The 72,089-nt window shown below is 43.8% G+C and overlaps 2 protein-coding genes across 3 annotated transcripts in view; both read left to right on the forward strand.

The window, feature by feature from the left end:
- Nucleotides 1-785: 785 nt before the first annotated feature.
- On the forward strand, nt 786-56,688 carry ptpn11a (protein tyrosine phosphatase non-receptor type 11a). Of its 2 annotated transcripts, none has more exons than XM_078421911.1 (16): nt 786-922; nt 8,650-8,772; nt 10,618-10,812; nt 13,769-13,961; nt 24,139-24,255; nt 29,217-29,330; nt 32,102-32,198; nt 33,236-33,315; nt 35,980-36,138; nt 37,946-38,077; nt 38,199-38,353; nt 46,159-46,226; nt 46,922-47,073; nt 48,685-48,800; nt 51,902-52,007; nt 53,235-56,688. In XM_078421911.1, exons 1-15 carry the CDS (start codon nt 909-911, stop codon nt 51,969-51,971), a joined length of 1,785 nt encoding a protein of 594 aa, XP_078278037.1. In that variant the 5' UTR covers nt 786-908; the 3' UTR covers nt 51,972-52,007; nt 53,235-56,688. The 2 variants fall into 2 exon arrangements, with proteins under 2 accessions (XP_078278037.1, XP_078278039.1); XM_078421913.1 differs by having other exon boundaries at nt 38,202-38,353.
- A 7,006-nt stretch (nt 56,689-63,694) lies between these two features.
- The window catches only part of rph3ab (rabphilin 3A homolog (mouse), b), a 189,377-nt gene continuing 180,982 nt past the window's right edge, over nt 63,695-72,089 (forward strand). The window contains exon 1 of the mRNA XM_078421804.1: nt 63,695-63,799. The gene's annotated coding sequence lies outside the window, so the exon portion shown is untranslated. The remainder of the gene's footprint in view (nt 63,800-72,089) is intronic.

Raw genomic sequence — 72,089 nt, forward strand, 5'->3', positions numbered from 1 at the left:
TTTCCACGCTGTCTCACTCTGTGACTCTAAGGGTCTCGACCCGAAACGTCACCCATTCCTTCTCTGACTCCAGAGTGGGTGCTGAGTTACTCCAGCTTTTTATGTCTGTCATAGACATAGGTTGGTTTGTGTGATGGGAGAAGAGTGGGGAAGGGAAGGGGATGGGAGAAGAGGGGATGGGAGAAGAGGGGATGGGAGAAGAGGGGATGGGAGAAGAGGGGATGGGAGAAGAGGGGATGGGAGAAGAGGGGATGGGAGAAGAGGGGATGGGAGAGGAGGGGATGGGAGAAGAGGGGATGGGAGAAGAGGGGATGGGAGAAGAGGGGATGGGAGAAGAGGGATGGGAGAAGAGGGGATGGGAGAAGAGGGGATGGGAGAAGAGGGGATGGGAGAAGAGGGATGGGAGAAGAGGGATGGGAGAAGAGGGGATGGGAGAAGAGGGGATGGGAGAAGAGGGGATGGGAGAGGAGGGGAGAAGAGGGGATGGGAGAGGAGGTGGGAGAGGAGAGGAGGGGAGGGGAGGGGAACGGGACGAGAGGGGAGCTGAGTGTGTGATTTTCTGACTCGGCGGCGAGTTGAGGTGAACCATTTTACCTCAGGGACAGCGGCGTCCGCCGGGCGCGGTCGTGAAGCGCGCTGAAGGCCGATGACGACTGTATGATGACGTAGATTTGCTGCGCCATCTGGAGGGAGGGGCCTCGGTGACGTCCTCACTCCGCGCCGCAGCTCTGCGGTATTCGTTGGCCGAGCTGGGGCGGGGGGGGAAGTACCGGGCGGGCGGGCAGGCGAGAGGGGCACAGGGACGGTCGGCGATAGGGACACAGGCACACTGAGAGAGCGGCCTGCTTGGCAGTGTCGGGATTCATCCCAGCGTGCGTGTGTCAAAGCGACGGGCGCCGAGGATCGCCATGACATCGCGAAGGTGAGCTGGGGATGGCGGTGGCTGGTGAGGGGGGAGAGAGCCGGGAGACGGGGCCGCTCTTTCCTCTGACTGATGTGGATGGAATCGGCGCCAGGCCTCGAGGTCAAGGGGAGCCGAGGATAGGCAAACAGACGGGAGAACAACTATTACTCGTCAGGGCTGACCCTGCTGAATGTTGAACGGATGGTCAGCCCAAATGAGAGCAGTCCCACCAAGCAAACTGTAGTGGACACAAGTAACCGCAAGTGTTGGTTTACACAAAAAAATAGACCACAGAAAGTGTTGGAGTAACTCAGCGGGTCAGGCAACATCGCTGGAGGAGATGGATAGGTGACTTTTCGGGTCGGGGCCGTTTCATCAGAAGAAGGATTTGAAGAAGAAATGGAATGTTAACTATATTTCCCTCTCGATTGATATTTCATTATGACAAAGAAGGAAGTCTTTCTGGCCCATCAAATGTATGTTGGCTTATAACAATCACTGAAACCGGGTCCTGACCCGAAACATCGCCTATCCATCCTCTCCGCCGATTCTGCCTGACCCGCGGAGTTACTCCAGCACTTTGTGTTTTACTCAAGATTCCAGCATCTGAAGTTCCTATATAATAATATATTCCTTTATTCGTCCCATACTGGGGAAATTTACAGTGTTTCAGCAGCAAAGTGGATAGCAAGAGAGGAAGAGATCATTCATTATAAATAAAAGATACATAAGTTGTCATCAGTTTTCTGTGTGTTCTTAGCTGTTATTGTTGACTCGTCTGCTGGGAGCAGTGCTGGTTGTACAGTCTCACAGCAGCGGGAAGGAAGGATCTCCTATATCCATACCTCATGTGGAGGTGCAGTCTGCCTTCTGAAAGGACTGTTTCCCCCCCCCCCCCCCCCCTCCCCCCCCCTTCTTCAAGAAGTAAACTCTCACTCAGCTCAGGTTTCTATATCGCTGAATCTGCAAATGATGTCAGGCAGATCTGACCATATCTATCTATGTCCCTCGTGATCTTAATCACTTGCATTGAGTTTGATTGGGTTGGTGCAGGTTTGGTAAAATAAACAAAACTGAGATGAGACAACACATCACAAAATGCTGGAGGAATTCAGTGGGTCAGGCAGCATCTCTAGCAAACATGGATAGGTGACGATTTGGTCATGACCTGAAATGTCACTGATCCTTGTCTTCCAGAGATGCTGCCTGACCTGCTGAGTTATTCCAACATCTTGTGTTTTTCTATTGTAAACCAGATCTGCAGTTACTTGTTTATACTGAGATGAGAAAACGCCTTTTGTGCAATGGGTGGTTTGGGTCCGAATGCCTTACTAAGCATGGTAACAGTGGAGGCAGAATCAAGTATGGCTTCTGACTGAAGAAGTGTCCCAACTAGAAACATCTTCTGTCCATTCCCTCCACAGATTTGAGACACAAGGAATTGCAGGTACTCGAATCTGAGTAAAACACAAATTACTGGAGTAACTCTACAGGTCAGACAGCATCTGTGGAAGGAATAGGTAGGCAACATTTCGGGTCAGGGCCCTGAAGAAGGTTCTTGACTCGAAAAGTTGCATATTTTGCCCAAGATTCTTGATTAGTAAGGGTGTCAAGGGTTATAGGGAGAATGGGGTTGAGAGGAAAAGATAGATCAGCTATGAATGGTGGAATAGACTCGATAGGCTGAATGCCCTAATTCTGCTCCTATAACGTATGAGGATTCCAGCAACTGCAATTGCCTTTGTCTCTCAGACAGATGTGCTATATTGAAGACCTACCCTACACCATTGGTGAAAACCCTAGGAAAGTAACAGCACAGAATGAGGCCAATTTGCTCATGAATTGTTGTTATCCTGAGTAATCCAGCTATCCCTTCTCTTCCTTCTTGTAACTGCCAATTCTCTTAGGTACTTATCCAACTCCCTTTGGAAGCCACAATCAAATCTGCCTCCACTACAACTGCCTAGCAAGTCATTTGAACCCTAATCACCCATCGCATAAAAAGCATTTTCTAATCTCAGTTTTGCTTATTTTACCAGACCTGCACCAATCCAGTAAAACTCAAGGAGAGTGTATGAAAGCATGAGGGAGTAGATAAGGTCAATCTTTTTTTCCCAGGGCAGGGGAGGCTAAAGCTAGAGGGCATTGATTTAGGGTGAGGGGGGAGGATTTAAAAGTAATCTGGAGGGGGGCAACTTTTTCTCACAGGGCGATGGTATGTGTAACGAGCTGCTGGACACAGTGCATCTTGATACATGTGATGATAAACTAAAGCAAGAACACCGAGTTGTCGAAGTGGGTGCAATTACAATGTTAAAAAACATTGGACAGGTATATCTGTATAGAGATAGTTTAGAGAGATATGGGCCAAATATAGGCAAATGAGGCCAATTCAAGTAGGTGATTTGGTTGGTGTGGACAATTTGTGCCATTGGGCCCGTTTCCCTACTTTATAACTCGATGACTGAGATATGACTCAAACGGGAAAAGCAGCTGTATATTAACTGGTGCCTAAGTACATGTATTTCACCCAAGGGAAGGCCGGTCACCGTATCCACTCTTCTGAAGTGTACTTTGGGTTCTTTGTTCCAAAGCTTAAAATTCAGTTATATGAAGGTAACACTATTAATAATTTGAAATATTTTTGATTAGAAGGTGTATATCCTGCATTAGAGGGTATCAGCTATAAAGAGAGGTTGGACAGACTCGAATTGTTTTCTCTAGAGCATCAGAAGTTGAGGGGAGACCTGATAGAAGCATATAAAATCAAGAGAAACATAGAAAGTCAGAACCTTTTTTTCTGGAATGGAAATGTCAAAGACCAGAGGGTATAACATTGCGGTCAGAGGGAGAGAGTCTAATGGCGATGTATGGGGCAATTTTTTTTATGCAGAGAGGGTGGGTGCCTGGAACGTGCTACCGGAGTTGTGGTGGAAGAGATAGCGGTGTTTGTGGCTTTTAGATAGATATATGGATATGGAGGAATATGGATCACATGCTGCCTGAGGAGATTAGTTTAACCTGGCATCATGTTCAGCACAGACTTTGTAGGACAATGGGCCTGTTCCTGTGGTGAACTGTGCCATGTTTGACAATTTGTTGCAAAAATCATAATTTAGGAAACTATTACGCAAGTCTTCTGATCTGCAGGTCAAATTAGATTTCATTGGATTAATGTAAAATTGCAAGAAGAAAGTAATTGAAATATTAATGCAAGGACACAGTATGAAGGGGGCAAAGATTTTCAATTGACATTTTGAATTTGCTGAATATACCCAGTTATTGTGGCATTTTTAACATGCTTTTGTACATTCTGTAGTCATGTATGTCAAATAGAATATTGGTTTAATTTTCAACAAAGGCTGTAGATTAACACACTGGTTTGCAAAGAAGGACAAGAATGATTCCAGGATTTAAATTGTATGATGAGATGAGTGGTGAAAGGAAGATTGAAATAAAGTATGATCAGTCATTGTAAAACCTGCCACTGGTGGATAGGATGGGTTGTAAGAGGCTATGCCGGTTAATCTGGGACTAGAAGGCAAAAATAGAAAGTTAGCAAGACTTCAGCGAGGCTAGCAGTTTGAAGGATCTTCCTTTCCTCCTGTGCCCCTGAAGGTCAGTCTATGTTGTTGAGAGCTGTGCGTATCTTGCCAGCTGTGTCGCTTCAAACCTTGGATGAAGGTTTGCAGCATGAAGATGTATTGGAATAAGTAGAGACAAGGTTAATTGCACTCATCATAAACACAGACAGTATTTCCATGAAGTATAAATCTGACATATCAAAGATGCAACCAGCCACATGAGTGCTGTATTTGTTGGGTGGACCTGGAAATTATTTTTTCCTTTCATTTCTTGGATATTTTAACTCTCTTCCCGCATGCATCAGGATGAAATGTCGTTTTTTGCTTCCTGATAGTTTTGTCTGTGTCATAGTCATACAGCGTGGAAACTTGCACACACCGACCAACCTGTCCCATCAACATTACTCCCACCTGTCTGTGTTTGGCCCATATCCCTCTAAACCTTTCCAATCCATGTACCTCACCTGTCTAAATGTTTCTTAAATGTCGCAATAGTACCTACCTCAACTACCTTCTCCGGCAGCTCGTTTCACGCATCCACCATCTTTTATGTGGAAAAAGTTACCCCTCGGATTCCTATTAAATTTTACCTGCATCACCTTAAAATCCTTGTCTAGAAAAAGAAAAATGATCAGCCACATGAGTGCAGTATACGGAGGCTAGACCTGAAAATCATTTTTTCGTTCATTTCCACATGCATCAGGATGAAATGTCTGTTTTTGCTTCCTGAGAGTATTGTCTGTGGTATGATGAGTTGAGACTGAATCTAATAGACAATTTGGCAGAACTTGGATTACAGACATTATTTGCGACTGGAAGCATTGGGCTTGATTCAGCTTTCCACATTTGCTGTAAATTTGGAAGAACACTCGTCCACAGTCACTGAGATCTGATGCGGCATTTGGACGTTGCTGAAGAGAATGTCAGGACAGAACGGACTGAGCAGAGGCAGCATCCATGTGTTGTTGTGTAGAGACACCGTTCAGCAGAGCCTTGTGTGTGCAGAAGAGCTCTGACAGTTGCTGACTGACTTCGAAGAGCAGAGACAATGAACAAAAATAACAATCCTTTGATATAAAGAAGCGCAACACAACAAGATAGACACTACGTGCTGGAGTAACTCAGCGGGTCAGGTAGCATCCCTGGTGAAAAAGGATGGGTGACATTACGGGTCAGGACTCTTCTTCAGGCTGAAAGTAGACACCCTTCCTTGGTCATCTGTTGCTGACCCTGCTTTGTTCTGACCTTATCTTTCTTCCAGTTCCCTTCCCTCTATATTCAGTCTGAAGAAGGGTCCTGACCTGAAACATCACTCATCCTTTTTCTCCACAGATACTGCCTGACACTCTGAGTTATTCCAGCACTTTGTGTCTATCTTCGGTATAAACCAGCATCTGCAGTTAGTTTTATATGCAATACTGCAAGAATTATTTTACTACATTAGCAATCCAGAGACACAAGTTCAAATTCCATCATGAAAGATGGGTAATTTAAATTCAGTTAATGTAATAATTATAAAACTGAAAACTTCTTAGTCATGGTGGCCATAAAACCAGCAGATTGTGACAAACTCTTTCTATTTCTGCAACTATTTGCAGAAACTATTTCTGCAAACCCTTAGCTATGTGATTGATGTAACTTCGTAAATGGCAGGCTTGTTTAGTTTATTGTCATGCATACTGAGGTACAGTGAAACGCTTTTTCTTGCGTGCTAGCCAGTCAACGGAAAGACTACATGATTACAATCGAGCTATCCACAGTGTACAGATACAGGATAAAGGGAATGACTTTTAGCGCAAGTTAAAGTCCGATTATGTACAGTCCGAGGGTCTCCAATGAGGTCGATAGTATCTCAAGGCCGCTCCCTAGTTGTTGATAGGATGGTTCGGTTGCCTGGTAACAGTTGCTCATATTGGAAAAGGATTATATATTGTTGCCGCTTTAAAAATTCTTGGTGAGACCCGAGCTGTGTTCGTTTTGATCATTTTGTGTGAAGAAGGAATTCCTGCCATTGAGGGAATGCAACTAAAGTTTACTAAACTGTCCAGGTTAGATATAGGGTGTAGACCTGAAATATCCCCAATCCATTTACTCCATACATAGTGCCTGACACATTGTGTTCCTCCAGCAGCCTTTTTTCTTTTACTACAGATTCCAGCATTTACAGTCTTTTGTGCCTCCATTTTATTTGTATATTTTTGAATGACTGGACTGACATGGAACAGTGTTTGTGCCGAACACGATGTCAAGTTAAACTGATCTCGTCTACCTGTGCATGATCCATATCCCTCTAGTTCTTGGACTTCCACATGATTATCTTAAAGCCTCTTAAACGACACTATTTTATCTGCCTCCACCACCACCACCTGCATTCCAGCCCCCCACTGCCCTCTTTGTTTAAAACAAAACCTGCCCGACACATCTCCATAAACCTTTACCCTCTCATCTTAAAGCTATGCCCTCCAGTGTTGGGCATTTGCTCCCTTAGAAGAGGGTTTTGACTGTTTACCCTATACATGCCTCTCATGATTGTATTTTCTTCTGTCATGTCTCCCCTCAACCCCTGACGTTTGAGAGAAAATAATCCAAGTCTATTCAGCGTCACCCTGTAGCTGGAACACTCTAATTCAGACAGCATTCTGGTAAATCTACACCTACTTCTAAGCCTCCACATCTTTCCTGCATTCTCTCCAAAGCTTCCACATCCCACATGAAAACAAACTGGACTCATAAGACCTACGTTCACTGGCATTTAGAACAATGAGATGAGAAACCTACACAATTCTAACTAAACTAGATGTACCAGATGCAGGGAGGTTGTTTCTAATGATTAGGGAATTCAGAACCAGGAGTCACAGCCTCAGGTTAGAGGTAATGTTATCTAGATCAGGAGAAATGTCTTCACCCAATGGATGGGAAATCTGAGTTCCCTATCAGTGAAGGCTGTGTAATTAACTATATTAAAACAAAATGTATTTATGTGTGCCAAAGGAATCAACAGTTATGCAGTGAAGGCAAGAACAGAGTTACGGGATCCATAAGTTGAAAAGTTATAGAAGCCTAATTAGGTCATTCGGCCCATCAAGTCTACTCTGCCATTCCAACATGGCTGATCTATCTTTCCCTCTCAACCCCATTCTCCTGCCTTCTTCCCATAACCCCTGACTCCCGTAATAATCAATTGGATGATCCATCATAATTGGGTTGGGTTGAATGCTGATCTGATCTGAAGGGCTGTAAGCCCTTCTGTTTTCTTAATTTCTACTAAGACACCACTAAACAGAAATAATAGCAGCACATTAGAAGGAGAGCTTGAATAGAGGCTGCTTAAGGCAGACAAAATGAGTAAGTGAAACATTTTTATTGGATGCAAGATGGCACAGGAGCATGGCAACTCTTTGCGTGCTGGTCCCAAAAGAGGATCTGTTATCATCCATTACAATCGTTCCCTTCTTCTAAATCTCTATAACCTGTTATATCGGTGTGGTGGCTTGATTGTACTCGTGTATAGAATGATCAACTGGGTAACACGCAAACAAAGTTTTTCATTGTATGGTGGTGCACGTGATAATAATAAACCATGCCAGAGGGCATATATAATGCCCAAATGATCATTTTTCAGTGTGGTTTTTTTTGGGGGAGAGTGAAAATTCAATGGCAGGGAACATTATGACCAAGCATCATCAGTGGATGTTAACAAAAGCAATGGGTATCTGAAAGCTGGTGGATTTCAGTTAATTTATCCAAGGTACTGAAGCTAATTTTAGCTATCAGAATTCACAGCTGTGATTTTCCCATTGTTATAGTGAAAACAAATAAAATCTAGTTTCTACTTGTGTGGGCTCAGTTCACGATGGAACTAAACCGTTGAAGTTCCTTTTCAATGGGTTGGAGGATGCGTACTGCATGTTTAACTGATGCTTCATTCACTAATGAAAGTCAGTGATCATCAGACAGCACCCGAGATCAGGATCCATCCAACACTGTGTGCCCCTAAACTTTCATTGTTTTAACAGCAAGGAGAAACTTGCATTAGGACGAGAATTTGGTAAAGTATCTGAAATCATCTTTGTTAGACCCAGACATTGTAGTGAAGTATGTTTGAAAAAGATGGATGTAGTTTCCAGATGTTTAGAATGTTTTATTTTCCCTGCTCACTAGGTGGTTTCATCCTAACATCACTGGAGTGGAAGCAGAGAACCTGCTACTAACCAGAGGGGTTGATGGAAGTTTCTTGGCCCGACCAAGCAAGAGCAATCCAGGTGACTTCACGCTTTCAGTGAGGTAAGTGAGGGTCGTTTGTGTGCACACTAGATATTAGCTGTGGGTAAAGAAGGTAACCTTGGTGTTACACACGGTGCCAAGGGAATCTCGCCTACTCTTGCAACTGATTGGAATGCTATTTTTTTTCTGGCTGAAGAGGAAGGAGGTTTTCATCCCAGCTGTGGGTGTTTGAATCAAATCCTGTACCTCGCGTGCTTTGAAATGGTTATTATTTTTCATGTGGTGTACCACAAGCTAATTATGGGGAGAGTACGCAAGCAGTTGACCAGCTAATTAGCCAAGGCTATTGCCACTGAATGCTGGTCCAGACATGCAAGACCCGTATGAAGTGACGCGAGAAAGCAACAAGGGTGGCAGATGAACATTTGAAATAATTAAAAGCGAGGGAGTGTGACGTTTCTGAATCGGCAGCCTGGAGATTAAGCTTTGAAATCCTATCATGAAGCTGAATTTAAACAATTTGGTAATTGGTAGCTAGTGCTATTTTAAAAAAAAACTATAATGCTGGTCCATTAACACGCTTCAGTGAGGTTTGGAAGTGCAGGAAAATGTACAAGCCCACCTTGTCATCCTTGAATGCGGGTTTAACTGTTCAATAGCCCGTGGTGGTTGCACACTATACCTACAGGTTCTGTCAGCATTCTCCACAGTGACAAGAAGTTAAATGTCGCTTTCATAATATTTAGAAGATACAGTAAACCCTTGTTATAACGGGCCATAAGAGGGGGAGGGGGGGAGAGAGAATGGTGTCTGTTATTACCAATTGTCCACTATAATCGAGTGAGGTATTATTATTGTTTGTAGTTGAAACAAAGAACTGTAGATGGTTAATGCACAAAAGGGCACAAAGTGCTGGAATACCTTAGCGCGTGAGGTAGCATCTCTGGATAACGTGGATAGGTGACGTCAGGACCCATCCTCAGACTGATTCAGTCTGCTGAGTTGCCCCAGCACTTTGTGTTGTTTCACCCTAAGACTAGGTGCCGATGGTCCGCATCAACAGTTGCGCCAGCCTGTCTGTGCTGAGTGGAGAAGGGCTCGCTCATGCACCTTGTGAGCTAGGGGTGGTGCCAGAGGTCAGGGCTGTAAGTGGCTGGGGAGGCCGTGGGATCCAAGAGTGACATCGGCAAGTCCGTCAGCTATAACCGAAATCCGTTATAAAAGGGGTCCATTAAAACAAGGGTTTACTGCATTTGGAAAATGGTCTGGGAATTTTGTAACTCTGCAGTCAGGTTTACTTTTGGAGATACAGCGCAGAAGCAGACCCTTTGGCCCACCGAGTCCGCGCCGACCAGGGATCCCTTTACTTCAACCTGGATGTCTTTGAAGTGTGGGAGGAAACCGGAGCTCCCAGAGAAAAGCCACGCAGGTCACGGAGAGAACATACAAACTCCCTACAGGCAGCACCTGTCGTCAGGATCAAACCCAGGTCTCTGGTGCTGTAAGGCAGCAACTTTACAGTTGAGCCACCGTGTCACCCTTTCTGAGAGACTTGGTTATATTTCAGAATAAAGTACTCTCCCTTTTAAAATATGTTGACTGTTTCAACAGTCCCTTCTATGCTTCTGTGAATGTTACATTTAAAGAGAGCATGCAGCTAAGTTGAAATAGGCAGTGAATTACTTTGAAGTGCTACTCATGCTTTCAAAACGATGTACAGCAGCCAACCTGTGGGTGCAAAGGCAATTGTATTGTACAGCTGGAGGCAGTACAGAGATAGAGAGGTGAGGCCTTGCAGAGAATTGAAATCAAAAACTCTGGTGGAGAGGGAGAGAAGGTACTTTTAAGTAAATAAATGATCTGGGCTTGATGTAAAGTGTCTCGTTTTCTTTTAACCTCTGACAGGCGAAATGGGGCCGTTACGCACATCAAAATCCAGAACACAGGCGATTACTATGATTTGTACGGAGGGGAGAAGTTTGCCACGCTGGCTGAGCTGGTGCAGTACTACATGGAGCACCACGGGCAGCTCAAGGAGAAGAATGGTGATGTCATTGAACTGAAATACCCACTCAACTGTGCCGATCCTACCTCCGAGAGGTGAGCCAGGACCTGACATTGAACCCTGTGCGATAACATTTATGCTGCCCTTGAAAGTTGTTGCAGTAACTCGGGGAAGCTAAAATTGAACCTTGCTCTGGTGCCAAATGCTTTTCAGTCTGGAATGCTCACATAGATTATTTTTGCCAAACAGCATAAAGTCAGTTTAAGTAATCCTTTTTTGGGTATAAGGGAATGCATTATAGTTTGACACTCGGCTATTGTACCCCGAGGTAAAAAGTACACAGGTGGTCAGGGGAGATTGTTAATGTTTAATTCATCAACAAAAACGTGAAGTCATGCAGTATTTTCAACTTTTTACAGTAGTTTTAACAAAATTAAACTGACTCTGAACACTTAAGTCTCCTCCCCCGTCAGACATGAGGTACAGAAGTTTGAAAACGCACACCTCCAGATTCAGGGACAGTTTCCTCCCAGCTATTATCAGACAACTGAACTATCCCATCACCGGCTAGAGAGTGGTCCTGAGCTACTATCTACCTCATTGGAGACCCTCGGACTATCTTTGATCAGACGTTTCGGGACTTTATCTTGCACTAAACATTATTCCCTTTTTCCTGTATCTGTACTGGCTTGATTGCAATCATGTAGAGTCCTTCTGCTGACTGGATAGCATGAAACAAAAAAGCATTTCACTGTACCTCGGTACATGTGACAATAAACTACGTTAAGCTATATTAGAGCGGATGGCCAAATGTTTGAAGAGTGATAGCTTTTAAGGAGCATCTGAAAGGAAGTAAAAGCAGAGATTTGGGGAAGAAAACGTTGGGGAAGACTGTTTCTTCTCAGACAGGACATAGCTATCAAGCCCAACTAATCTGCAATTGCCTTGAAAGTGGTCATGACCTGACATCCTGAACTGCTTGAGTGGTGAATATTTTCAGAGAGAGAGAGAGAGAGGGGGAGAGGGGGAGGTGTTTAGAACAATGAAGAAATTTATTGCAACAATGAAGAAATCTTCCTATATGCCTGCTGCCCTTGTGCTTCTAGGTGGTAGGGGCTGTGGATTTGGGAGGTGTTGTTGAAGAAACCCTGATGAAATGCTGGGATGTTGTTATCAGTATATAGTGCAACTGCAGGTAGTGCTAAGGAGGGGGTGAATTTCGGAGATAAGTGAATGGGTATCAGTTAACTGAGATGCCTTTTCTGGATGATGTTGAGCTTCCCAAATGTTACTGGAATCATGGTTAAACTTTACTTTAGAGATTCAATGTGGAAACAGGCCCTTCGCCCCACTGAGTCCATGCCGACCAGCGATTACCCCGTAAACTAGCACTGTCGTAAACTAGGGACAATTTACAATTAACAGAAGGCAATCAACCTGCAAACTTGTACGTCTTTGGAGCGTAGGAGGAAACCGAAGCACCCGGAGAAAACACATGCAGTCACAAACTCCAATACAAACTCCATACAGATAGCACTTGTAGTCAAGACTGAACCTGGGTCTCTGGTCCTGTCAGGCAGCAATTCTACAGCTGCCCCATTGTTCCAGCCTATTAAGAGCTTTCATAGCACAAGCTTATCCTTGCAAAGAAAAATTTGGCATTACATTGCGCAATCTTTCTGTTTGTAAATTGCTCAGTTATAACTTCAACACAGACTAGTTAGGAGCATTAAATCTATATAATTCCCCACCTCAATCACGGTGCAAAGGATGAGAACATTGGGGAATGTTTTTCCATCTCGCACATCAATTTCAGCATCAAGCAGCAGTGCTAAAGCTAAATGCCAATCACATGTTCCTCTCATCTGCCGATCTTAGCAATCTGCTTGAAGAGTGGCCCCTACAGTGAGTGTGGTTGCCGCATTGCCACAGCAGCTAGCCTTGAGGGAGCTGTGGGATTTTAAATAATTTTTACATTTTCTTTTGTGTTTAAGGTTGGAAATGTCCCAAACTTGTATGTGAACCTCGTAGCTAACAAGGAGAAGAGCATTAATCATTTCAACCGTGGCTGGATCAAAAGCTAAAACTGATAGCAAAATATGAAACAGTTAGACAGGCACATGGATCGGACAGGTTTGGAGGAATCTGAACCAAATGCTGGCAGATGGGACGAGTGTAGCTGGGACATGTTGGCCGGTGAGGGCAAGTTGGGCCGAAGGGCCTGTTTCCACACTGTATCACTCGATGACTCTATGAAACGGTACAAACCTTGCACTGATATTGTAGTTTATATCTTTATGATTGAATGCTTCAGGAAAAATTAAGTTCTGAGGAAATCCCTTGGGATCTCGGATGGCTTGACTTCCTCTCTGGTTCTGAACCCAATTGTGGAACCACAGGCTCTCCCACAGGTTAGACAAGGGAGTTACCTCAAGAGAGGGACTGATGGGTGGGTTGGCAGTTATTGAGGTGACACCACTGGGCCTATGCACTCTGACATGGATCTAAGGTTCTCGCCACCATTTTAAAAGCCCCTTGGTGTGATCATGTGCCAGAGATTTGCAGGATTTGGTGCATGTTGCATTTCTTAAAGGAAGCTTGGAGATCATCTTCACGGTCTCTCTTTCTCCATCCAGCAAGCATGGTTTGTTTAAAAAATAAACCGTATGGTGTCAGACATGCTAACAACTTGGAAGGCCTTGCAGAGCTGACTGAATGCAACTAGGGTCTCCAAAGAATACTTTGGAGAAGACATTGACATTGGTTTGCCTGCCCTTCTGATGAGTTTGGCGTGGAGACAATGTTTTGCTGTTTCAGATGCGTATGGAAGGGTAGGGCTTGTCGCTGCCAATTTGGTCATGAGTTTCATGCTCAATTTACAACATTTGTGAGGATTTGGCTCTCGCGCTACTTGTTCCTGGGTTCTAATTGTTAGGTATAGAATTTATTAGAACTGAGGTTGTAATTGTTCCTAGAACTTGAGCTTGTCACAATCAGGTGCGTTCACTGATGGCTGTTCGGTTGCTCTATTAACAATGTATTTTTGGAAAGGTGGTTCCACGGACACCTCTCGGGGAAAGAGGCAGAGAAGCTGCTGACGGAGAAAGGAAAGCCAGGAAGCTTCCTTGTGCGAGAGAGTCAAAGCCATCCGGGAGACTTTGTTTTATCTGTGCGGACTGGGGACGACAAAGGGGAGAGCAGTGAGGGGAAATCCAAAGTCACTCACGTGATGATCCGATGCCAGGTAAGTGATGTTTAAGTGGTCCATTAACATTAAACAAACGTAAATTGGGCTCTTTTAACTCACTGTAACCAATACCGTGAGAAGTGTATCATAATAGAGTATTGATGTTTGGAGGTGTATTTGTGATTCTGATGTTAAATAGCACTGCTTAGAATTCTAATGTTTGAAAGCAAGAACAGAAACAGGAATACGTTGTACAGTTTCTTGAACCACTCTACTGTTCAATGGATGAATCGATCATTGGTCTTAATTCCACTTCCTGCCTGTCTCTTGATTCCTTTAAGTATAAAAATACAGTTGATCTCTGCCGTGAATGTGCAAAATCAGTCACATCCATGTGGCAAATTTGGTGTGGAGAATTTCAAAAGACTCTCAAAGAAACTCCTTCGCATCTCCATTTTATTAGGAAGCCCCTTATCCTAAAACTGCCACCCAATTTTACATTCCCATGCACTCAAAATATTACTTGCTTCAATGAGATCACTGACCTTTTTTGAAATCTCGTAGAATTCTGCTAAATCTTTCCATGTATGCCTCATCCCAAGTGAAATTGAGTTTGTCATATGGTCGACTATGGTGGGGTACAGGTACAATGATCATGCTTGCAGAAGCATCGCAGCCACATAGACTCGGACAACACACAAAGACGTACGTAATGCTTAAATTACACATTGAACAAAACAGTGAAAAGAAAAAGTGCAATAAACAAGATAAGTGCAAAGCACAATCAGAAAACGAGTCCATTGTAGTGCAAAGGTGGTCTCCAGTGTTCTGTTGTGTTTTGATTAGAGTTCATAAGTTCACAGGGGTTAGTTCATAGCATTAAAGATGTGCAGTTTGGTTTAAGCAATTTCTGAAGCTGGTGATATAGGACGTCAGGCTACTGTACCTCCTGCCCGGCAGTACCAGCACGAAATGGGCATAGCTTGGATGCAGGGATCCTTGATGTGGCCTTCTGGAAGTAGAACCTCACATGGATGCTTTTGATGATGGGGAGTGCTGTGCCCGTGATAGATGGTGCTCAATCCACCACTCTCTGCAGCTTCGTGCATTCCTGTACATTACAATTAACGTACATCGTGTCACCGAATATTTTGCTCGAGCGCCCGTAGATGTACTGTAGAAGGTACCTTGGGTACCTTCTACAGTACATCTACGAACGTTTGAGCAGAGTATTCGGTGACACGACGAATCTCTTCCAATATCTAACAAGGTGCTGTGTGCCTCTATCATGATCACATCTGTGCTGGGACCAGGACAGGAAAAGGATGTCAATACCAGGAATTTGAAGCTGCTGATATTCCATCGCAGGCCCACCATAAAAACTGTCACATGGTCTCCCGACTTCCCTTTCCTGCAGTCAACAAATACTTCCTTAGTTCTGTTGACTTTGAGCGAGAGGTTTATTGTTGTGACACCACTCATCCAGGTGTTCTATCTCTTTCCTGTACGCTGTCTCTTGGCCACCCATGGTTTGGCCAACAACAATGATGTCATCGGCAACATTGGAGCGATGCTTTAATCACAGGGTCATGGGTGTAAAGAGAGTGGAGCAGGGGGCTAAGCACGCAGCCTTGACGTCTGTGTTGATGGTCGGCGAGGAGGTGATGTTGTTACCGATCCACATATTGCAGTCTCCTGATGAGGAAGTGAAAGATCCAGGTGCAAAGGGAGGTATGGAGGCCCAGACCTTGGTGCTTAGTGATGTGTATGGAGGGATGATTGTGTTGAACGCCTAGCTGTAGTTGTTGAAAAGCAGCCTGATGTATGTGTTCCTGTTATCTAAATGGTCTAGAGAAGAATGGAGAGCCATCTGCTGTGGACCTGGTGTGAAAATAGGGAAATTGAAGTGGACACAAAATATTGGAGTAACTCAGCGGGTCAGGCAGCATCTGTGGAGAAAAGGAATGGGTGACGTTTTGGGTTGAGACCCTTCTTCAGACTGAGAGTCGGGGAGAGGGAAACAAGAGATGTGAAAAGGTATAAAAGAACAAATGAATGAAAAGAACAAATCAAAGCCAGCAACGATGATCAGGGGAAAGTGGAGCCCACAATGGTCCTTCCTACATAAGTTGAAGTGGATGCAGGTCACTTGTGAGCAGGAGTTGATCTCCAACATAGCCAAACACTTTGTTATGGTGGTTCTAATTGCGACTGGACAGTAGTCTTGAGACACGTCACCATGCGCTTCTTGGCCACCAATTTGATAGATGCATTTTTGAAGCAAATGGGAACCTCAGACCACAGAGCGAGAAGTTGAAGATGTCCTTGAATACACCAGCCAGTTGGTCTGTACAGGGTCTTTAGCACTCAGCCAGGTATGCAGCCTGGGTGGGACGCTTTGTGCATTCTCCCTCTTGAAGGCTGCTCTTACATCATCCTTTGAGATTGAGATCACAGGATCATCGGAGACTAGGAGCTCATAAAGGTGTGCTGTTGTTCTCTCTTTCACTGATCTCTTCTGGAAGTGATGCATCTTTACCATGTATGCCATCTGGTTTTGCCCTGGAGGAAACAATAGCATGCAAGCCCAGCCATAGTGTTGAGCATCTGCCTGTGACTCCAGCTTAGTTCTGAATTGTCTTTGTGCTTGTGGTGGCCTTTAGTCTTAAATGACTCAGGGTCACCGTTCCTAAATCCCAACGCTTTAGATTACAATTTTAAAATCTTCTGGTTCATCCAAGGCCTTTGGGGAAGACTCAATGTTTTTTGTGCGTACGCACTCCATCATTTCTTTATGAAGTCGGTGACAACTGTGGCATATTCATTCAGGACTGCTGACGAAAATTTGCACTTGGCCCAGTCAACCGGTTCAAAGCAGCCCCATAATTGCTCCTCTATGTTTCTGCCTCCCCTGACTAGCGCATCGTAGTCCTCTATGCCGGTGCCTGGCTCTTCAGTTTCTGTGTGTGTGCAGAAAGAATAAGCACAGTCAGGTGGTCAGGTTCTCCAAAGTGCGGTGAAAGATGGAACTGTAGGTGTTCCTGATGGTTGTATAGCAGGTTGAGTGTTTTGGTCCTTTGGAGTGGAAGGTGATGTTTTGATGGTTATTTAGAGTCATACAGCATGGAAACAGGCCCTTCGGCCCAATTTGCCCACTCTGGCCAACATGTCCCATCTACACAAGTCCCATTTGCCTGCATTTGGTAGAGTAGACTTGATAGGCCGAATGGCCTAATTCTGCTCCCATAATTTATGAACATGAACTTTATTTACATTGTGCAAATATTAAAAATTAGCATTTAGAACACCTCCGAGGATCCTCTTACAAAAAAGGGTACACAAAATATCTCTCTAAACCTATCCTATCTATATTTGGTGGATACCTCTTCAAACTAGCCTGGCTGAAGATCTCAGCGATGATGAGAGGTTCTGAGGTACGCCATTTTGTACTTGCTGATCGCTTGCTCAACTCCTCATGCACCAACTTGCCCAGGACACATGCCTGAGGTGGGATGTAGATTGCAGTCAGGATGATGGTGGAGAATTCCTCAGAATGTAGAACAGTTAGCACTGAACCGTCAGATATTCCAAGACGGGGAACAGAAATATGAATCAATCCAGAGAACACTTTCTACATGCCTTCCAGGCAAGTAGAACCCAATTATAATTGAGAAAAAAACGTTCTTATTCTTTACTCTATCTCCCTCCAATATAGGCTTCCATTCTTTCTTTCGTTACTTTTCTAATCACCTACTCTTCCAGCAAGCTAACTTCAACCTTTTTTGTAAGAGGGTCCTCGGAGTTGTCTAAATGCTAACTTTTAATATTTGCAAAATGTAAATAAAATTCATAAATTATAGGGGCAGAATTAGGCCATTCGGCCCATCAATTCTACTGTACCATTCAATCATGACTGATCTATATTTCCCTCCAAACCCCATTCTCCTGCCTTAACCCCTGACACCCTACTAATCAAGAATCTGTCAATCTCTGCCTTAAAAATAACCATTGACATGGCCTCCACAGCCTTCTGTGGCAATGAATTCCAGAGATCTGCCACCCTCTGACTCAAGGAATTCCTCCTCGTCTCCTTTCTAAAGGTACATCCTTTTATACTGAGGCTCTGGCCTCTGGTCCAAGACTCTCCCAATAGTGGAAACATTATCTCCACATCCACTCTATCCAGGCCTTTCACGATTCGGTAAGTTTCAACGAGATTCCCTCCTTATTCTTCTAAGCTCCTGTGAGCACTGGCCCAGTGCTGTCAAACACTCATCATACAAACCCAGTCATTCCTGTTTCAATGTTTCTAATCCTTCAATATGAATAACCATGCTTCTTCATGTTATACTCTTTCTCCCTGTCATACTTTGTCCACTCGGTTAGCTGTCAATTATAATTTTATTGTGTCCTCACAAATTAATTGTTCTAACATCCTTATCTCAACAACAAACCTGAATGGATCACAATCAGGTCCTCAATTAATTAAGCCTCCGTTCATGCCATTGCCCTCAACATGTGTGGTAACCTTCTCAAATGGCACATTTTATTGAATGCTTTGTGGAAATCAAAGAACACAGTTTTTGCTGGTTTTCTTTCATCAATCCGTCTAGTTGTGGCCTCAAAGAATAACTAATAAAAATGTTGAACACTATTTCCCTTTCATAATACCATGTTGGTTTTGCCTAGCTAAGTTATTTTCTAATGTTGCTACTTTCAGCTCATCAATTCTGAGCCAAGATTGCTTGGCCTGTGCACAAGACCCATAGATCTCAATGATTTGCTAGAGCTTCCACTTACTTAGTGCTGCAGCTGCATCACGTCCCCTGCTCTGCCATGCCTGTCTTAATTTTGTTTAATCAATTTGATTTATTCACCGCTTTAAAGAAAAGCTGCATCTTTGTTCTTGCCTCGTTGAAATCCCTTGCTCGCAAAAATTTAGAATGCATAGACATTTCCATTCTCCCGTTCCTGTTAGGTTGCCTGCAGATTTTCTACAATGACATTAATTGCTTTAAGCACATTATCTCATTGTCCTATAACATTTGGGGTATTCTTTAATATATATTGGGGTTTTTAAAAACTATTCACATCTGTTATTTCCTTATTCATCATTTTGGTATCGGCTTATTATGGTAATGGTATGAATTATTATATTGGAATTATTAATTCTCCAGTTTTTACCTCTTAAGAACTTTATCTTTACATACGTAAAGAAGCTCTTCCAATTACTTTATATATTTGCTAGTTTTAAAAATTCTCCCGATGACGCCTTTTAACCATCACAATTGTATCTGCCTCCACCAACGTCAGCTGTTCCAGATCTGTTACCTCTCTGTATGTGAAAAGCTTACTGCTTTAACTGACTCCCCTCTTTTCATTAAATCTAGCTCCTCTAGTTCTAGATTCAGTGCCCTCAGAAAAAGATTCTGACTATTAATCCTATTTATGCATTATAATTTTATTAACCTCTATAAAGTCACACTTCAGCTTGCTACATTCCAGTGAAAATAAATCCAGCCAAATTAATCTCCTTACAACTATGGCCCTTCATTCCAGGCAACATCTCCTGCACTCTATTACTGCCACGTGCTTACTGCTGTGTGTTTTTTTAATTTAGTTTAAAGATACAGTACAGAAACAGGCCCTTCGGCCCACTGAGTCCACGCCGATCAGTGATCACCCTATCCTACGCATAAATTTTTTCTTTATATTTCAGATACAGCGCGGAAACAGGCCTTTTCGGCCCACCAAGTCCGCGCCGCCCAGTGATCCCCGCACACTAACACTATTAACACTATCCTACACACACTAGGGACAATTTTTACATTTTACCCAGTCAATTAACCTACATACCTGTACGTCTTTGGAGTGTGGGAGGAAACCGAAGATCTCGGAGAAAACCCATGCAGGTCACGGGGAGAACGTACAAACTCCGTACAGTACAGCACCCGTAGTCAGGATCGAACCTGAGTCTCCGGCGCTGCATTCGCTGTAAAGCAGCAACTTTACCGCTGCGCTACCGTGCCGCCCTACAAGGGACAATTTATAATTAACAAGCCAATTAACTTATAAACCTGGACATCTTTGCAATGTGGGAGCAAACCTGAGCTCCCAGCGGAAACCCACATGGTCACAGGGAGAACGTGCAAACTCTGTACAGACAGCACTGGTAGTCAGGTTCCAACCCGGGCCCCTGGCACTGTGAGGCAGCAACTCTGCCACTGTGCCACCCTACTGTAGCAAGACTCTGGCGAAGTCTGCAGTGCAGTGGTCCAGACAAACTCCAGATTGGTATTCAGTGGGCAGGTTATTGGGAAGCAAATGCTGCTTGATAGCACTGTTGACACACATTCATAATGGCTTTGTTAATGACTGAAAGACTAATTGGATGTTAATTAGGCTGATTGGGTTTGTACTGCTTTTTTGAACAGTACAAATCTGGGCAATGTTCCACATTGTCAGGTAGATGCAATTGTGCTGAAACTGTTTGTCTTGAGATGCAGTTTCCAAAGAGGCCAGGTATATCCCTGGGCAATTGCTAGTCTTTCAATAAAACAATCCCCGATCGGGTGAGAACTCTCACCAGGCTGGCCTCGAGCTCACCAGAAAAATTCTCCTGAACGTGGCAAAAAGTGAATCATTCACATTTTGCCACGTTTTTTTCTCAGGGTGGAGGAGTACTGAGATGGGGTGGGAGGGGAGTCGGGTGCGATTTGGTGGGGGGGGTCAGAAGGAAGTTGGAGGAGGGGGCTCTTGTAGGAAAGAAAGAGTGTGCCATCACGAAGGTGCTAGAGAGAGGGAGTGAGCTGAGGATGAGGGGAGTAAGTGGGCAGGCTCATACAGAAGGCGAGGAAGACATGGCTGTGGGGGCCAAGTTATTGGGTATTTTTAAGGCGGAGATTGACTGATTCTTGATTAGTAACGGTGTCAAGGGTGATGGGGAGAAGGAAGGAGAATGGGGTTGAGAGGGAAAAATACATATGCCATGATGGAATGGCAGAGTAGACTCGATGGGCCGAAAGGCCCAATTCTGCTCCTATGACTTAGGAACATAGGCGATTGAGCGAGGAGGAGGATCAATGATGAGGGAGGGGAAGGATGGGTGATGCATCGGGCCAGGAGTTAGGAATGGGCATGGGCACTCACCTGCGCCCACCACTGTGTGTGTATGTGTGAATACCTATCAGCTGATGGTGCTTGCAAGTACCTAGCAGTGTCAACATCCCTGTCACAGAGCCCAGACTCCAGCTGTGTTACAGCTCCTTGCAGCCTCACACTTTCACTGGTGTGCAATGGTCAATCTACATTAAAGGGAATTTCACACAGGTAACATCCTCTATTGAATTGGGTCAGTACTGCAATGATTGTTTAATCTCAATGTCTGCTCGTGAAGTAATCATTGCTGAGACAGAAGGCTATAAATTTAGCATCCATCAAATAATTTAATGACTTGTAATCTCATTGTGGGGTAATGGTTGAACAATATACAAGCTTCACAGCAGATCTGTTCCTCTGTTAGAATTTCTGATGTCTACATCACCAGTGCTTGTTGGTAACGGCCTGGAAGGTTTGTTGGCTCTGATTATGCATTAGGTTGGGAAATATGAGGCAGTAGCTTGTAATGCAGAGGTTTGGATAATTTAAATATAGAAAATGTTTCTACATTGATTCTAGTTCGGACAAAATGCACGATAAACCTCCAATGGGGTGCACAAACGTAAAATGCGTGTTTGTATTCAAAAGCAAGAAAAAGTAGGGATACACAAGGAACTGCAGGTGCTGGAATCTTGCAAAGAACCAAACTTGCTGGAGTAAGTGGGTCAATCAGCAACTCTTTAGGACACGGAGAGGCGACGTTTCGGTTCGATTGGGGTCCTTAACTGTATCATTCTTTGATTCTACATGATTTTCTACGGGGGCTTCATAAAACAAGAAGGTTTTAGGAAAATGGTGTCAAAGAGTACTGTAAACATAATCAAGGACCGTTCACACCGGTCATTGCCTCTTCTCCCCTCTTCCATCGTGCAGAAGATGCTGAAAGATACTGCAGAAGAAGTCTGAGGAAGGGTCCCGACCCCCAAATATCACCCATCCTCTGTTTCCAGAGACGCTGCCTGACCTGCTGAGTTCCATCAGTACTTTGTGTCTATTTCTGTGCAGGAGATACAAAAGCTTGTACGAATGTACCACCAGGATCAGGAACAGTTTCTTCCCCGCTGTTTTCAGACTGTTGAATGGACCTCTTGTAAGGTGTCATAAAGTCGTGATCTCCGAACCTATCTTTTTGTCTACCTGCACTATACTGTAATCTGCACTTGGTTAATTTTCTCTTTGCACTACCTGCTGCCCTTGCATATGCCTTGGTTGTATTGATGTAGGCTGTGAATTGACCGGATAGCATGCAAACAAGGTTTTTCACTATCTTGGCATATGTGACAATAATAAACCAGTACCCATACCTTTGCATATAAATAGGCGGTAGTTTTCAGAAGAAGGGAGAAATTAATTGACTTGAATTCTGTCATTAGTGTAAAAAAAAAATTGTAGTTGCCTGGATTTTCACACAAAGCAAATGTGACAGCTATCAAAATCATATTTATGCTTTTCGACGTTCCATGAGAGTATTGGTGGAGTCTGAAGAAAGAGTCTTCAACTCATCCTTGTCTGTTTTTCTCTCACTGTTCCAGTTTTTAACCCCCTCCAACGCCCTCAATTCTTCCAAATGCCAACTCTGATTTCTTTAACTTGGTCACCACAAGTGACAGTGTCTTTAATCATGAAGTGCAGTGTATAATTACAAGTGGCAGTGAACAGCATCTCTAGCTGTAGCTGTTGGCCACAATTAATAAACCCTGAACTGCAGGCATTGATTGACGTTCCCCTTGACAAGTGGCGGGATCAAATCTAATTCTGCTTGTTCACATTGTTGACTTCATGCTGATTACCTTCTGCAGTCTGTTTTTATTTTGTTACATGGTGGCAGGTTCATAAAAATAATTTGATATTTAGTGGATTGGGTTATTGCCAAAACAGGAGACGAGCAAAATGTATTAATTTAATTCTAAGATTTATTTTACTCATGCGACATTTCTAGTCTCCTTAACGATCTGGTCTACATGATGGAATATACTCATTTGTGCAACTGCCCCAAGGTTTCTTTATTGACATGTGTACCAGGTACACAGAAATACATTTTTTGCATACCGCTCAGCAAGACTATTCTGTACATAAGCGCAATCGCCCCGGTCAGTCCAGCATGCATGTCCCACTGAGTCCATGTGTAAAAGGCGCCATTTTCCCATCCCAGCTGCAGCTGGCCACTAAGCCCATGCAGCGGTCACCTCCATTTTGGTCGTCCCACGATCCAATGTTCCTCTCTATGCCTGGCACTTTTCCGCCTTTGTTGCCCTGGTACTATTGTGATGCAATATTGGTTGTAGCCTCTCAGCTCTGCTACTTTATTCCTTTTCTTTTCATCCTGTGGCTCCTACCTCACTAAAATAAATCACTAGGAATGATTCAATGATACTTTATTGTCACATGTACCGAGGGTACAGTGAAATCCTTTGTTTTTGCCTGCAATGCACAAAGTACGCAAAGAGTCGCCAGGTATCTGGTGCCGACAAAGTTACAAAGTACTCGATCTTGTCCGGATGGTCCACCTTTGTTCTTGGCGGACCCCCTGCGGGTCCATAATTGTTCTTGGTGGCCCGACCGCCTCTCCCTCTCAGACAGTTTGCCAGCCCTTGGTGAATATCAAGGCCCTTGGTCAAGAATTGAGCCATACAACTGTATTCTTTAAGATATGAAGCAACTCGGTGTCGTTGCATCAAGGCAATGTAAGATTTTGGCTTCATTTTCACTTAAATTTTTTTTAAATATTGGGCATTAAGTAATTCCTATTGTATTTTTAAGTGAAGAGATTACTCTTGGGTCAAAGATGACATATTTAATTCATGCAGGTGTGCTACGGATTTTCCATGCTATGCACTTCCTTTAGGTCCAGACCTGAAACATCACCTATCCACTGAGTTACTCCAGCACCTTGTGCCTTTTATATTGTAAACCAGCATCTGCAGTTCCTTGTTTCTACTATGTACGTCTTCCCTGTGTTTGCATCTGTGGTAACTAGATGAACATGGATGTTCAGCCATGTCCATAAAGATTAATTACGTGAATTGCCCGGCTTCTTGCGCTATCTCTACTTTTCATTTTGTCTTTCTTTGTACAGGATGGAAAATACGATGTTGGGGGAGGAGAGAAGTTCGATTCACTGACGGACCTGGTAGAACACTACAAAAAGAACCCAATGGTAGAGACGCTGGGCACTGTGTTGCAGCTCAAACAGGTAATCAGCATGTCAAGCAGTTGTGGCACAAAACACTGCTGCTGTGGCTTGAGAAGGAATCGTTGTTAGAGTGACGGTGCATTTAGGAGCGACTTGTCCGTATTCTGCCGAACGCCTTACACGTTGATTGTTTTGTCTTCCTGCAGATGCAGAGCAACTGCTGATTATTGAGACACGAGGAACTGCAGATGCTAGAATCTTCTATGGAACAGAAGTGCTGGAGTAACTCAGTAGGTCAGACACCGTCTCTGGAGGACGTGGATATGTGACGTTTCGGGTCGGGACCCTTTTTCAGACTGATTGAGCAAACAGTCTGGAGAAGGGTTCCGACCAGAAACATCGCCTATCCATGTACTCCAGAGATGCTGCCAGACCTCACTGAGTTACTCCAGCACTTTGTGTTTATCTTTGGTATAAACCAGCATCTGCAGTTCATTTTTATTACATTGTCCTAGACCCATGTATGGTTCTTTCAGGCTGAATTTTCAAATAGCTTGATATGAACAATCCTGAATGTTAGATAAAAACATTTATTGTAAAATCCTCGTGTGTTGATCCAATATTCATCATTGGAATAACTTTGACTTTATTCCAAGTAAACATAGGAAGAAATGTAAGATGGATTTGTTCCTATGCTACTGCAAACCTTGATGCATTTGCTTTAAGTGAAACATACCCTCTGTTGAACCAATTCTCATCTTACTTCCAACAATTGGCAATTCCCTAACTACCATAGTTGGAGTCTCAATTAGCCTCCATAAATGTTGGTGGTTGGTTTTCTATCTGCCGATAAGTTCCAGTATTTTCTATCTGCTGATCAATTTCAGTATTTTCTATATTTGTTTTAGACTCCCCCTCCCCACCCCATTCTATCCTCCACCTGCAGTGTTTGTACGGAGTTTGTACGTTCTCCCCGTGCCCTGCGTGGGTTTTCTCCGAGATCTTCGGTTTCCTCCCACACTCCAAAGACGTACAGGTATGTAGGTTAATTGACTGGGCAAATGTAAAAATTGTCCCGAGTGGGTGTAGGGTAGTGTTAGTGTGTGGGGATCGCTGGGCGGCGCGGACCCGGTGGGCCGAAGGGCCTGTTTCTGCGCTGTGTCTCTAAATCTAAAAAATCTATATTCACTGATCTGAATTGTTGGATACCATGTATAGTGGCTGTGGTTCTCCCACTAGGGGGAGGCAGGAGTAACTATTTAAAATCTTACAACAACAGTAAGGAGCATCAGAAATCTAACATACGACAAGACGTTGAGAGGCAAGACTCCTATTCCAGGGCAATATTATTCTTGATCTATAAACTCCACTCAGGGATCCACAACTGATAGAGAGCACTTCTCAAAATAGCAGGATGTCTTGGAGCACTTAAGAGCCAATGAAGTACATTGAAGTCTGAAGGAGAGTCCTGGCCCGAAACGCCTCCTGTCCATTCACCCACAGATACTGCCTGACCTGCTGAGGTTTGGTTTAGTTTAGAGATACAGCATGGAAATGGGCCCTTCAGCCCCCCGAGCCCGCGCCCACCAGCGATCCCTAAGCACTAACACTACCCTATACACACACGAGGGACAATTTACAATTTTTACCGAAGCCAATCAACCTATAAACCTATACGTCTTTGGAGTGTGGGAGGAAACTAGAGCACCCAGAGAAAACCCACGCAGGTCGTAGGTACAAGCTCCATACAGATAGCACCTGTAGTCAGGATTGAACCCGGATCTCTGGTACTGTAAGGCAGCAACTCTACCGCTGTGCCACCGAGTTCCTCCAGCACTTTGTTTTGCTCAAGATTCCAGCATCTGCAGTTCCTTGTGATTTTACCTTGGAGTGTTTTTGCTCCTAAAGTGCACTTGTAGTGAGTCCGATAGCGATGGATGCTGCAGTCAAAAGTTTATTATACAGCTCTAAAAACCCCGTGACAATTCGTAACACTCAAAGCTCTAGACTACTACCTAACGTCTTACCTAAAAGGGTTCCAACGCTAGACTGACGAATCTACCGCGCTAACCCACCTCGTGACCTTGCTGGCCAATCCGAGGGTTCGGACCCTTCCAACCAATCCCTATGTCCCTACATGACCCCCCCCCAGAACCCTCGATACCGTACCGCACGGGCGCCCGGACCGCCCGACCCGAACGTGTACGAAGAGGGGAGGCCGGTACGGCCAGCGTGGCAGGAGGCGGGGAGGGCCCCGCCGATGGAGACGATGGGGACTCCTTTGGAGGGGGAGGGAAGGTGGAGCCCGCCGGTGTAGGCGATGGGGGCGTAGCTAGAAAAGGCAGAGTGAACCCAACCGAGGGCGGTGGAGGCACGAGGGGTGAGGGAAGAGACGCAGCTGGGGAAACAGGTGTGCCGTCCAGAGGTCGGCCCCGGCGAGGAGGTTGGGCCACCAGCACGGGACGGTCCGGGTCCAAGTGGGCCGGTTTGAGCCGGGGTGGCAGAAACGAGCTCCTGACGGGTTCCCACCTGTAACGTAAAGGTAACAGGCTGTAGAGGGGGGCGATGGGAGTCCCGCCGGAGGAAAACGAACTCGCAATACTGCAAGTCCGCCGGCACGTGCACTGCTGTACTTCCGTGACTGGAGGCTGGGACTGAGGCCAGGGAACCTATCCGCGCCCGGAGAGAAGCCAAAACCGACGGGACGGACGACGGCAAGGGGGAGGACAAGGGAATAATGTCACCCGGCACCCGCAGGGGCGAACCGTAAACAAGTTCTGCGAGGAGGTACCCAGATCAGCCTTAGGGGCCGTGCGAATACCAAGGTGGACCCAAGGCAGCTGGTCGGCCCAGTCAGGGCCGGTCAGGCGGGCACAGAGGGACGCCTTCAGCTGTCGATGGAAACGCTCTACCATCCCGTTAGCTTGGGGATGGTAGGTGGTGGTCTGCTGCAAGCGGGACCCATACAACAGCGCAAGCGCGGCCCAGAGGGACGAGGTGAACTGGGCGCCCCGGTCGGTAGTGATGATAGCCGGGACGCCGAAACGGGCAACCCAATGTAGCGTCAGGGCCCGTGCACAGGAGGCCGCCGAGGTGTCCGACAACAGAAGAGCCTCCGGCCAACGAGTAAAACGGTCGACCACCGTTAGTAGATGAGTGTAGCCCCTAGAGTAGGGCAATGGACCAACCAAATCCACATGGATGTGGTAAAAACGGACGGGGGGAACCACAAAAGTCTGGTACGGGGGCTGGACGTGGCGGTGGACCTTGGAGGTCTGGCACGGGGCGCGGGCGGTGGAGGCTGGGACTTGTCACATGTGACAGTAAATATTCCATTCCATGACCAGGTACACTGTTTTAGTTATATTGATTGAAAGGTATGTACCAGCCAAGGCACAGAAGCTCTGCTCTCCAGAACAACGTCACAGAATTATTTTTCCATCCACTTGAGAGAGCAGATGGGGTCTGGGTTTAATATCTTAACCGGAACGCAGTGGCGACATTATCTTTTTGCGTTCTCACTGGAGCACGGGGGTAAAAGTCCGCATATTCAGCTGGCACAGTCTTGCATTTTAATGAATGTCAATGATGGAGTTGTAAGCTCAAGCTGCTCCTTTTTCTGGGGAAAAAATGACTTGTGGCTGCAGATGAGAGGGTGGGGGGGGGGAAGGCCAGGCTAGAGGTCTATAAAATGCTGCGTCTACTGTGCTCCGAGTTGGTGTCAATTGTATTAGCATAACCAAAGCACGAGGTATCCATTAGAAAATAATGATCCTTTTCTTAGTGTTTTTCGAATCATTTTGTGTAACATCTGAATGAATTGATGTGTTGGAAGCCCTGATGATTTCCAATTAAAAGCCTAGATTTAGTATACTGAAGGCACTGCTTCAGGAGCTTCACGCTGATCGATTCCTAATAAGATGGTTGGTGTAGTTATTGTGATTTGAATGATACTCTGCTTGCAGGGCCAGTGCAGTGTATATTAGTGCCACATTGCTTCATCCACCAGGGATTACTGCTGTACCTTCCCCGAAGGTACTGTTCCCACACAGACCTCTGCAGTGCACTGCAAACCTTTTACATTATAAATCAAAACATGACGTGAGATGCAACCAGTTCTGAGTGGAGTCGTTATTCATTTCCTACAGGAAGCAGTATATAGTGCAATTAGATTATAAAAGTCTGCTCTGATTCTCCATAGACTTGTAAGAACACATTCCCAGCAGGCTTCTGAAAATTGGAAAGGTGCCTTTTTGACATACGTATATGGATAGGCAGAAATGGAGGAATATGGATCATGTGCAGGCAGATGAGATTAGTTCATCTTGGCATCACGTTCAGGACGGACATTGCAGCTGTCTCACAATCTGGTTTGGGAAAAGTTCCATCCAAGACCGTAAGAAATTGCCGAGTTGAGGACGCAGCCTAATTCAACACACAAACCAACCTCCCTTCCATTGACTCCATCTACACTTCACACTGCCTCGGCAAGGCCAGCAGCATAATCAAGGACAAGTCTCACTCCACTCCGGTCACTCCTCCTTCTCCCCTCAGGCAAGAGATACAGAGGTCTGAAAACGCATACCTCCAGATACAGGGACAGTTTTTTTCCAGCTGTTATCAGGTAGAATGTGGGCCTGAACTCCCATCTACCTCAATGGAGACCCTTGAACTATCTTTTATCGGACATTACCTCACACTAAATGTTGTATCCTTTATCTGTACACTGTGGATGGCTTGATTGTAATCATGTATGGTCTTTGGATGGCAACCAAAGCTTTTCACTATATCTCCGTATACGTGACAATAATAAACTAAACTAAACTAAGGACATGTTCCTATGCTATGCTTTCCCATGTTCTATATATTCTCCTTGGGGCACTTGACCACTTAGTAATTGCCTAGCGAGCAATGTTCCAATGGTCTTGCATTGACGAGTCAAAGAAAATGGGAGGAAAGGCATTCATCTTCAGGGCTGAAGAATGCAGGAATGACTTCTTTGATTTTTCCTATCTCCATAGCCGCTCAACACGACACGGATTAATGCAGCTGAGATTGAAAGTCGAGTAAGGGAACTGAGCAAGCCAGCTGAGATGATGGACAAGGTGAAGCAAGGATTCTGGGAAGAGTTTGAGGTATGTATTTTTCTCGTGCCATTGAGAGCAGAAATAAAATTGCACTGGGAATAAAGTGATGTATTTATTGGATTCGTAATCTGTCCGTTCATTTCTGGGAAGAGGATTTCAAAGCCTCCATTGATGGAATGGTAACATCAAAGAGTTTGGAGAGAATTAAAATCGAGACGCTTTCAAAATTCTGTGATTCCTGTCAGAAATGTGTACTTGGATCATTTTTATTGTTGCTGTGTTTTGATTTTAAATGCTTAAATAGTGCTCTTTGATGGAGGACTTCCAACAGAAGAGCTGCTTAAAAGGTCACTGATTCCATCAGTGCTGGGAAGTAAATTGCCAGTTAAGATTGCCTCCTGGTTTGTAATTGAGATTTTTTTTGTCATTTACATGTCACTTAATTCAGCATCCCTGATCGGCAGAGGTCAGTCACTCAATCACCAATTCCTTTAACCTGCAATTTAACATTGAAAAAAGACTGATGGAAAGAGAAATATTGGTGGATTTGTTAATTATTCTTTCTATCCTGTCGTTCCACAAAGAAGCATTTTGGGTGGCAGGAGGCAAACTCCTCCACTTCCACACCTCTAATAACTAAGTGGCAAGCAATGTTTGAAGGGAGAAACCAGCTATTTAAAAAAAAAAAAAAAAAGACAGTGCTGGAGTAACTCAGTAGGTCGGGCAGCATCTTTGGAGAACATGGAAAGATGACGTTTTGAGTCAGGAACCTTTAGACTGATTGTAGTTAAGGGTAGGGGAAGGAGGGAAAAACCTGGAAGAGAGGAAGGGCAGAACAAAGTCTGGCAAGTGATGGGTAAATATATGTGAGGTTTTTGATGGGTCGATGGTTGGAGAAAGGTCAGAGATGAAAAGACAAAATATGTGAGGTGAGGATAGAAGAAATGTGAATTGTGAAGCTAGAGGAAGGAATGTAGGTGGACGGGGAGGGGAGAAATGGGTGTGTGCCCAGGTGAGGTGTTGGAAAGAGAGGGAGGAGGGAAAGGAGGTGGGGGGGAAGGGTATATAGGTTAGTTCCCTAAAATTGGAGAATTCAATGTTCATTCATTACATTGTAAGCTACTCAAATGGAATATGAGGTGCTGTTCCTCCAGTTTGTGTGTGGCCTCGCTCTGGTAAAGGGGGAAGCCCAGAACAGAGGGGTCAGTATAGGAATGGGAAAGGGAGCTAAAATGGTTGGCAACCAGGAGATCAATTTGGCCGTAGCAGACCAAGCCCAAGTGTTCGACGAAGAGGTCGCTGAGTCTAAGCTTGGTCTCGCCGATGTAAAGGAGGTCACATCAGGAATAGCAGATGCAGTAGATGAGGTTAGAGGAGGTGTATGTAAACCTCTGTTTCACCTGCTGGGATCCCTGGATGGATGTGAGGGAGGTATAGGGCCAGGTGTTACATCTCCTGCAGTTGCAGGGGAATATACATGGTGAGGGGGTGGCTTGGGTGGGAAGGGAATAGTGAACCAGGGAGTTGCAGAGGGAGTGGACTCTGCTGATGGCAGAAAGGGGTGGGCGGGGGTTATTGTTAATTTTGTTAGTGCAGTGTCTTTTCCATTCACTCATGAAATGTATTCATGAAACAAGATGAAGCCTGCAATTTCCAGTCTTTGTCAGATAAAGAGTCAGAGTCTTCCAGCATGGGAACAACTTGCCCACACTGGCTGCATTTCCCATCTGCACTAATCCCACCTGACTGCGTTTGGCCCAAACCCGTCTAAACCTGTCTGATCCATGTCCCTGTCTGAATGTTTCTTAAACGTTGCGATAACCTGCCTCAACTACCGCTTTCCAGAGCTCATTCCACACATCCGCCACCCTTTGTGTGCTAATTTGTAATTTTATATATTGATGCTCATCTTCAGAAGGTTCTGAATCCTCACAACTTCCCACTCAAAGCCTTGATCAGGCAGATCAGCTCAATTGAAGAAGATAGCTCGTTATTATTTGCCTCTGGTGATTTAGGGGCCCTTGGCACCAATGTGTCCACATTGCAGCTACAAATTTTACAATTTTTAAAAATAGAAATAGCAAGCAAAAGACTTTGGATTCCAGGCGTTCTGAAATAAAAACAGACATTCTGAAACTGCCCAGCAGATCATCTTTAAAAAGATACATGTTTTAAAAATTGACTGATGAGAGTTTGAATATGAAATCCGTTGTGGGTTCTCGGGATTGTTCTTGCCTTGTCCTCTTGCTGCAGTTAGCCATTTACTGTATATTTTGGATGGCATTTCAGAAAGCACAGATGTTTTGTGCCTAAGATCATAACGTTCTATGGATTCTGTCAATGTTCATAAATCCCTTGAGTGATTTGTAAATGACAGCCAGCTGTTGTCCTCAGTCAAACTATCTGCATTCTTGCCAGGACTCTTCACTGTCTAAATCCTTTGGTTCCCATCTAACTGATTGACTGCTGTCAAACACGGCCTTTATTAATATTATTGCTGAAAATCCTCGTCTCTTGAGCTTTAAAGCCTTCATAATTTGGTTTTACAGCTTGTCTTTTCCTCCCTCAACTTCTTGATATGATTCCATTGATGTCAGTCGCTGTGCAGCTGAGCATCTGTGTGCAGTCTGAACATCACAGCCACATCTCAATTTGCCCTCGGCTGGATATCACACGGTTTGCTTTTCAGCGGGATGTATGTATAATGAATGGTATCTCTGGCTCCCTTCTTTGTTTCCATGCCCCTGTGTGTCAGAGAGAACTGTGGCTGCATTTAAAGTTTCAGACTACTTAACCTCACATGGGGTGTTGTGTTGCAGACGCTACAGCAGCAGGAGTGTAAGCTTCTTTACAGCCGAAAGGATGGGCAGCGGCAGGAAAATAAAAATAAAAACCGGTACAAGAACATCCTGCCTTGTAAGTATGGACTGACCTAGCCCGTCATGTATTGAATTGATTCGATACGGCCTAGAAACGGGCTCTCCGGCTACCGAGTCCATGCTGACCACTGATCATCCATTCGCAGTTGTTCTATGTTATCCCACTTACTCATCCACTCCCTACACATGCACAATTGCTAGATAGAGCTCTTAAGGATAGCGGAGTCACGGGGGTATGGGGAGAAGGCAGGAACGGGGTACTGATTGAGAATGATCAGCCATGATCACATTGAATGGTGGTGCTGGCTTGAAGGGCCGTATGGCCTACTCCTGCACCTGCGTAATTTATAGTGGCCAATTAAATTACAAAGCTGCATGTCAAAGGGCCTGTTTCTGTGCTGTGTGACTAACTTAAACTCTCCTCCGACCCCTCTACCTTCCTACGCATAATTTCTATTGTAACTACTGAACCTTCAACGTTAGCTGGATGCCAAACCTAAGCCAGTTGCCCTTGAATTGTAGCCTATCTTTCTTGTAGGGTAGTCAGAACCTTTATCCCTGGGTAAAAATATCAAAGACTAGTGAGCATAGATTTAAGGTGAGAGACATATATTGGAGAGGAGATGTGCTGGGCAAGATTTTTAAGCAAAGGGAGAGGGGGTGCTTGGAACATGCTGACAGGTGTGGTGGTAGAGGCACATGTGATAGTGGCATTAAAGAGTCTTTTGGATAGGCACATGGACAGGAAGGGAAGGATGCAGATTATGTACAGGCAGGTGAAATTAGTTTACGGTAACATCATGTTCGGCACAGACATTGTGGGCTGAAGGGCCTGTTCATGTGCTATACTGTTCCGTTTTATGCACGTTCAGGCTGGTTGTCTTCACAGACTGCTTCATCCATTTTGGGCCACAACATAATGCAAGTGAAAAAAATGGGTTTTACATTCTCAGTGTATATGTTTAGAAGAATAAAATCCCTTTTATTTCTCTCCAAAAAGCAAGTTCCCAACAGCATTTTCAATACAGTAACTAAGTTCTTTGGCACCTAATAGCAATGACTTCTTCCTTCTAGTTGATCACACTCGAGTGGTCCTCGATGATGGAGACGTGACTGAACCTGGTTCCGATTACATCAACGCAAATTTCATCACGGTAAATATTCAATGCTCTGCATATTTCCACATAGAATTCATATGCAATCGTTTAAAAGAAACCTAAAGCTTAGCTTGTTGGCTCTGCAAGTAGGTAGCTGCTGGGAATAAAGTATAGAGGTAATATGACAAATTTTGCATGGCCATTTGCAAATGGTGGAAGAGAATGTAGGTGTTCAGAGGAAGAGTAGACATCTTAATATGAATCATTGTGGAAAGGGATTTAGAATGCGGTCCTGACCTCCCATCTACCTCATTAGAGACCCCCGGACTTTACTGGATTCGATTTTGCACTAAACGTTATTCCCTTTATTGTGTCTGTACACTGTGGATGGCTTGATTGTAATCATGTACAGTTTGTCCACTGACTGGATAGCACAAAATTAAATCTTTTCACTATATCTCGTGACAATAGTAAACTAAACTAGTTTTTATGGAAGTAGACCTGGGCATTTAATTAACTGGGTCCTGATCTTGTATATCGTGGGTTGCTGAACAAAGAAAATATAAACATATATATATGTTCACAAAATATGCATGTTATTTTGTAGGGTAACCTCTATTGAAGAGTTAAATTGGTTTAGTTAATCTGCCACTAATTATGGCAAATACCAAAAATACATAACTTGAGATCGCATTAGTTAATTTAAGTGGTGCAGGGAATAATTTAACAGCCACAAGATCTGTTAATGGCAAATTGCATTTGACTGACCTCTGAAAGCTGAATGTAGTAGATGTAACTTATTTGGATAATTAGAAGCATTGAAAATAATGTCTCATGGTAGGCTTTTTAGAAAAGTTCATACATTTTGTAAAAAAATCTTCGAGATGCATAAAATATTGATGAATAGGAAACAGGGTTATAATTAATGGAAGCCAAAAGAAAGCATTGTGAATGCTGAAAAGCTGAAGTAAAAGCATAAAATGCTGAAAATACTTCAAAGCAGCCAACTTCCATGGAGATAATTAATGTTTCGGGATTATTAATATTGAAGGGCTAGAAATGGTGTGCTCCAAGACCACAGCTAACACCCAGCAGTGCCATGAAAATTCTAGCACCTTTAACGCAATGTCCGGTTGAGTTTTGTACAGTTGAGAATTGTATTGTATTAAATCTTGGTTTCACTGCGTAGGTTAGCCATGCATCCCCAAATTAAAAATGCATAAATAGATTTGCAGGTTCCTGTTTCACTCAACTCGCCCCTCCCCAGGTCCTCTTACAACTGCAGGAGATGAAACAGCTAAGCCTACACCTCCTCTCTTACACTCATCCAAGGAGCCCAGCACCCTTTCCAGGTGGAACAGAAGTTCACGTGTACCTCTTCCAACCTCATCTATTGCCTTGGGTGCTCACGATGTGGCCTGCTTTACATCGGTGAGACCAACCGTCGAGTACTGAACCAGCTTATTCGCCAAGACCTGCTAGATCTCCCAGTTAACCATTTTAACTCTTCTTCCCATTTCACACCAAGTGAGGTCATACGCAAGCTGGAAGGACAGCACCTTGTATTCTCCTTGGGTAGCTATGGTATGAACATTGAATTCCCCAATTGCAAGTAATATCCCCTGACTCCCCCCTCTCCAGTCATCCTGCTCCTCTGTAGAAACAAAGAACTGCAGATTCTGGTTAATACCAAAGATAGACGCAAAGTACCGGAGTAACTCAGCAGGTCGTGCAGCAAAGGTATAGGTGAGGTTCTCTCCCCCCCACCTCCCCTCCCTACTTTCAGTCTGAAGAAGGGTCTCGGCCCAAAACCTCACCTCTCCTGTTTCTCCAGAGAAGCTGCCCGACCTGCTCTGTTACTCCAGTACGGTGCATCTACCTCTGCTCCTCTCTCCTTTGGGCACTCATTATATCCCCGAAACCCACAGTTCCCTTTCATTATTTATTCCCTCTTTCCCTTCCCATCGGCTTTACATTTTACTATTCCTCTCTCCTTTCCTGACACCCTTTTTGTCTCATTTTCACCTCTAGCCACTGTCATTTACTCCACCCAACTGTCAATTTCTCCTCCGTCTCTTTCTCCTCGCCTATCACATGCCAGCCTTGGCCCCACCCCCACCTTTCTTTTCCAGCTTTCTCCTCCCTAATTCAATCTATCTGAAGACGGGCTCTGACCCGAAACATCCTCTGTCCATTCCCTCCCCAGATGCTGCCTGACCCGCTGAGTTTCTCCAGCACTTTGTGTTTTGCGCATTACTTAGTTTCTTGTCTCAGTATTTACTGGTTCCTTATTTTGCTGGCTTTTTTTGTGAGAATCCACTGTGAATAAATTAATACGTGCTTACACGAAGAAGTTATTTTAGAAATGCAGTCATTTATGAGAAACTTATTGAGATATTCACGGAACAACATTAATGCTTTTTTTTACAAAAAGGTACAAACACATTGAAATGGTAGCTTTTCTAGATGTGCCTTACATACAAAAACATGCAATTAGTTAACCATTGGATCTATTCCCCTCAGTTATTTATTATTCTCATTGTCTTGCCTCTATAATTGGATATAGATTGTTGAAATAAGACTTGCCTTCTCTAATTGTACTGCAGAGCCGAGGATACATTAAACAAAGTCTTAATCTGGCTGGTAACTCTTTCTTTATAATTTAACGGTTATTAATCAGGTGTGACTTGTTAATTTATTGCATTCATTTATTTAACCCAGCATGACATTGAGAGTAATCGAACCATAACCAGGCCAAAGAAGAGTTACATTGCTACACAGGGCTGTTTGCAGAACACGGTGAACGACTTTTGGAGGATGGTTTTTCAAGAAAACTCGAGAGTAATTGTCATGACAACAAAAGAAGTGGAAAGAGGAAAAGTAAGTCTTATTGAACATGAGGCAATTTTTACAAATTGTGCTCGGCTGACCTGGGGTAATACAGATTTATGGGAATTAAAGCAAAGTTCTGAAGAGGGGTCTTGACCCGAAATGTCCCCTATTCTTTTTGTCCAGAGATGCTGCCTGACCCACTGAGTTACTCTTGCATTTTCTCTGCCTTCTGCTCAAGTAACTCGGTGGGTCAGGCTGCATCTCTGGAAGACACGAATAGGTAACATTTTGGGTCGGGACCCTTCTTCAGACTGATCATTGGTGGGGTGGGAGGGGGGAGGAAGGGGAGAAGAAAGCTGGAAAAGGTGAGAGGCGGGTTAAAGCTCCCAAAGGTTCCCAACCCAATATGTCACCCATCCATGTCTTCCATAGATGCTGCCTGACCAGCTGAGCTACTCCAGTATTTTGTGTGAACCAACATCTGTAGTTCCTTGAGTCTATCCAGATTTATCCACACAATATTCAGTGTCTGATCTCAGCAGGAGCTTACATCAAATACCACAAACTATTGCTGTATTAGCTGCATACCTTTACTGCATCCACTAGAACCATTTCTCGACTGAAGGCATTGATTCCTCTTGCTTGAGTAATCATTCAGTCTGTAGTGAATATTGATAACTTGGGAGACGGTTGGTGCCCATGGTGGAAGAGAAGTGTAAAGAATCTCGTCACAAATTGTGGATTTTTCTACCTTCCATCTACAACAAATTCCAGTGTAGTTCATGTTTCTGTACTTGCAGGCTGATCTGAGTTAGTATCACAAATGCTGTTATGCTTGAGTATTTTTACCTTAAAAACCTCATTGCTCCCCCTCCCCCAATTCTCATCGATTCACTGGAGCTTATTGTTTATGTCATTGTACTTATCCCTGTGTAGCTCTTGTTCCTCAGATCTTTTTGACTTTAATCATTCTCCAGTTAAATTAAAAGTGATGATCAATTAATTTTCTTCTGTTAATTAATGTCAAAATTGGTTTATTACATCATATGTACTGAGATACATGACAACAGTGGTGCAGTGGTGAAGTTGCTGCCTTACAGCGCCAGAGACCTGGGTTCCATCCTGACTACCGGTGCTGTTTGTACGTTCACCCGGTAACCTGTGCAGGTTTTCTCCGGGTGCTCTGGATTCCTCCCACACTCCAATGACGTACAGGTTTGTAGGTTAATTGGCATGGGTAAATTCTAAAATTATCCCTTGTTTGTAGGATAGTGTTAATGTATGGGCTAATCAGCACGAACTCATTGGGCCGAAGGGCCTGTTTCCAAGCTGTATGTTTAAACTTAACTAAACCTTGTGTGAGACATGCTTAATTTCGTTAGTCTTCTGAGGAAGTAGAAGCGTTGGTGTGCTTTCCTGACCATGGCATCAATGTATTTGGACCAGGACAAATTGGTGATATTTATGGCTCGGCGCATGAACCTAGGAGTGAACTTTCCTCCTTTTGGAAATTACTGTCTCAGTATTGCTTTGTAAACATATCTGGATGCACGCGGGAGTTGTTGGAGAACAGGATCATTTCAAACAGCAAGTAATTTGGTTAATTACGAGGTAAGATTGATAAATATTTTGAATGACAAGATGCAAGGCAGTGAGAACAAAGATAGATGTGGGCAGGGTGCAAAAATAGCCTGAACACTGAATATGAATATGAATCTTCTCGTCGGAATAAAATTGTCTGAACCGTTGCCTCATAGCACAGCCCTTCCCAGCACGTTCTCCTCCATGACAGCTTGAAGTTCTATGTTTTGATTTGCATATTTGAAAACGTTCTTATGCTGATCCTTTATTTCAGAGCAAGTGTGTTAAATATTGGCCAGATGAGATGTCCTTGAAGGAATACGGTGCTATGCGTGTCAGGAATGTCCGTGAGAACCCAGCACATGACTATATTTTAAGAGAGCTCAAACTCTCTAAAGTAGGACAGGTGAGCGTGGAGTTAAAAATTAACGTGAGGCAAAGAGTGCATGCGCTTTCTTGCCCTAAATGTGTTCTCTTTTTTTGCTGTTGGAAGAGTGGAATGGTTTAAATATAAATCTGTTTTTTAGCAGAGCACTGAAAGGACTGTGTGGCAATATCACTTCAAAACATGGCCCGATCACGGTGTTCCCAGTGATCCAGGTGGTGTTCTGGATTTCCTAGAAGAAATTAATATCAAACAGGAGAATATCCCGGAAACTGGACCAATCGTGGTTCACTGCAGGTATGGGAGAAATTGGGTTGAAGCTGAGCACTTAATTGTAACTGAAGAAGGGTCTTGACCTGAAACGTCGCCCATTCCTTCTCTCAAGAGATGCTGCCTGACCCGCTGAGTTACTCCAGCATTTTCTGTCTACCTTCGATTTAAACCAGCATCTGCAGTTCTTTCCTACACTTAATTTTAATGATGTGTGATGCTCAATATTTCTGATGGAAGACCTCTCTGTAATACACTCATTAAGCCGATGGTGGAAACCTGCAATATCTGACGGTGAATTGGCATAATTGGTGTGCTCTGTCAGCCATGATTGATGTTTAGTTTAGAGATTACAGCATGGAAACAGGCCCTTTGGCCACCGAATCCGCACGGACCAGCGATTCCTCCTACATTAGAACTATCCTACACTAGGGACAATTTTTAAAAACATTTATACTAAGCCAATTAACCTACAAACCTGTACGCCTTTGGAGTGTGGGAGGAAACCAAGGTTCGTGGAGAAAACCTATGCAGGTCATGGGTGGCCAGGCAAGCACCCGTATCCAGGATCAAACCTGGGTCTCTGGTTCTGTATCTCTCTGGTCCTCTGGTGCTGTATCCCCCTTATTGAACCAGATCTTCAGTCCAGCGCTCTTTCAACTGAGCTATTTTGGCAGATGACAATTAGGTTTATTGTACAGCATAAATACAATCAAGTCAAATTTGTACAAAATCTACAATAGGTACAAGATGTAGACCAAACTTAAAATATTGGCTTCCACTAAGTATGTATTGGATGCAACTACTCTTTTCAGTTGAGTACAATAGTTTTAATGAAATGGTGAAATTTCAACATTCTTAATGTCTCCATGTTCCCCATTAGACTATCTACTGTATGGATAAGGTCAGGAGGCGATTGGTGTCAGAAACTCTTTGCTGCCAAATGGCATGTTTTGCGAGGTTTGCTTTGTAGATGGTTGGAGCAGATTATTGTCACCTTGGCCTCCCCTTCAGGGACAAGGCTACTTCCTTGCACTCTGGGTCAGTGTTCTGAAGTGGCTGATAAAAGCCTAAATGCAGTCTGCAGATAGAGTAGCTTGATCACGGTGGCGCAGCAGTAGAGTTGCTGCCTTACAGCGAATGCAGCGCCGGAGACTCGGGTTCAATCCTGACTGCGGGTGCTGTCTGTGCGGAGTTTGTACGTTCTCCCCGTGACCTGCGTGGGTTTTCTCTGAGATCTTCGGTTTCCTCCCACACTCCAAAGACGTACAGGTATGTAGGTTAATTGGCTGGGCAAAATGTAAAAAATTGTCCCTAGTGTGTGTAGGATAGTGTTGATGTGTGGGGATCGCTGGTCGGCGCGGACCCGGTGGGCCGAAGGGTCTGTTTCCGCGCTGTATCTCTAAATCTCTAAAAATCAACGTTGTTTTATTCCTACCACTTTCTTTTACCTCGTGTCAGTGTTCTTGAGGTGTTCAGTGTCTTCCAAGATGCTCCTCCTTCATTTTGGGACAGGGTCATGGAAGCTGTTCCTGAGTCTAGTGGTGTGTGCTTTCAAGCTTCTGCACCTTCTGCCGGACGGAAGCAGGGAGAGGAAGAAATGGCTGGGGCGGGGCAAGATTTCAATTATGTTGGTTGCTTTTCCAAGGCAATGTAAAGTGTAGATGGAGTCAATGGTGGGCAATCTGGTCCTTGTGATGGACTGGGCTCCATCTGCACCTCTCTGCAATTTCTTGAGGTCTTGGGAAGAGCTGTTCTTAAACCAAGCAGTGATGCAACCTAGCCAAAGTAGGCTTTCTATGATGCATCTGTAGAAGTTTGCAAGTCACTGGAGACATGCCAAATGTCTTCATTCTTGGGAAGTAGAGGCGTTGGTGTGTCTTTTTAGCTGTCACATTAATGTGGTTGGTCCAAGACAGACCATATTAATGCCAAAGACCTTGTAGCTCTCAATCATGTCCACTTCTGCATCATTGATGCTGATTGGAGCATGTACTCCACCATGACCCTTCAGACAATTGGAGTAGGGGACAAAAGCTGGAAAATAAAGGTGCGGGTGATGTAGAGCCCACCAAGTGTCAGGTGGTTACTCTTGGCCCAAAACGTCACCTGTCCTGTCACTTGCCAAGCTTTTCTCCAACCCACCCGTCCTTTCCAGCTTTATGCCCCCTACTCCAATCTGTCTGAAGAAGGTGTCATTCTGAAACGTTGTCTGTCCATTTCCCTCGAAAGATGCCACCTGACCTGCTGAGTTCCTCCAGCACTTTGTGTTTTGCTCAAGATTCCAGCAACTGCAGTTTCTTGTCTACTTGTGTCACTGGTGTCTACTTAAGTTTCTTTCTGCAGCCCAGTCGAGATGTTCATGTGTTTGTGTGTCAGAGAGTGTGCACACTATTTCCTTATTCCTCAAGCTAACCAGATACAACTTGCCTATCACCTCTACAACTAATTCACAGAAATCCCAAAACAAATCTGTTACCTTCCTGCCTCTGATCTGAAGGGTTGTCTATTGTGCAATCAGCAGGACTGGCTTACCATTAATGTTGCACAGTTTGCATCTCAAAGTGAGCTTTATTCATATTTTTTAAATGGAGTTCCTGACCTGCGATCTAATTGCCTTATTTTCCCCAAAACTCTGTCACGACCCTTTGTTTAATTTCACATTTATTGCAAAAGCTTTCGTCTCAAACGAGGAGTCACAGCAGTCAAAATATTTCTGCACAAAATATAGAGTGGAAAATAATTTACTATTGGCTTTGTTGTTTCAACCCCTCAATTAGACCCAAGCCGTGGATTCTGTTGCCACGTACCAATTATTTAATCCTAATGGTGCTGGAATAACTAGTTGGAGGCTGAAGGAGCGATGGTAAATTTAACTTGCCAAGTCCAATTATTGCAAAACGCAAATTATGAAAATAAACAAAACTCAACAGCATTGCCATATCAGCCTATAAACCTGTCATAATGATGCTGACTCTGCATAATTGTGGACTCCTTGCACGTTGAATTCAGTCACGGCAATTGGGCGGCACAGTGGCGCAGCGGTAGAGTTGCTGCCTTACAATACTTGGAGCACCGGAGACCCGGGTTCGATCGCATGGGTTTTCTCCCAGATCTTCAGTTTCCTCCCACACTCCAAAGACGTACAGGTTAATTGGCTGAATATAAATGTAAATTGGCCCTAGTGTGTGTAGGATAGTGTTAGTGTGCGGGGATCGCTGGTCGGTGCGGACTCGTTCGCCGAAGGGTCTGTTTCCGCGCTGTATCTCTAAACTAACCAAAAATATATAGTAGTTTGCCCCGAACATTATGCAGATAGGTGATCCTTGTGGTTAGAGTCGAGTGTTACTGGGAAAGGTTTGGACTCCTGTGCCATGAAAGGCAGGTAACATGAGGTCTCTTCACTGCTGTATAAAACACAAATTGAAATAGAACCGATTATCCTGGAGCACTGAGGTAGGTGTGAACATTGGCAAAAGGGAAAGTCAAGACTGATGGCAGAATGCTGTTCTTCAGTCTCATCTTCTGGGGAAAAAATAGAGAAAGCATTATTCCAAATACAGAATACTTCAAGGGAAGATGATAAGATGGTGTAAAGGGCTCCCTGTTTTCTATTTGAATTGGAAGCAATCAGGCGGCATAGTGGTGCAGTGGCAGAGATGCTGCCTTACAGCACTAGAGACATGCGTTCAATCCTGACCACGAGTGCTGTCCGTATGGAGTTTGTACGTTCTCTCCTTGAACTGCATGAGTTTTCTCCAGGAGCTCCGGTTTCCTCCCGCATTCCCAAGACGTACAGGTTTGCCGGCTAATTGGCTTGGTAAAATTGTAAATTGCCCCTAGTAGGTGCAGGATAGTGTTCGTGTGTGGGGGTCACTAGTTGGCACGGACTTGATGGGCCAAAGGGCCGGTTTCCACTCTGTATCTCTAAACTAAACTAAACCAAATCACCAATTTACTATTGTATCTTAATGAAATTGCTTTATAATATTTCAGCTGAGGGTGCGTTTTATTCATCTCTCATCAGTGATGTTTGCTGTCTTCTGAATGATTGTCTGAAATGAAGCATTGCTTATGTTGTTAATCTGCATTTTTAAAGGGTTCTTCACAGTTGTTGTGCTGTCCTGTGCCCAGCAGACGGGATAAGCAGCTTGCTAATTAAACTCTTCTCCCAAAGCATTGTGTGCTCATGGAGGAGAAGGGTAATGAATGGCAGAAGCCAGTTTTCCATATAATTCAGTTCATTCGATGTGACATAGCACTGGTGCATTGGCTGACTGGGTCCTTACAAAAATAAACAGCTGAGTTAGAAAACCAAACTTCAAATAAAGCCATGCCCTTATCCAAGCATTACCTCGTGGGAGTACACTAAGCCCAAACATTACCAGCAGGAAAGAGGACCGGGCAAGGCCGGGGTGGTGGGAAAAAACGATAAGCAGAGAAGTCGGAGCCAAGCAACAAATCATGCCATATAAAGAGGGCAGCATGGTGGCGCGGGGGTAGAGCTCGGGTCTGCCAGAGACCTGGTTTCGATCCTGACCACGGGTGCGGTCTGTATGGAGTTAGTACGTTGTCCCCGTGATGGTGTGGGTTTTCTCCGGGTGCTCCGGTTTCTTCCCACACTCCAAAGACGTACAGGTTTGTAGCTTAATTGGCTTCAGTAAAAATTGTAAATTCCTCAAGCTACATCTGATATTTTGTAGCAACCACTTTTTAAGGCATTGCACTTCAAAACAAAAATAAGTGATCCTTTGAGCTATCTGTGCTTGTCATTAAAGATCACAGCCGATTCTCAGCCTCATCTGGCCTCCTGAATGATCCAAATGTGTAAATATCAGCCTCTTCCCATCCGCAGCCTTCCAGCAGATAGTTCCAAAGATTCACAACTCTGAAGAGAATGCTTCTTGAAGTTAAATAAACATAGCACAAAAAGTAAGGAAATTTGTGTTTGGTAGATTATTTCTTTGTTGTAACAATGCTTCTTGGCAATAAATCTTATACCTTTGGAAAGCCTGTTTATTTCCCTTTTAAATGGTGCCACATTTGTAAGGAACATGCATTTGTGGGATGAGCAGCAGAGCTGAGTATATGGGTTGCGCCCATGAAAAATGTGCCAAATCTTCTCTGCCAAGGCCAAACAGCTTATTCTGCTGTTGCTATTGACTCTTGTTTTGAGCTTCTGGTACCCCCAGGTGCTGACAATCAGGTGCCTCGTTGGCTGACTTGCGACAAATGCTGGTTGAAGAATGGGATGCCATCCCACAACAGTGTGTGACCAGGCTGGTGACCGGCATGAGGAGGAGGTGCCAGGCTGTTGTGGCTGTGTATGGTTCTTCCACACGCTACTAAGGCTCCTGTTTATTAAATGAATAAATTGTTAAATTGCCAATATGTCTTGTTTCTTCAGACTTCAATCATGCAATCCACCAAACAACACCGAACAAGAGTCAATGGCAGAATAAGCTGTTTGGCATTGGCAGAGAAGATTTGGCAGATTTTTCATGGGCGCAACCCACATACTCAGCTCTGCTGCTCATCCCACAAATGCATGTTCCTTACAAATGTGGCACCATTTAAAAGGGAAATAAACAGGCTTTCCAACGGTATAAGATTTATTGCCAAGAAGCATTGTTACAACAAAGAAATAATCTACCAAACACAAATGTCCTTACTTTTTGTGCTATGTTTAGTTGATCTCTTAAAGCTAAATAGTTGATCCGTTACCCCAAAGCTATGCCTTTTCTCCCTTGATCTTCCAGCCCGAGGAAACAACCTCTTAGCATCTTCCATGTCATTGCTTTATACAATCAATGATGTCGCCTCACTTCTTTACACTCAGATGATTATAAACTCATCCTGCTCCCGATACAACAGTCCCTGCTCCCAGGATTCAATCAAGCGAATTTAAGTTGAACTGGAATAAGCAAGTATATCTTTCCTTAAATAGACAGGTTAAAATGTCACCACAGCAGTCCTCGAGGATCTTGCCCAAGCTCTGTACAATGACACCATTCCATCCTGTTAAACTCCAAACACATGCAATAAAGTATGGTATCCCAATTGCCTTTCTTTTTGCTTGATGTACTTCATATGAAATTCATTTTGCAACACCAGATTCTTAAAGTATCCCAGGCAAACCGCTGAAAATGAATTAATCTGTTCTCCAACGTGATGGATGTGAACATGAAATACTTCTTTTCACTCAAGGGACAAATGAAAAATGATTTGGTTATTTTATGCAGTGCTCTTGTTTTGTACTTCCCTTTGGCCATCCTTTTTCCAAAACCAGTGAAACCATTAATTCTTAATCCCAGCTTCCCCCGAATTAAGTTTATTCTGAAGCTGGTGAATTCAGTCATTTGCCATTGCGTCCAAATGGTCGATTGTTGGTCGGCATGTTTCCATGTTGTTCCTTTCAATCAAAATCAATTATCCAGTGATTGGTCCGATTGGTACAGGAACTGGAATTCTCTTGTTGATCAGGATATAACCCACGGTTCTAATGGAGATAAACACAAAGTGCTGGAGTAACTCAGCGGGTCAGGCAGCATCTCTGGAGAAAAAGGATGGGTGATGTTTTGTGTCGGACCCTTCCTCAGAGTCAGTCGAATACTGTGGAAGAAATGAAATTTCATCCTATGCCAGTAGTTTGTCACTGCATCACACTTGTTTTGGGTTTTTGACACCAACCTATTAATGTACTAGAGAGCAATCTTTTGAGGAGTGTGAAATAGCTTATTTCCTCCATGTCTGTTTAAAAAAGGGAATAAACATTTTGATAAGGCCAATGGCATTAAAGTGGAATGGGAATGTTAATGTTATTGCCTTTTCACAGCTTCAAAAGAAGATTGGATAAAAATGAGCTTCATTATAGAGTTGGTAAACCTCCAGAGCAATGATCACTTTGCAGTTCCCCTTCGTTGATAATATTGGCTTTTTAAACATTATATTGCCAACCAATTTTCATCTCTCCTGAGGATGCTGACTCGGTGAGAGCAGGGATAACATAACTTCTGCAAAGGTGTGCAAATCACCTGACCATCTATTGCTATTTGACTGGAGCTTGCATCCCTAATGACTGGTTTAGCACCAAGGGCGGCACAGTGGCGCAGCAGCAGAATTGCTGCCTTAGAGTGCCAGATACCCGGGTTGGACCTGTACTGGGGGTACTGTCTGTACAGAGTTTGTACATTCATACCATGACCACTTGGATTTTCTCCGGTTTCCTCCCACACGTACAGGTTATTGATTTATTGAATTTTGTTTATTATAAGCTATCTATGTTTATGGGCCTGTTATACTGCTGCAAGTAAGAATTTCATTGTTCCATTGTCGGGTGCATATGACAATTAAACGTCCCGACTCTTGGAATAATGTGTCTACGCCCATTTAAGCTTCGACATGCTGGCAGTGGAATAGGGATTATGCATTTGTTGCAATAATTGCAAAGATCGAGCATTCCTAAGATTAATGTTGCACTTTGCAAGTAAAATTTCTGCATTACCCGAGTAACATTGCCACATGAACATGCTGCAAGTGCATGTTTAACAATGAACTTTTGGTCTCTGAAATTGAATTAGAAACATAGAACTTAGAAAAATAGGTGCAGGCCAAAGGCCATTCGGCCCTTCGAGCCAGCACCGCCATTCAATATGGTCATGGCTGATCATCTAAAATCAGTATCCCGTTCCTGCTATTTCCCCATATCCCTTGATTCCTTTAGCCCTAAGAGCTAAATCTAACACTCTCTTGAAATTGGTTGATATTTTAGCATCTTTACTTTCAGGTTAGCTCTTGGTGTTGGATACTGACCACATCTTTTCTTCCAATAGTGCGGGGATTGGGCGCACAGGAACTTTCATTGTGATCGACATCTTGATTGACATTATCAGAGAAAAAGGTGCGTACATGCTTTATTGTAAGCACCAAGAGTTTTGCATTAAGTAAGACTTGAACCCCAAATCACAAGATCTCTAGCTACTTGCCACTTATTTGGTGTCGTAGCATGCAATCTGTAGAATGTTTAACAGCAGGCCATGTGTGCCATGCTATTTTGAAGCGCCTAAAAATATCTCTTACCCAGTAGTCAAGGACAGCACAGAAGTGTAGTGATAGAGTTGCTGCCTCACAGCGCGAGAGACCCCAGGTTTGATCCTGACCACAGATGTTCTCTGTACGGAGTTTGTACGTTATCCCCGTGACCTGCGTGGGGTTTCCTCGGATGCTCCGGTTTCCTCCCACACTACAAAGACTTACAGATTTGTAGGTTAATTGGCTTTGGTAAAATTATAAATTGTCTGTCGCTAGTGTGTGTAGGATAGTGTAAGTGTTTCTGGGGTTGTTGGTCGGTGGGCCGAGGGGCCTGTTTTCTGTAGCTTTAAACTAAAATCTAAACTGAGTATCTGCGTAGGTGAAAAGGGAATAGCAGCATGGTGTATATTTGGAGCCGTGTATGAAAGACGGCTCTTGAATGTGGATGTGAGTGGTGGTTTGTGTGAATATTGCACTGGAATCTGTGACAGTACACTTTGCAAATAGTGTTTTGGGGGTGGCTTGTTATATAAACCCTTCACTGGGACACTCTGTAAACTGTAGGTGTGGACTGTGACATCGATGTTCCCAAGAGTATCCAGATGGTGCGGTCGCAACGCTCCGGGATGGTTCAGACAGAAGCACAGTACAGATTCATTTACATGGCCGTTCAGCACTATATTGAAACACTGCAACGTCGGATCGAGGAAGAACAGGTACAGGACGTGCAATGGCAGCAATGTTAACAAGTTCTGTTTCACGATACTTTATTCTATAGACCACCTTTTCACTAACATTTAAAGATTGAATGAACGATACTTTATTATCACACGTGACATGTCACAGTGAAATTCTTTGTTTCGCATACCATAAGCAAAGTAAGCAAAGAGTAGCCATGTATAGAGCGCCGACAGAGTTACAAAGTGTTCAATGTGGTCCCCAACAGTCCCTCTTTGTTCTCGGCGACCCCCCTACACGGGGTCCCTCTTTGTTCTCGGCGACCCCCCTACACGGGGTCCCTCTATGTTCTCTCGGCCACCCCCTACGCTGGGTCCCTGCATGTTCTCTCAGCCACCCCCTATGCTGGGTCCCTCTATGTTCTCTCGGCGACCCCCCCCCCCCCCCCCCACGCCAGGTTCCTCTTTGTTCTCGGTGCCTCCTCACCCACACAGGGTCCCTCTTTGTTCATGAAAGTAGCAAGTCAGGATGAGCTGAACAGATAGTAGACTTCAGCCATTTTGGCCACTCTGTTCAGCTCTTGCTGAGGAAAGAAGCTTAATAGGATTTATCTTTTATTTTTATGAATATGAATTAATTAGCCTTTGCTCTCCAAGGAGAAACCTTAATTGACACTCTGTTTAACATTTGTGCAGCTATAAATTTGAATTGCATGGAAAACTCTAATATCTCTGGGTTAACTCATCCCTAGTGCATTTCCCAATGTGAAACTGAAGCAAGCACACCAACAGTGTTCCAGCTAGAATCTTCTAAATTAGTTGATCTCTGTTGCCATGACTTGTGGGATATTCCTGAAATATTAAAGAACACCATTATTCCAACCCAAATTGCTCATCAATGACTCTGCTGAATCATGTATACATTTCCCAAAGTGTAGAAAGACATAATCTGGCTGTATTTTCATTAGTTGTGCTAGGGTTGGAATAATGGCTGCATGCAAGAGATATTTACCGTATCCTAGTAAGCATTTCCAAAGAGGAGAATTTTAGTTGATCGTGTAAATTTCCTTGGAGCAGTACTTGGGATTTTTACTTCTCTCTTTGGTTGCAAAAATAATGGAGAAACAAGGAACTACAGATGCTGGTTTACCAAAGAAAGACACAAAATGCTGGAGTAACGCAGTGAATCAGGCAGCATCCCTGGAGGAGATGGATAGGAGACTTTTCGTGTCCGAACTCTTCTTCAGACTCCAGGTCTAAAGCAGGGTCCTGACCCGAAAAACCTAACCCATCCATGTTCTCCAGGGATGCTGCCTGACCTGCTGAGTACTCCGCCATTTTGTGTAAAAATAATGGGCCTGTCTCCACTCTAAAAGCTAAACTAAATTGTAATTTTAGGTGTGTTGTTGCTCTGTCATTAGACTGGCAGAGTGTCTGCTCCCTTGGTCAGATCACTTGGTTGATCTGAGTTTTAGTATATGTGGGCTGCTGAAGGGAATATGAAGGGTACAGTGTGAGTTTTGTGGGAAATATGCCTACATTTTCAGATTTTGTTTTATCCCTGCAAAGTAGCTCTGCTTGTGTTTGAACAAATTCTTGTGTAAACATGTCTCCGTAAACCTTCTGACAAGGACACTGCCTCTTTTCCAGAAAAGCAAGATAAAAGGCCGTGAATATACAAATATCAAATATTCCTTATCGGATCTGACGTGTGGAGGTGATCAGAGTCCTTTTCCTCCCTGCACACCCAATCCCGTGTGTACAGAGTAAGTGCCGTCCTTCACCTTGGCATAGTTTCCAATCATTTATTAGTAGTCGAAAATATGAAATGTAAAGCTGCTTTTAGTATGTTTGTTGCCATTGCTGGTTGCAGAAACCAAAATGAAAGTTGGAGAAATATTAGAAACATAGAACTGCAGATGCTGGCTTATACCAAAGATAGACACAAAGTGCTGGAGTAACTCAACAAATCAGGCAGCATCTCTGGGGAAAAAGGATGGGTGACGTTTCGGGTCGAACCCTTCTTCAGAATGTAGGGCAGCATAGTGGCTCAGCGGTAGTGTTACTGCCTTACAGTGCCAGAGACCGGGGTTCAATCCTGACTGCGGGTACTGTCTGTGCGGAGTTTGTACGTTCTCCCTATGACCTGCATGAGTTTTCTCTGGGTTTTCCTCCCATACTCCCAAGACATGCAGGTTTGTAGGTTAATTGGCTTCTGTAAATTGTCCCTAATGTGTAGGATAGTGTTAATGTACGGGGTGATCGCTGGTTGGCGTGGACTCGGTGGGCCGAAGGGCCTGTTTCCACGCCGTATCTCTAAAGTAAAGATGCTGTGTGTCCAGCTGAGTTACTCCAGCAGTTTGTGTCTATCGTTGAACAAATACTGTTCATTGCGAAGCAGTATTTACTATCCTAGTAAAATAGACGGAGCCTTACTCTGTACTGGCATCTATTGTTTCTGGTGTCGGATGTCCAAACTAACAACTCTTTCCCTTTTAGACTGCTTTCATGCCCATACATCACCAAGATGAACAAATATGAACCCATAATTTTAAACTAATGGTATCAAACCTTTCACGCTGGAGATGCACTGCGAGTGATGATACCATCCCAGGGGATTCTTAAAGATCATGGTAGTTTCTCAAATAAAGTGCTTCCATTGCTCTGTGTCTGGTTGGAGACAGAATTCCCCCAGTTTTATGGAGGCACTCTCTCTGCCATTGAAAATTACTGAGTGTGCGCACTCATTCTTTCAAGTTTCAAACTTTTGGGGGAAACTTTTTAAATTAAAATTGTAATTTTATATATTTTTCTATTTCTTTATCTTATTCTCAAGCTTTTCCAACCATTCTTTCTACCCATGCCCATCTTTTCTTTCTCTTTGTATCAGACTTGACATTGCACCCCACCCCCATCTCTAGCACATTCAACTTTTTTATTCCTTTGCTGTTGGCTTATCACTCCATGTCATATTGTTTAAGGACAGACACAGAGTGCTAGAGTAACTCAGCAGGTCGGGCAGCTTCTCTGGAGAAGAAGAATGGGTGACTTTTTGGGTTGGCACCCTTCTGCATGGAGTCAGCCGAATACTGTGGAAGAAATTAGATTTAAAAGGGACAGGTGATGTTTCAGGTCAAGACCCTTCTTCAGAATGAGAGTCGAGGGAGAGGGAAACGAGAGGTATAGACGGCACATAGAACAAATGAATAAAACATGCGCAAAAAGCAATGATGATCATGGAAAGGTAGAGCCCACAATGGTCCATTGTTGGCTGTGGGGTAGGTGATAACGAGTTGTACAGACAGTAGAGGATGTGATGATTATTGTTCAATGTGAAGCAGTATTTGGTATCCTTGTAAAATAGAGGGAACCTTATTCTGAACCAGGTCTCTATTGCTTCTGGTGATCGCCATGTTGATTATTCTGCTCGTTCGGATCCCAAATCCCCCATGCTGCACACTTATCAGTACTTCAAGAAATCATGAGAACTAATATTTTTGATTTGTAGAGCACGGTGGGCAAGTCTGATTAATGGCAGCTGTTGCTTGATGCACTGCTGCAAGAAGTTCTGGTCCCCTGTCCCATTGATGTGTATTAAAAGCAACATTGATTTTGGGTTCATTTGAAGTTTAAGATCATTACTTGTGCTGAAAGTGGACATGTTGCCGGAGGCACATAATGATGCTGCGGTACCTGTAATATATTGGACCTCTCGAAAGTATCACTGGAGCACTATTTCATTCGGAGTTGGGCAGGTTTTATGTGCTTTCTTTAGGACTTTTTTCTTTATATAACTTGGCTGTGCATCCCTTGAGGGTTTTTTTTCTCTCTGCTGCATGATGAAGGATAATTAATCATATTCTGTTCATATGTGCAAATGGTCCAGTGATCCCACAGGGAGTGTAATTAATTCATCATTTGGAACGGGAGTTCTCGAGAAGCGAAAGTTCACCATCATAGACAGCACTTTCCTGTTTGTAGACTCACTTATGTGGATGGTGGTGAGCTGTTCAGAATACATAGACTGAAAATTAATCTCTGCAATCAATTGGGGGAAAATGTTGGGAGTGAACTTGAGCTGTTTTTAATGAAATTGCTGAGTATCATTAACGTCTTAATGTTAACCCACTGAACAGTTGTGTATGAATTATTGCAAGTGATGCCTGCGTGTGTTGCCTCTCTGGTAGCAGTGCAGATTGGGTTTTTTCAAAAACGACTGCTTGGTAAAGAATTCTCATTTAGCAGTGATAAATATATGTGCATTAAAAGTCGATATGCAGGGTAAATTTCAATGGTTTCTTTATCATCACATGTATCAGGTACAGTGAAATACATTTTTTACATACAGCTCAGCAAGACTATCTCCATACATAAGCATTGTAGGAAAATAACTGCAGATGCTGGTACAAATCAGACTGAAGAAGGATCTCGACCCGAAACGTCACCCATTCCCTCTCTCCTAGATGCTGCCTGGCTTGCTGAGTTACTCCAACATTTTGTGAAACCTTCCATACATAAGCATAATCGCCCGGTTAGGTACTAAATGCACAGAACAGTCCACTGAGTCCATATGCAAGAGGCGCCATTTTATAGTCCCAGCTGTAGCTGGCCACAGAGGCCTGTTGCAGAAGTCGCCTCCATCCAGTCATCCCGTGATACGATGTCCCTCTCCACGCCTGGCCCTCTTCAACCCTTGGAAAAAAGCAGTCAAGTGTGGCGATATATTCAGCCTAACATCATTAAGAGTGTCGAGGGGTGTGGAACTTTGGCACGATCGTGATGCTGAGGTAAAAGATTGCCCATGATCTTATTGAACAGCAGGCACGAATTTCTATTTCTTATGTTCTTGTGTGGTCTCTTGATGCAGGTTGAAAGATGAGGGTGGCAGAATATATGAAAATGTTGGCTTGATGCAGCAACAGAAAGGCCATAGATGAAAGTTGCCAGTATTTGGTGCAGAATGGAAAGGAAAGGTAAGATTTATTACTTTATGACTTGTTCTTTAAAAAAGAGCCTTGCCTCCAGAAGATGCCAATAATCACAGTCTGACAGTTCCACTATCCTCTTAAACTTTATTCAAGAATGGTGGTTGCTTATAAAAAGGAGCAGAAACAATTCGTAGCAGTCCCTCCTCTGTCATTCGGTGTGATCACGATTCATCCCTTTCAGTTTTAGTTTTAGTGATGCCGCATTGAAACAGGCCCTTTGGCTTCCCAAGTCCGTGCTGACCAGCGATCACCCTGTACACTAGTTCTATCCTAGATGTTGCAGGCAATTTACATTAACCTACAAATCTGTACGTCATTGGAATGTTGGAGGAAACCGGAACATCCAGAGAAAACCCACGTGGTCACAGGGAAAATGTACAAACTCTACACAGAAGACACCGTAGTTGAGATCGAACCCGGGTCTCTGGCACTATAAGGCACCAACTGTACTGCTGCGCCACCTTGCCACTTGTTATTTCTTAACCTTCCTCATATATTCAATGACTGAGCACCCACCCCTCTCTGATGCAGAGAATTCCAAACATTTACAAATCGCCACTAAGAGAAAAAAAGAAATCACTCTTCATCTCAGTCCTACAGCTACAATAGTGGCGTTTTAGCTGCATTTAGAGGGCAGATGGATATGCAGGAATGGCGGGAAATGGATCTAGGCTGCATTCTGGTAAAACTCTTCTACACCATCTCCAAAGTCTCCACATTCTTCCTGTAATGGGGCAACTAGAACTAGTGTGAACAGATGATCGATCGTCGGCGTGGACTAGGTTGGCCGAAGGACCTGTTTCCATGCTATATCTTTGAACCAAGGTGCAGAGTACAGCAGAACTCCAATAATCCCTTCTCGCATTCTTCCTAAATTTTGATAGTTCGGTATCTGGTTCACTGTGGTACTTGTTACCCATGAACCATTAAGGTTCGCTAGAACCCAGAGAAATTTATTATACAACTGAATAACATAATTTTTTTTAAATTGTTTGTGTATTAATAGGAATAACACCCATAGTCTGGATTGACTGAACAGATAGTTCTATCAGTTGTTTGTATATACCGACCACAGATTGTACCATGAATTACCTTTTCATTCAACTCTCGGTGCTGTAATGGTTTACATTTCTCTAGCATGTCGGGAGTGTTGCTTGAAATTCAAGTATGTTTTTTCTATGCTTCCCTCCCTCTCAACCCCCCGACCCATAGGAGCATTGAGGTGGCTGTGAAAAGCAGAGGAGAAATGAAAAACTCTTTGGGTGTGAGTAAAATGGAAACATCGACCATCGAAGGCTTAGTTCAGAGTATCATGGTATTTCTTTCTTTCTCCACCATTCCCCACTTAAACACTAAAAGTGAACGACAGCTTCCCTGATTTCAAGAAGATACTCTGTGCTAATACATAAAGCATCACCATACTTTATGCATCACTGCTTTTCAGTATTTTACTGATGTGGAACCCAAGTGCCTTTTTACAGTCATAGCCTCTCTGCAATCATTTACATCATGTAATTCTTGAGAACTTGAACTCATTTTAACTTTTGTTTAAATGCTGAATAGATTTTTAAAAAGTAAGATTTAGAAAATCGTACATTCATTTGGATCTTTTAAATAGTTTGCCTTTAACATATTCAGTGACATTGATGTAGACCATGAAAGTGTCATGTGTTGTACCTTTTGCTTTCGTTGTTTCAATCAACAGCTTAAAAATGGATTGTTGGCATTTGCACACAGGATTTGCCCTCCAATTCTTTCCTTCCTGTTAAGTTGCTGGAAGTAGTGAGGCTTTTTAAAATCTACGTGTAAGAAAATGATTCACTGTGCATAGCCTTGCTGTTCCAGTTGATACTGTGTTGGAGAATAGACATGTGCTAATGTGTTTATTGTTTCATATCAACAACAAAAAATTTGTGCCAACAAGGTTACTCTCCCTTGGAATAATGAGAGAATCCAGTGACCTTAGTACAGTTGAACTCTGATGGTCATAGGTATTGCTCTCCAGGAAATATGAGACATGATTCAGGTGCTGGTCGGATGAGAGTTTAGTTTGTATCCCGGGCCACACAGTTGATGAAACAGTTTGCCTGAATACACCCTGTAATAATTTACTTTTAGTATTCAGTGTATCGTGTGGGAAGCTGCAAGCCTGGGGTAGTCCAAGGTGTGCCAATCTCCTGAAAGAGATCTCCACCCAGAAATATGTGTAGAAAATGTAGAAACAGATGCTGCCTGACCCGCTGAGTTACTCCAGCACTTTGTGTCTATCTCCACCCAGAAACAAATGATCTTCCTCCCGTGTGCCTCTAAATCTGATATCTGCCTATATCCAACCACTCCCACTCCCAGCCCGCTGACTTCCTCAATCCTTTATCATTCAGTATTACTTACAGGATCTTGATGTTCCACATAAATGAAAAACTCTTGTTTGTTTTAATCAATACATATATAAATTTGCATGTTATTTTTTTAACATAGTTTTATATGAAGCATTTCAGTCTTCAAATTGGGCACAAAATTAATGGTATCTTCAACAGTGGGTTGGATTTCTAATGTTTCCATGAGGCAATGAATCAGGTGGCTGTACTTGTCAAACTGAAGCTTGAAGCCAATGTGGCTGACCTGGCATTTTCCTGAAACCAGCAAAAGTGCAGGATTAGGGTTTTCTGGGATTAATGTGTGTGGAACTGAAGCCCCAAATAGGAAATTACACCACAGATGCATGTATAGTCCATGTACAAAAGGAATGTGTAGGATGTTATTTATCCCAACTCCTTTCAAGAGGTTGAGGATAGAGCCCATAGAAACCTGGACTTTCTCATTGCAAGTGTTGCTGGCATCAGTAGAGTGAAATAGGCCATTGATGTAGGACTCTGCATGTCCATTCCAGACAACAATGGCCCATGACCTAGATCAGGAAAATACAGCATGCTTACATTCCCCTCTGCACCATGGCTGGCTCCCTTTGATCTGGGCTTCAGAGAGCTGGTGCTGCCTTCCCCATTTTTTCCCCTGCCATCTCCCCAAAACCATATTTAGGACAGTAAGCCATATTGGAGACACAATGGATATTCTTGTGTGGATTTGCAGAATCGTGGAGAATGGGTAAACGATTAGATGGCATTAAACTTGTATCACCAATATCTTCAAAGGATCAATGAAGGACAAATAAATCAATTTTGCAGCTCCTCCATTGTCTTCTTTGTGGGAAAGCATTAAATAGGTAGTGTCATAGCTGTAATATCCATTATAACAGACAGACTTAGCATTATTAAATGACAAATACTTGCAGAAAGCATTGTTTGTACTTGGTCCGGAGTAGGATCAGCCACATGATTTATTTGAGTCTCGGCAATGAAGTATGTTAGAATTTTTCAATGTGTTGATTTTACCTTGAACCGCAAGTGTTTTAGTCACTGTGCCAAAGCCACTAGCGAAACTTAATCTACCAGGGAGTCGAAGAGTTCATTGGAAAAGTACGTTCCCCATACCCTCTGCTGTTAGCACACTGGGTGGCTTTCCCCCAATGATACTGTGACTTGGATAGTCTTTTTCCATGAAGCTCTAGTATCAGGCCACAACTAAATATATACAGAGGGTATGACAAGAATTTTGAGCTCTTGAAATGGAACTCTAAACATGATGGCTTTGGAACAAACTAGACTGAGTTAATTTTTCCTAAACCATTTCATGCCAGAACTATTTAAATGTCTAAAATGTGACGAAAAATATTTTATTATTTACTGAGTACGACTGTTGTCTGAAGGATTTTATGCTTGAATTGTAATTTTGTCATTTTGTGAGGTTAAAATTCTTTTAGCTCCACACTGCTTGTGATTCTTTTGCTGGAGTATGGGTTGTGATTTGAGACCAGGCCTCAATTGTAGGTCTGTCACCCAGCTGGGAGAAACCACAAGAGGACTTCCCAGGAATGAATCTCTTTTCTTCGTAAGAAATGTCTTTCCTGACTTGCATCAGTGCGGAGGATCCTGGTTTCTGCTCACCGTCTCTTGACTCCAAGACACCCGAGAGCAAGAATCCTGGCCTGGGAATGAACCCACGATAACCAGCTGCTGTGTGTTGAACTTTTAATACATAAAAGTGGTAACGGCTCGTTCAGCTCTAGTTTGAGTATTAATTGGGAAGGCTGCATGAATTTGGAATTCAGCACTTGGTTCATTACAGCATTAATCTGCAGCTGACATTGTCTTGCGAACGAGCTTTCAACTTCATAATGTTTAGATTGACGAAATAAAGAGATAACTTTAGAAAGTCGTGGATGTAACCAGTTGGCCTATTAATGTGAACTGAATTGCTCTAATGTGTCAGATTATTACATGGGCTGGTTGTTTATCTACAGAATTTCAAATTGAATAACACATTGTAAACAATCAAAATAATGGTGCAATGATTATAAATGACATCTGCTTTTTATTATCCATCCTGTAATTTCACGTTTTGTTAAAATTCATACCATTCAGATGTCTAGTTTATGTACAGACACAGTAAATGATTTTCCTATATTTATAAAAGTATATATGGGTGGTAGTAGATTTCTTTTTGCTAGTCATGCTGTGATTTTAAAGCTACATAAGCTGGTTATCAGAGTATAAATGTATTTGTAATGTATCAGATCTAAAATTAGGAATAAAGTCATTTTATATAAGCTGAGTATCTGCGTGTCACTTTCTTTCCTATTTTTGGAGTTGCACACATTAAATGAAATCTTCTCCCTTTAAATTGGCCTGTACATCCAAGATGGTGCTCAAGCCAGGCGACTCTGTGCTGGACACAGGTATAAATCTGTAATCATGCATTACAATTGCTCCACTGTTTAAATTTCTACTCCAATAGCTCTACTCCAATAGATGGCTCGATTATATTCATGTATGGTCTTTCCATTGACAGGTTAGTACACAACAAAAACTTTTAACTGTACCTCGCTACATGTGACAATAAACTAAACTAAAGACATTAAACAGTCGCTTTCTGATTGGTAGAACCAGCTTTCTTCAGCAAAAACAGACCTACCATGTGTAAATAACGAAAACAGTGTGGATTGCACTGACCTAGCCCTAGTATTATACCCACCTTACATGCATTATTGTAATCAAGGCTTATTGCTATCTCTCCATTTTACTCATCCCAGAACTTAATGTAAAACTGTTTGCTTCTTTTGCCTTTTCCTCTGACAACCATTTGAAAGTGATAAGTGATAGGAGAATTAGGCCATTCGGCCAATCATGGCTGATCTATCTTTCCCTCAACCCCAATCTCCTGCCTTCTCCCCATAAACCCCTGACACCTGTACTAATCAAGAATCTATTGATCTCTGCCTCAAAAATATCCATTGACTTGGCCTCCATAGCCTTCTGTGGCAATGAATTCCACAGATTCACCACCCTCTGGCTAAAGAAAGTCCTCCCCATCTCCTTCCTAAAGGAACGCCCTTTTATTCTGAGGTTATGACCTCTGGTCCAAGACTCTCCCACTAGTGGAAACATCCTCTCCATGTCCACTCTATCCTTGAGATACATGAGATCAACAGGTATGTAGCATGATCAGTGGTTATTTATTGTCACGTATGTATGCATAGCACAGTGAAATTCTTCTGCACAAATGCAAGGTCACCATATTTGGCACCTTTGGCAAAAAAAAAACAGTCCAAAAACCAAAGTCTGCTCCACATATTGGAAGTACCGGAGCACCCCCAATCCAGGATCCAGAAAAACTAGATTTTCCAGATCACTTGTGTGGGGAAAAATAATCCCCTCAATTTCAAGTAAATTGGATATCTACCAATTTACCTTCTGTTCCTCTATACAAGTGGTGTGCCTCGGAGACCAGCACTGGGCCCATTGCTGTTTGTGGTTTACTTCAATGATTTGGATGAGAATGTAGAAGGTGTGATTAGTAAGTTTGCAGATGACATTAAAGAGGGTGGTATAGATAGCAAAGATGGTTTTCAAAAATTACTGCAGAATCTTGATCAGTTGGGTGTGGGGATTGAGGAATAGTTAATCGAGTTTAATGCAGATAAGTACGAAGTGTTGCTTTTTTTGCAAGTCTTGTGGCGACTCCTGAGAGTTAGGCCACTCCTTGGCCGAACCCTCGGCACTGAGATTGATAGGGTCTGGGACTGAGTTTCCCAGCAGGGGTTTTTGTGGAGAGGGGAGAGTGAACATGTGCGCTGGTAGCTTGTAGTGTTAATAAAGCATCCCGACTGGACTAACCTGGTGTCCAGCCTTATTACGGGCTGAACCAATCGCTCCCGCTACAGTCTAACAATGGCAGAACCTACGCAGTGAAAGGCAGAGCCCTGGAAGTGTTGTAGAGCAGAGGGATTTGGTAGTGCAGGTGCATAGTTCCTTGAAAGTGGCGTCACATGTTTTTAGGATGGTCAAACGGACTTTTGGTACATTGGTCTTCATCTGTCAAGATATTGAGTAGATAAGTTAGGATGTTGTGTTATTTGGATTATTGTGTTCCGTTTTGATTGTTTTGCTTTGGAAAGCTTGTTGTTCAGCTGAAAAGAATGCAAAGAAGATTTACAAGGATGTTGCCAGGTTTTGGGGGGGGGGGTGGACACTTGGGATGAGGGGTCTAAGGTCAAGAGGATGAGGGGTCTAAGATCATGAGGAGAATGGATGAGGTGAATGCACCGAATCTTTTACCCAAAATAGATGAATCGAGAACCAGGGGACATGGGTTTATGGTGAGGGAAAAAAATTAATAAGAATCTAGTTTATACTTCTAAATTTCACAGTGGGGGGGTGGGTAATTCTGGAAGTGGCTGTCCCTTGCGGCTGCGGCTCACCGGCAGTCTGTCTGTCTTTTTCTTTCTTTGTGTATTGTCAGCGTTTAAATGTATGTAATGTAATTACCTATTTTTAGCCGTGTATATGTGGGGGGTTGGGGAAACCTTTTGTTTTAAAACTCCTCCTCAACGGAGATGCGACCTTTTTCCATGTCGTATCTCCGTTCGCGCTACGGCCTAACACAGGGGAGTTGGCGGCCTCCAGCTGGGATCGACCTTGAAGGCTCCGGTCGCAGGGCCTGGACTTACCATCTCGGAGGCTTCGGCCGCGGGCCCTGTGGACCGCAACATCGGAAGCTCGCAGCTCCCTGGCTGGCGACCGGCTTTCGGGAGCTCAAGCCGTAGCAGCTTCGACCGCCGCGAGGCTCGATCAACCAGTTCGCAGGACCTTCATTGGCTTGCTCGGCTCGGCCTGAGACCTTCCATCGCCCGGCTGGGGGCTTCGGGAGTCGGGAGTTTGACTCCTGACCGCGAGAGAGGAACGGAGGAGGAGATAAGATTTTTCTTGCCTTCCATCACAGTGAGGATGTGCCTGGAGGAATCACTGTGATGGTTGTCTGCGTTAAACTTGTGTGGTTGTGTGTCTTGTGCTCTTTATTGTTTGTGACTGCGTGGTAATGACAATTTCGTTCAAATTTATTTTTGAATGACAAAAGCGATTTGATTTGATTTAAATGGAAAGAGCTGCTGGATGACCTGGTTGAGGCAGGTACTATAACATTTAAAAGACATTTGGATGGCTAAATGGAGAGGAAAGGTTTACTAGACCGAGTGGACCCATTGGGCCCAAACCTCTTCTGCATTGGTCCAGCACCCTCTCCTTCCCGACTCCCCCCCCTCCTACTCCCCCCCCCACCCACTCCATCACCCCTCAACCCTCCCTTATCCCTCCCTCCCCTCCCTCACTCACTCTATCCCCCTCAACCCCCCAAACCTCTCCTGCATTGGTCTAGCACCCTCCCCTCCCCCCTTCCCCTCACCCACTCCATCCCTCCCTCAATCCCTCTTATCTCCCCCTACTCCCCTCCTCACCCACTCCATCCCCCCTTATCCCCCACTCCCCCCACTCCATCCCCTCTCCTCCCCTCAACAACTCCATCCCCTTATCCACCCCTCCCCCCACTCACCCACTCCATCCCCTCTCCTCCCCTCACCCACTCCATCCCCCCTCAAACCCCCTTATCCCCCCTCACCCACTCCATCCCCTCACCCTTATTTCCCCCTGCCCTTCCCCCGCACCCACTCAACCACTTCATCCCCCCTCACTTGGCTGGAAGCGAGCTACGGCTCACTACAGGTCGCTGCCGTTTCAATCATTGCGAAGTCCAAATATTGTAGGTCGAAGCATCGTAAGTCGGGGAGCATCTGTATTAGCTCCAACTGTGTCAAAAACACAGCTCGTCCTCCCGGTGGTGGGGAGGAGCGCATTGGGGATTGGGCCAAAGAGCATCTTTCTGTGCTACATGACTCTGACTTGAAGATTTTAGACTGGGTATTTAATGTTAGCAAGGAATAATATAACAAAAGCTAGTAGTCTTTGCTGAACATTGATAAATTGACATATAAGTAAATTATTTTTCATTTATTGAATGAGTAAATCTGCTTTGTGGATCTGGGTTGCAGAGACAAATGGCCACAGTAACAGCATCTGATTTGTACCTTACCTTTGAAATTACGTAAGTTGCTGCACCTGATTGATATCGTGACCTTTGTTGCTATTGTGAATGTCAACAGTACTGGAGTGGGTCAAGTTGTGTGTTTCTCTTGCAAAGCTGAGTAACATGCAAACATTTGAATACTATGTCAGGTTATCAAATCCTGGAACACTCCCTGTCCTTGTAGCACAATAGAACTGAAGCTTCTGAGGGAGGAGAGGTAACAAATAAATACAAACAGCCTTGCAGCTGACTTATTACAGTGTCATTGAATATTGTATTTTTAAAGTAGCTATCACTTAATCTTCAACATCCTTGCAATCATATCATAGTTGTCAGTCTTCTGTCAACTACTTTTCCAATTTGTATTGCTTAATGGGCCATTCAGCCCTAGACTTTAGAGATACAGCACAGAAACGGGCCCTTCAGCCCAATTTGTCCATGCTGACCAAGATGCCCCATCTATGTTAGTCCCATCTGCCTGTGTTAGCCCATATTCCTTGACCTTTTCTATCCATGTACCTGTCCAATGTCCTATGTTGTTTATGGTACCTGTATCAACTACTTCCTCTTGCAGTGCATTCCATAAACCCACCCACTCTGTGAAAAAATGTTGCTCATCAGGCTTCCCCTCGCACCCTAAACCTATGTCCTTCAGTTCTTGATTTTCCTACTCTGGGTAAAATACTCAGTTAATTCACCCTATCTATACCCTTCATGATTTTATATACCTCTATCAGATCACCCGTCAGTGTCCTACACTCCAAGGAATAACGTTCTATCCTGCTCAACTTCTTCCCATAGCTCAGGCACTCCCAAGTCTTGGAATTTTCTAAGAGTTTTCTACTCATTTTCTATCACTTACTTGAAAAACAGCAATATTGTATTTTGAAAGTAGCTATCATTTAATCTTCAATTTCCTTGCGATCATATCATAGTTGTCAGTCTTCTGTCAACTAGTTTTTCAATTTGCATTACTTAATGGGCCATTCAGCCCCTTACACTTTAGAGATACAGTGGGGGAAACAGACCCTTCTGCCCATCAAGTCTGCACCGACCAGCGATTACCTGTACACTAATACTATCCTACATATTAGGGACAATTTTACAACTTACTGAAGCCTATTAGCCTACAAACCTTAAAGTTTTTGGAGTGCGAGTGGAAACCGGAGCATCCGGAGAAAATTCATGCGGTCACAGGGCGGATCTACATACTCCATACAGATAGTACCCGTGATCAGGATCGAACCTGGGTCTCAGGCGCTGTGAGGCAGAACTCCACTGCTGCACCACTGTGCCGCCCTCAAACCTGTTCTATCCTCCCAAGCAAATCTCCATGCCTGAACTACATTTAATTGTACTTTATAACTACAACTTTGATATTGTACTACTTAACAAAAAGCTCTTGCTCTCAATTGACCTGACATCAACGGTCTCGGTGGGGGATGAATGAAGTAGGTGTTTCATAATTCCACAGCAAGTGTCATGGAAAATTTCAGTTCTGAATTTCAAATAGGAATCTTTTGACTTTTTTTGAATGGTTCATTCAATAATTTATGGAGTAAGGTACATTTTCTCACCGTTCAAGATAACACTGGTCATAATGTATAGAGGTATTAAAAATTCTTAATGCAGTTCTCACATAACCAGCCAATATCCCAGATTCCTCCATCAAAATAAATAATGAACAGAAACTGCAGGTGCAAGCAATCTTCAATAAAAACGAATACTGGAAACATGCAGTAGCTCAGGCAGCATGTGCGAAAATTGAAACAATATTTCAGGTCAAAGACTTCAGAACTAGGAAAATGAGAGAAGTTAGTTATAAGTTGCAGAGGAAGGAGGCGTGCATAGTTAAGATATCTGTGGGAGTCTGTGGATTTGTAGTAAATAGAATCACTCTGAAGAAGGGACCTGACCCAAAACGTCATCTATTTCTTTTCTTCAGCGATGCTGCCTGACCTGCTGAGTTATTCCAGCGTTTTGTGTCTATCTGCACCTGCAATTCAGATACTCCAGCATTTTGCATCCATCTGCATTTTTTTCCTGCAGGTCTTGTAGTAGATATTGCTCAATGGTGCAAATGCACAGACTTACAACATTTTCTATCAATTAAACTTACTGCCACCCTGTTTCCTGTAAATCTCCATTCCAATCTCCCAGTTGCTCTGTTGGTTGTTTCTGATATGATATTGAAACTTTCGACACAGCTTCCTCTGAAGTGTTTTCCATTTTTCTTAACTGTAGCTTCCTTCTACCATGGTTGAAGAAGCTCTTAAATCATGCCTCATTAATTTGCCACAGTTGTGCTGTTGCCACTGCTGTCCAAAGAAAGGACTGGACTTCCCTAGGCTGCAACTTTTACCGCTCCACCCTCTGCAACATCACAATTTCTGCCACCTTCATCGAGATTCCACCACTAGATATTTCCCCCACCCCTTTCAGCATTCCAAACATACTGTTCCCTGCCCCCATTCTTTCATTGGCACCAACCATTGCCCTACTCAAGTTAGCACTTTCCCCAAAGGAAGCAAGACTGTGATGGTTCTGCTGAATCTTGCAATCAGCACCTTGGAGAGAGGTGACAACTGAGACTGCATCAGTGTTCAACTGTCATCAGGAGAAAGGTCTGACGTTCGATGCCGATTTGTCCTTTGGTACGTTCAAGACCTGAGCTGAGACAAGAAACATGAGAAATAGAATTAGTAGCAGATCCTTCAGTCCATCTTACTCTCAGATTATAGAACAGTCCAGCACTGGAACAGGCCCACAGGCTATGGGAACGGATCTGCCTGCTCCGGTCGGGCCAGAGTTCCAGAGCCTCCTCCACAGCAGGGCGCAAATTTGACCCGTCGATCCGAGGAGGTCCAGCCGCAGAAGTATTGATTAGTTCGAGATCAGTCCCCCTTTCGAGGAAATCACTCTCTCGTAATTCTGTCCGAATGAAAGGAGGCGCCGGCCCACCAGTTGCCGGAAAATGGGTGGCGGGCTCTTGTTTTTGTGTTTTGGCTCCACCTGAGAGAGTTTCCAGTGAGAGTGCCACATGGTAGGAGCAGGTGGATGAGAGGGGAGGCAGCGGCTGAGGGCGGCACGGGGTTTGACGAGGTGATGGGCAGGGGGTTGTCACCGAGTGAGCATGCTCGAGGGCGCGAGCAGGGCGATACCGTTGGAAGGCGCGGGAGCGCGAGGAGCGCGGGCAGGACGACGCGGCGGGCGGGCGCGCGGACAGGTTGGTACCGTTGGAAGGCGCGGGCAGGACGACGCCGCCGGCAGCAGCCGCCTCTTCACACCGTGTGAGGGGAAAGGTAGGGAGGACAACATTAATACGATCAACTGAGAAATGCTGCTAATTTTCTCTTGGAATTGAGGGGAGTGGAGGGCTGGGGGGGTTGATAATTTGGCGTTTCGCATGAGCAGTGGAAGGCAGGACGCTTGTCTGCTTAGGTGCACTTCGATGTGAAAATGTTCAGGCGGCAACATGTTGCCACTATTTCCAGTGTTGGCCACATTAATATTTCCAGCGTTACTCTGTAACTCACAGACCCTAGATGAGCGACGGTGCTGTCCCGCGGAGGCGAACAACTGGCTCCCCGCTCTGCTGGCTCCTTGAGTGGAGATCCCCTACCTCCTGTCCCGCCATAGCGGGGGACAGACTGGGGCGACTGCACAGACTGGGGAGCTAACAGTTGGACTCAGAGAAAGACCCACTAGGTCCACCAGACCCTTGTCTGAAATGTTAATGGGTTTATTTGTTCCTCAGAAGCCTGGGATTTCAAAGGAGAGAGAGTGAGAGATTTACACCAGATGCTCTTTGTGAATGAAGCTGGAAAAGTATCACTCCAAGTGTAACCTTGCTTCACCTCTCTATTATCTCCCTCCTGTGTCTTAGAGTCATAGACAACACAGCACTGAAACAGGTCCCTCAATCCAACCTGTCCATGCTGACCAAGATGCCCCTTCTATACTAGTCCTACCTGCCTGCATTTGGACCATATCCCTCCAAACCTTTCCTATCTATGGACTGACCAAATGTCTTAAATGTTATTACAGTACCTGCCTCAACTACCTCCTTTAGACTTTAGAGATTCAGTGTAGAAACAGGCACTTCGGCCCACCGAGTCTGCGGTAACCAGCGATCAGTCCATACATACATTAGCATCCTACACACCAGGGACAATTTACCATTTTACCGAAGCCAGTGAACCTAGAAACCTGTGTGTCTTTGGAGTGTGGGAGGAAACCAGAGCATCCAGAGAAAACCCGTGCGGTCACAGGGGGAACATACAAACTCCGTACAGACAGCACCTGTGGTCAGGATTGAACCCAAGCCTCTGGTCCTGTAAGGCAGCAACTCTTCCGCTGCACCACCCACAAACTGACAACTGGTGTTTTCAGGTGACTTTCCTAAGGGTTGTCCTTTGGGCCATTTTCTGAAGGAATGGTGGCAGGCACTAGGGGAGATCTTTGCTGAGATGATCTGTGGTTGCACAAGAAGATGTGGATGTTGGAAACTGAAAGGAAAAAAAGGCAAACTGCTGGAAGAAATCAGTGGACCAACAACGATTTTGACCCAAAACATAGCCCATCTCTTTGCCTCCATGGAGGCTGCCTGACCCACTGGTGAGTGGATAAGCAGGCTTATTTGGCACCCGTGAAGAATGGGGAAAGGAACCTCAAGGTTGATAGAAACCAGTGAAGGAAAAGAAACAGAGCAACTGGGGAGCAGATTAAAAAAAAATTCTGATTGTAAATTTTAGTTTATTTACATTAGTTGAGAGACACAGTGTGCAAAAAGGCCCTTTGGCCCACCAAATCCCTGTCGACCAGCAATCACCCGTGCACTAGTTCTATCCTGCACACTAGAGATAATTGACAGAAACCAATTAACATACAAACCTGCACATCTTTGGAATGTGGGAGGAAACCAGAGCACCCGGAGAAACGGACAAACTCCGTACAATCACTGGGAGAACGGACAACTCCATACAGACAGCACCTGTAGTCTGGATCGAACCTAGTTCTCTGGCGCGGTGAGTCAGCAGCTCTACCACTGCACCACTGTGTGCCCCCCCATGAAATACCACATGATTCACGTTTTGAGTGTAATCACAATGAAACTTTGTTCAAGAACAATAAATAATATATACGTCTGTCATTTTATCGTGCTTTCCCAATTATTTTTGTAATTGCCTGGTTATTAAAGTAGCGGCATTTTCTTTTAAGATTGTATCTCTGGAATTGTTAAGCCCAGAGGCTGCGGATGTTCAGCCATTGAGTAATATTAAGGTGGTTTTTGACAGTTTTGTGGACTTTATGATGCGCAAGGTGTTCTTCTTCTTTCGTGTCCATCTTCTATGTTTCAAATGTTACATCACTGTCATCGTTCGTCCTGAAAAGGGTGCAAGCTTCCGGCGACAATCAGTGGGAGCCATCACTTGTACAATAGATGATGGTGGTAGCAGAATTAGCTCAGGACCTTCCAGTTTCCAGCCCCGCGACGCGGAGGCTTCTGCTATGGGGCCCGCTAGGGAAGGGGAATCTGGAGAAAGTGGATCAGTCAGGTTCTCATGGAGTAGAAAGTCAGTCAACAGACCTTACCTTTTTCTCTCTGTTCTTGATGTCTCACAACAAGTTGTGTCTCTCCAGATTTAACCAAGTGTCTGTGGGAATTGCCTTATTTATGGAAAGTTTTTCAAAGCCTTTGGGATTACTCCAGGTTCTGTTTGTTGATTCATTCAAGGTTTAGTCAATGCATTTGGCCACCACCCTGACACCCTCCTGTTGAAAATACTTGCTCCAGCTGAGCCTTGGCCCTTCTGTAAATAATGACATTTGATTGAGGCACCATAAACTGCAGGTGCTGGAACCTTGAGCAAACATTCTGGAGCAAAATACCAAGTACTAGAGGATCTCAGCCTGAAGAAGGGTCCTGACCTGAAATGTTGTCTGTCTTTTTGAATCTGTGGCAGTGTCCAAACCTGAAACGTCTTCCTGTCGAGTCTATAGAAGGTTACTGACCCAAAACATTGTGTGCCTTTTCTTTAGTTTTGACATTAGACCTACAGTGCAGAAACAGACACCTTCAGCCCACTGAGTCCACGCCGACCAATGATCACCCTTTACACCAGCACTATCCTACACATTAGGAACAATTTACAATTTACAGAAGCCAATTAACCTACAAAACTGTACTTCTTTGGAATGGGAGGACACCGGAACATCCGGAGAAAACCCAAGCGGTCACAGGGAGAACGTGCAAACTCCGTACAAACGGCACCCATTGTCAGGATCGAACCCGGTTCTCTGACGCTGTAAGGCAGCAACTCTACCTCTGTGCCACTGTGCCGCCCCACTGTTTCCTCCACCGTGCTGCCTGACCTGCTGAGTTTCTGCAGCATTTTGTGTTTTCCTAAATAACATTTAGGGGATAGCCAAGAAACTCCACATCTCATTGACACAGAACGGTTTAAATCAACTCTGTTTTAGCTGTAGTAAACAGCATCTGCAGTTCACTGTTTCTACAATCTCCTACTATAATTCCCACAGGAGTTACACCTGAAACCTCAATGTTAATAGGGTAATTACTTAAAATCTTAGAAACATAGAAAATAGGTGCAGGAGGAGGCCATTTGGCCCTTCGAGCCAGCACTGCCATTCATTGTGATTATGGCTGATCATCCACAATCAGAAACCTGTGCCTGCCTTCTCCCCATATCCCTTCATTCCTCTAGCCCCTAGAGCTCTATCTAACTCTCTTTTAAATTCATCCAGTGAATTGGCCTCCACTGCCTTCTGTGGCAGAGAATTCCACAAATTCACAACTCTCTGGGTGAAAACGTTCATTCTCACCTCAGTTTTAAATGGCCTCCTCTTTATTCTTAGACTGTGGCCCCTGGTTCTGGACTTCCCCAACATTGGGAACATTTTTCCTGCATCTAGCTTGTCCAGTCCTTTTATAATTTTATACATCTCGATAAGATCCCCTCTCATCCTTCTAAACTCCAGTGAATATAAGCCCAGTCTTTCCAATCTTTCCTCATATGACAGTCCCTCCATCCCAGGGATTAACCTCGTGAACCTACGCTGCACTATCTCAATAGCAAGGACATCCTTCCTCAACCTTGACACATGTTGCCACTCTAATCTCCACCCAGCTATGTCCCCCTCCCAATATCCCCCTCCCCCCTGTGACTCCCACGCAACACAAAGTCCGACAAAGCCAGTATTTCAGCCCTTAATGTAAATCCAAGACTGCATCCTGCTGTCAGGCCGATATCTGATGTTGTGCCAATCTAAAGTCAACGACTCAAACCTGTTTATCAATGGAACAGCAGATTATGATCAAAGAATTATATGGTGTATTTGAGGCCATTCAACTCATTTTGCCCTTGCCAACCAAAAATAGAGTTGTACCAATTTCCCACCTCCCCATCCAAGATGCTGTAGATGATGATTTCTTTACATGTTCTTTCAGGTACATTTTAAATGTGATGAAGGTTTCAGTTTTCACTATCCTCTCTTGCATTGAGTTCCTGACCCTACCACCCATTGAAAGAAAAAAAGTTTCTTGAACACCCCTTAATTCTTCTACCCATTAACTTAAATCTATGCCACATTGTTACTTCTCCCTCTGCTAGGCAGAATGAGTCTTCCTGTCCAAGTCGACCATAATTTTATTCTCTTCCCTTTGGGCTTCCATATTTAAAAGAAAACTAGACTGCAATCAACAATGTCTCCACAAAACTTTATTTTTTCAGCCCCAACAACTGTGTTATGGTGAGTTATAGCAAGACCACCCATCCTTCTCTTGTGTTCCATGCCCTGGCAGGTTTAAATATCCAGCATGCCTTTTTAACCACCTTATCAACCTTTCCTGCAGAAATCCTTGGACATACACTTCAAGATCCTTTACATTTCTTAATATCCTGTCGTTTATGATGTCCATCTGTTTTATGTTCGCCAGAAACATTACTTCACGCCTCAATGAACTGAATTCCATCTGCAACCTGTTTCATTGTTCACCTGACCAATTTATTGATAACTTTTTGGCTCATTATCAGCCATGATGCCAACAAGAGACATCCCTAATAAAGCTCCTACACATGAGTCCACATTCGATGTAGCATTTGTAATCTCTGTTCTTCCTCAGTGATTTATTCCACCATTTCCACTCAGGTAATGTTCACGGCTGTCTGAATGTTGATCGTGTGAAGCTGGACGGAGGGAGAGATTGGGGAAAAGATACAATAATATCTGGAGAGAGAAGAAAAGAAAGGAGCACTTGTTCTGCTCGAGTGACGGTTCCACTGAGCAGCTGCTTCCTTGTCAGATACTCTGCCAATTCAGTGCCAATTAGTAGGAGTTAAGGGACCAGCTCTCAACTCATACCCAGAGTTGGACCGGCACTGGGTTAAAATTGTTAGCACAAAAATTATAATAATGAATTTTATTAGAGATTCTGAAATCCCTAAATGCTCATCTATCATGTCAAACAAGTGTTCTTCAAGCACCGGCATAGGCCCTAATGGCCACCTTCAGGAAATCTGCAAGTCTATGGGGTGGCACAGTGGCACAGCAGTAGAGTTGGTGCCTTAATGCGCCAGGGACCCAGGTTCGATCATGACTCCAGGTGCTGTCTGTACGGAGTTTGTACTTTCTCCCTGTGACCTGCGACGCAGGTTTTCAGTGGTTGTTCCGGTTTCCTCCCCCATTCCAAAGACGTGCAGGTATGTAGGTTTATTGGCTTCTGTAAATTGCTCCTAGTATGTAGGATAGTGCTAGTGTATGGGGTGATTGCTGTTGGTGCACACTCAGTGGGCCAAAGGGCCTGTTTCCACCCTGCATCTTTAAACTAAACAAAAATAAAGTTGCAGGTCTAGGTCTGGTTTTTAAAAAATGGGGATTTTGGGTAGGTTTTCATAAATAATTGTTGAATTCTTACACAGATCATGGGATGGAACCTAAGCACTCAGGTCACCGGTCCCACAAATGTACATCTTTTAACACCAGAACATTTTTCTTGTTCCTGACCAAAAAGAATATTCAATAGTCTGATCAGATTTGTGAGAAGTGTTTCACAATCTATTGCGGATCAATAAATGGGTGGGGTGGGTGCTTCCCCTAAACTCACGACCAGGTTTTATCCCACTCATCTGGATTCAATCCAGAATATACAATGGAGGATAAGGGAGAGGAGAAACTGGTCCATTATGCATGGTTGAAGGACAAAATGTGCTCTCAATGTGGAATATCTCGCATTGTTTGAGGCATTAGGCTGAATATACGGCCCAGTCGTAGTCGTGACTGGCTGGTATTTGACTTGATAAGTCGTCCTTGTCGTAAAAGGATGATTTCTAATAAAAAGGATCTGCAGATGCTGGATTATACTAAAAATAGAACCAAAGATTCCTTTCTTTCCTTTCTTTCAATATGATTGAAATTTATTTGTTGCCTCAGCAGATTCCCAGTTGAGTTCAAATTGAGGCACATTCCCTGGGTGATGGTGAAAGAATGTTGGATTGGCTACAGAATCTGTGAGGAGGCTGCACTTTACTCCAGGATATTAAGAAACCAGACACCAAGTGCAGGAATAACTCAGACAGCATTCCTGGAGAACATAGATCCGCGACTTTTTGGGTCAGGACTCTTTTATCAGAAGAAGAAACTATCCATGTTCTTCAGAGATGCTGCGTCAGCTGCTGAGTTACTCCATCACTTTGTGTCTTTTTTGTAAACCAGCATTTCCTTATTCTATATTAAGAAACCAGATTGTGACGAATGGGGAAGTGGCTTAGATGTTATGATATGCTCTTTGGAGTTGGAGAATAGTGTGAAATCTCCTTCCAAATGATTCACCTCCCATTCACTCCCATTCACTTGCCTTATGAGCCGAACAGCTAGGCTCACTGCGCTCAAAATTTTAAATCACGGCCCATTGTTAATGGCGGCACCGTGGCGTAGCAGAGGGTGGCGCAGTGGAGCAAAGGTAGAGCTGCTGCCTTACAGCGCCAGAGACCTGGGTTTGATCCTGACTATGGGTGCTGTCTGTACAGAGATTGTATGGTCTCCTTCAGACAGAGTGGGCTTTCTCCGGGTGCTCTGGTTTCCTTCCACATTCCAAAGACATCCAGGTTTGTAGGTTATTCGGTAAAATTGTAAATTGTCCCTAGTGCGAAGATAGTGTTAGTGAACAGGGTGATTAGTGTTCGGCACAGACTTGGTGGGCTAAAGGGCCCATTTTCACCCTGTATTTCTAAAGTCTAAAGTAAATAATTAAATATATCCACGGCTGACAACAGGAGGAGTGTTTCTCCCTTAATTTTGTTAAGAGCAGCTTGGCGTTTCTCATCCATGACCCCCCCATTGCCACTCCGCAGTTCTTCGAGTTCCATCATTGACCGTCTTTTGTGCCATTTAGGTAACTGCTCTTTAAGCACAGTGAAGGGTAAAATGAACATATTGCACATAAAAATGTGTGGCTTGCAATTGCTTGAACTAATTTCTCACTAGCTCTACATTGCCAGTAGTAATGACTTTTCCACACTCGTGCAAGCATAACATTGGAACCTGTATTGTGATGAGGTTAATTTACGTTTGCAAAATGAATCTGGTTAGCATAGGATATCAATCTATCTCGCCTTCCTTCCCCGATATCATTATAAACTCTCAATTTCACTGAAATTAATTTCAGTTTTAAGCAGGAAACACCCTTTTGATTGCGTTTATATAAATGAATTGTACACTCAAAATGCTGGAGTAACTCAGCGGGTTAGGCAGCATCTCTGGAGAAAATGGATAGTTAACGTTTCGGATCGGTACCCTTCTTCTGACTGAAGAAGGGCCCCGACCCGAAATGTATATTGTAAATGTATATGAAATACTCCAGTATTTTCTGTCTATCTTTGGTACAAACCAGCATCTGCAGTTCCTTTTTATTACATTTCAATATCATTTATCATATTTTACACTGAATCACTTTCATGATACTTTGCACTGGACGTGGCAGAGTTCCATTCCTATCCCAGTGGTCATGTTAAATGAAATGAAGTCAAATCGAGAAGGTAGAAAAAATGCTTAAGAGTGCTGAAAACCTCAAAAGAAGCCCAGAAAGTTTAGAAACGTTGTGTACTCGTACAATAATTTAAATGTCACTCAATAATTGAAATAGTATTCAGACTCTATGATCATTTTGGAAAACAAATTGAATTGGTTTATTATTGCGACGTTAACTGAACTGCAGTGAAAAGATTTGTTTTGATTGCTATCCAGCCAAATCATATTATAAATAACCACATTAACCTAGTGCAAGGGAAAAAAGGAACCGAATGTCATATACAATGTTACAGCTACAGAGAAAGTGCAGGTAAAAATAAGTGCAAGGGCTGCAATGAGGAAGATTGGAATATCAAAAATTCATCCTCGGCATAATCAAGGACGAGTCTCACACCCACTCCTTTTTCTCCCCTCTCCCATCTGGCAAGAGGTACAGAAATGTGAAAATACCTCCAGATTCAAGGACAGTTTCTATCAGGCAACTGAACCATCTTATCAACAACTAGAGAGTGGTCCTGAGTTACTATGTACCTCATTGGAGAC

This window comes from Rhinoraja longicauda, chromosome 25, assembly GCF_053455715.1.
Source record: "Rhinoraja longicauda isolate Sanriku21f chromosome 25, sRhiLon1.1, whole genome shotgun sequence".
In the NCBI taxonomy this organism is placed as follows: domain Eukaryota; kingdom Metazoa; phylum Chordata; class Chondrichthyes; order Rajiformes; family Arhynchobatidae; genus Rhinoraja; species Rhinoraja longicauda.

Bases quoted from the DNA above. Each gene is read 5' to 3' on its own strand.
- ptpn11a (XM_078421911.1), top strand. The intron at 8,773-10,617 runs GTAAGTGAGGGT...AACCTCTGACAG, and splicing joins GACTTCACGCTTTCAGTGAG to GCGAAATGGGGCCGTTACGC. The intron at 24,256-29,216 runs GTAATCAGCATG...CTATCTCCATAG, and splicing joins CTGTGTTGCAGCTCAAACAG to CCGCTCAACACGACACGGAT.